General features: G+C 45.2%; 1 protein-coding gene across 1 annotated transcript; it reads left to right on the top strand.

Moving 5' to 3' along the window:
• The first annotated feature begins 35,235 nt into the window (after positions 1–35,235).
• gdf5 (growth differentiation factor 5) lies at positions 35,236–60,084 on the top strand. Its single transcript, XM_063041045.1, has 2 exons — positions 35,236–35,963; positions 56,002–60,084. The coding sequence occupies exons 1-2, from the start codon at positions 35,507–35,509 to the stop codon at positions 56,871–56,873; spliced, it is 1,329 nt and encodes a 442-aa protein (XP_062897115.1). The 5' UTR covers positions 35,236–35,506; the 3' UTR covers positions 56,874–60,084.
• Positions 60,085–72,089: the final 12,005 nt, after the last annotated feature.

Here is a 72,089-nt window from a genome sequence, read left to right as displayed (position 1 = left end):
AGAAGCTGGGAGGCGATGGATGGAAAAAATAAAGGGCTGAAAAAGAAGAAATCTGATAGGAGAGGAAAGTGGACCAAAGAAGAAAGGGAAGGAGGAGGGGGCAGGTGAGGAGAAGAGAAGGGGAAAGAGGGGAACCAGAATGGGAATCGAAAAAGAGAGAAGGAGGAAGGAGGAGAAATTATCAGAAGCCAGAGAAATTGATGTTCATACCATCAGGTTGGAGACTACCCAGACAGAATATGATCCTCCAATCTGACTGTGGCCTAATCATGGCAGTAGAGGAAGCCATGGACCCGCCATGTTAGAATGGAAATCAGAAGTCAATTTGAAATGTGTGGCCGCTGGGAAAACCTGTTTGCCATGATGGATGGAGCTCAGGTGCTCTGTGATGGAGTTGTATCAGATGGGTGCAAGTAAGTTCAGTCTTGACCTCAATAGTGAGGCTTGAGGGGCTGACACATTCACTGTGTTGAACGGACAAATGGATTCAGACATGAAACTTTGCTTCTCTCTCCACAGATGCTGCCTGACCTAGTTGTCTTTCAAAAGAAGTTTGTTAACAAACTCAACGGATTGACTGACTTCCTCAAGTTCAAGTTCAAATTCATTGCCACCAGCTTGCATCATGATGGTTGTCCATTGTGTCTGACGATGACAGGAATCCTGTGTGGAAGAGTTTTAAAGTGGAAAAGGTGTTGCATTGGGGCAGTTCCACTCCCTCAACCTCAGAAGTCTGGGCCCAGTGGTATGAACAAGCGTCACAAACTGGGGTCTTCCCTAGTTGCAGTGGATGATGACCATGACATCTTCTGTGCCTTGTCGTGCCCTTCGCTCTCCACGGAGTGTCGCAGTACCGTCATCCTGGTCGTTGGATCTCACTGTAGATCTCACCTGGTCAGTCCGCCGGAGCTGACTTCACGTGCTGGGGCAGGCATGTCCCTATCTCAGCGGGTTATGAGTCGCGCCGACTACCCTCACCTGGTTTAGCCTGTCTATCGGAGCGGTGTACTGGGGTGTGGCCGCTGTCGCATGCAAACAGCTACTGGGAGCTGAGTGTCCGGTGGGGGGGGGGGGAACCAAAGTAGGCACAACAAGCCCCTTCACCAGAGGTGCTACCCCTCCCTAGACAATCCATACACAGGGTATAACAGACTTTTTTTTTGCAGCAGCAACACAATGCAAGATGAGGACAATTGCATAAATTATACGTAACTTCCCTGTGCACAAAGTAAATGAGACTTGTGCAAGACTGAGAGAGAGAAATAAGTGTGAACTAGTGCTAGGGAGCTAAAGATCAGTTCAAGAACTTGATGGCAGTAGGGAAGAAGTTATTGTTGAACCTCAAGGTGTGGGTCTTCAGCCTCCTGGACCTCCTGCTGATGCCAGTATCGAGAAAACAGCAAGGCCAGAGGGTGGGTGTTCCCGATGACGGGTGTCACATTCCTAAGACATCGCCTCCTGTAGATGTCCCTGATGGTGGGTAATCCTGTGCCCATGATGGAGCTGGGTGAGTCCACCATTCTCCATGCCCTCGAGTGTTCCAGTGTCTAGAACTTTCCGTACCAGGCCAGGTCCACCATTCTCCATGGCCTCGAGTGTTCCAGTGTCTAGAACTTTCCATACCAGGCCGGGTCCACCATTCTCCATGGCCTCAAGTGTTCCAGTGTCTAGAACTTTCCATAGGTGGTTGTGATGCAGCCAGCTGGAACTCTTCCTGTGCTTTAATCTATGACCCTCTTTCTTCCGTATATCGGTGACAACAGAGGTAGGTAGGATGGTGAAGAAGGTGTTTTTCTCACTGACTGCATGAGTCAGGGCACTGAGTATAGGGACAGGGAAGTTATCCTGCTGATGTATAAGGTGCTGCTGAGGCCTCATGTGGAGTATTGACATCGAGGCGATTGCGGAAGGCGAGTGAGAGTTCAGCGTTGACTGCCTTCCTTCTGATCGCTGCCGGAGAAGGAATCTGTGAGTGGCCTATCACTGTGTGGCTCGCTGTGGCAGGCGGGCAGGCCTCTCTGCCTCGGGTGGTGTCCCTCTCTTTCGGTGATATTGGAGGATGGTATCGTGGTTTTGTGTTTATGGGTTGTGGACTTTTCAGACTTATGGTTTTTATATTCAGTAGCTTTTATTGCCTGTTCCTTTTCTGTTTTGTTGTGCGGATGTTTTTGATGTTCTGCTGTGTTCAGTTAGTTTTTTTTGTGCAGAGGAGGGGTTGTTTGGGGATTGATGTTCTTGTTCTGTTTTATGTGAAGGGAGGAGTTTTGGAGGTTGATGATTTGGGGGGGTTATTGCTCCCTTTTTGTGCAGGTGGGGTGGGTTTGGTGTTTCTCTCTGAACAACTTTCACCTTCATTCTTTGTTTTGTGGCTATCTGGAGAAGACAAATTTTAGAGTTGTACATGGATACCTGCTTTGATAATAAATGAACCTTTGGACATTTTGAACCTTTCAACCCTTTTATTGGAAAGATGTTACTAAACTATAAAGACTGCAGAGAAGATTCACCAGGATGTCATCTTGACCTGGGGGCCCGAGTTACAAGGAGAGGTTGTGTGGGTGAGGAATTCATTTACTAATTCAAAGTGAGGGGCAACCTGCTGTGATAATGGTGGGCACAGACGGGGTTAACACACATAGATCTTTCCCCAGGGAGGGGGTGCAAAAATCAAGAAGCTGTAAGGTTAAGATCAGAAGTTAGAGATTTTAAAAGGACTTTAGGGGGCAGCTTCTTCACACAGAGGTGTGTATTTGGAATGAGCTGAAAGAAATAGTGGCTGGGGCAGGCACAGCAGCAACGCTTAAAACCATCTAGGTAAGTACATGGATAGAAGAGGTTTCGAGGGCTTTGGCCAAATGTGGGCAGATGGGCCAAATGTGGGCAGATGGGCCTAATCTGCTGAGCAAAGGGGAGGTAAGAGGCAGCTTGATAGAAATGTACAGCAAAACTCTTCCGCACATATTTATAGCCAGGGTGCCTAAGACTGTATTTGTCAACATGGATCGGAGAGCACGTTTGTAAATCTTGCGGGAGCAAAGGATGTTGGGAATAGTGAGGGTGGAGCGCTGTGGCAGGGGTGGGAGGCAGTTGGCAGCGAAGGATTGCCAGGGCTGGATGGCATGGGAGCAGACCCTGTCAAGAAATTTGTTGTTTTTTTTCGCAGGCAACATTACAATGTAATACATAAAATTACTACACTGCTGTGCTGTGTAAAAGTCTTAGGTACTCTAGCACTATATATATGTGCCTGAGACCTTTGCACAGTCTGTACAAAGTGATAAGAGGGGGCCATAACTTTAAGGAGATTGGAGGGAAGTATAGGAGGGATGTCCGAGGTAGGTTTTATTTTACACAGAGAGTGGTGAGTATGTGGAATGTGCTGTCAGGGGTGGAAGTAGAGGCAGATACATTAGGGACTTTAAGAGCCATTTAGATAGGTACATGGATGATAGAAAAATGGAGGACTATGAAGGAGGAAAGGGTTAGAGCAGAGGTAGGCAACCCTAAGCACAAATGATTTTCTAGCATGCGTTATTCATTAATTTGAGGCCAAACATAACTAGATGTATTTAAGTGGATAATTCCCATATTTCAAGTTTTTTATGACATTTATCTGGCCCGCCGTTCGCTCATTAATACGCAATCCGGCCCACAGAGGCAAAAAGGTTGCCAACCCCTGGGTTAGAGAAAGGTTTCACTAGTGCTTTATAAAGTCTTGACATTATATCCTTGCTTTTATACTCTGGTCCTCTGGAAAGGAATGCTAACATTGTATTTGCCTTCTTCACCACAGACTCAACCTGCAAATTAACCTTTAGGGAATCCTGCGCAAGTCTCTTTGCGCCTCAATTTTCTTTTTGTATTCTCTGTCCATTTAGAAAATAGTCTATCCTATTACATCTTCTAATCAAGTGCATGAACATATTTTTCCTGACACTGTATTCCATCTGCCACTTCTTTGTCCATTCTCTTCATTTGTCTGTCCATCTGTAGCCTCTCAAAATGACTTGCCCCTCTAACTATCTTTGCAACAAAGCCATAAATTCTGTCATCCAGATCAACGATGTATAATGTAAAAAGAAGGGGTCCCAACACAGACCCCTGTGGAACACCAACAGTCATTGGCAGCTAACCAGAAAAGGCTCCATTTATTCCTACTCTTTGCCTCCTGCCAGTCAGTCACTGCTTTCTCCATGCTAGAATCCTTCCTGTAATACCACGGGCCTCTGGCTTGTTCAGCAGCTTCATGTGTGGCATCTTGTCAAAGGCCTTCTGAAAATCCAAACACAACATCAACCAATTCTCCTTTGTCAATCCTGCGTGTTATTTCTTCAAAGACTTCCAAAAGATTTGTCAGGTAAGATTTTCCCTTCAGGAAACCACACTGGCTGTGGCCTGTTTTATCATGTGCCTCCAAGTACCCCGAAACCACATCCTTAACAATCGACTCTAACATCTTTCCAGCCACTGAGGTCAGACGAACTGGTCTATAATTTCCTTTCTCCTCCCTCTATCTCTTCTTGAAGAGTGGAATGACTTGTAATTTTCCAGTCTTCTGGAACCATTCCAGAATCTAGTGATTCTTGAGAGATCACTACGAATGCCTCCACAGTCTGTTCAGCTACCCTTTCAGAACCTGTGGCATCCAGATGACTTATCTAACTTCAAACCTTTCAGTTTCTAAGCACCTTCTCCCTCATAATGGCAACTTCACTCACTTCTGCCCCCGACACTCTCGAACTTCCAGCATAGTGCTAGTGTCTTCCACAGTGAGGTCTGATACAAAATACTCAGTCATTTCATCTGCCATTTCTTTGTTCCTCATTACAACCTCTCCAGTCTCATTTTCCTATGGTCCAATATCCACTCTTGCCTGTCCTTTACACTTTGTGTATCTGAAGAAACTTTTTGTATCCTCTTTAATATTATTACCTCACTTACTTTTGTATTCCATCTTTTCCTTCTTAATGACTTTTTTGGTGCCTTCTGTTGGGTCTTAAAAGCTTCCCAATTCTCTAGCTTCCCACTAATTTTTGCTCTGTTATGCGCTCTCTCTTTGGCTTTTAGGTTGGCTTTGACTTTTCTTGTTAGTTACGGTTGTGTCATCTTGCCTTTAGAATACTTCTTCCTCTTTGGGATGTATACATCCTGTGCCTTCTGAATTGGTTCCAGAAATTCCAGCCATTGCTGCTCTGCTATCATCCCTGTCCATGTTCTTTTCCAATCAATTTTGGCCAACTCCTCTCTCATGCCTGTGTAATTCTCTTTACTCTACTGTAATACTGATCCATCTGACTTTAGCTTCTCCTTCTCAAATTTCAGGGTGAATGTAATCATATTAGGATCACTTAAACTTAAAGGTTCCTTTATCTTAAGCTCTCTAATTAATTTTGGTTCATTGCACTTGCACAACAAATTGGTCTAAAAAAGCCAATTCGTAGGTATTCTAGAAATTCCCCTTCTTGGGATCTAGCACCAACCTAACTTTCCCAATTTACCTACATATTGAAATCCCCCATGTTTATTGTTTCATTGCCCTTTCAGCATGCATTTTCTATTTCCCATTGTAATTTGTAGACCACATCCTTGATACTATTTGGGGTCTATATACAGCTTCCAAGGGGGTCTTTTTAGCCTTGGAGTTCCTTAGCTCTATCCACAGTGATTCAGCACCTTCTGACCCTATGTCACCTCTTTCTAATGATTTCATTTCATTTTTTACCAACAGAGCAACTTCACCCCCTCTGCCTTCCTGCCTGTCCTTTTGATACAATGTGTATCCTTGGATATTAAGCTCCCAGCTATAAGCTTGTTTCACCCATGATTCAGTGACTTACAGGTCATACTTTCCCCAGAAGAGTTCCCAATGGTCCATAAATCTGTATCCCTGTGCCCTACACCAATTCCTCAGCCACATATTCACCTGCCAAATCATCTTATTTTTACCCCCATTGGCACATGGCACAGGCAACAATTCAGAGATTACTGCCCTGGAGGTCCTGTTTTTCAGCTTTCTACCTGGCTCCCTAAAATCTCTCTTCAGGACCTCCTCACCTTGTCTACCTATGTTATTGGTGTCGATATGTACCGAGACTTCTGTCTGCTCACCCTTGCCCTTGAGAATGCCAAGGACACAACCCAAGACATCCCTGATCCTGGCACCAAGAAGGCAACATGCCATCTGGATGTCTCTATCATGCCCACAGAATCTCATCTCTGTTCCTCTGACTAAGTAATCTCCCATCAACACTGCAGTCCTCTTCACCTCTCTGCTCGTTTGAGCCATAGCTCCAGAGTCAGTGACAGAGATCCGGTCACTGTACTCCCCCCAATAGGTCATCACCTTCAATAGTATCTAAAGTTTTATACTTATTACTGAGGGGAACGGCCACAGGTGTACTCTACACTAGCTGTGCATTTCCCCTCCTTCTCCTGACCGTCACCCAGTTACCTGTCTCCTGCAACCTAGAGGCCACTACCTCACTGTAGCTCCTACTTATCACCTTCTCATTCTTCCGTATGAGCCAAAGGCCATCGAGGTGCAGCTCCAGTTCCTTAATATGTTCCCTGAGGAACTGCAGCTTGATGCACCTAGTGCAGATGTGTTTATCTGGGAGACTGGAGATCTCCAAGACTTCCCTCATCCCACACAGAGTACAAAATACTGCCACTGGAGCCATTGTCATGACACTACCATGCCCTAACAGATAAGGATGAACAAATAAGAACAGAAATTCAGAAACCTACCAAATACTTAACCTCGCCCAAGCCCAATCTTGCCTAAGCCTGATGTGTCAAAGCCACTGGTACACTTTAAAGAATAGAGGGAATATTCCTGTTCATCTTGATATTTCATGAGTAAATTCCTTTACTCTTTCCCTCCCAAAGAGGGACTGATTTCACTGTAGGTTGTAATAAAGTAATATAGTTACTATCCAAATGAAACAACACGGCTTAGTTACTGCAATGTTTTCATATTTTAATCTCCTGCTAATATGAAAGGCAAAGTCCTGTGACCCTTAATTGCGAGACTATTTATTCAGCTGCAGGGAAATTGTGTCCCTCACATTGCTATCACATCAGAAGCTTGCAGCTCATGCAAAACTGACAGCTAACAGTTTGAGATGTAAATTAACGAAATATTTCTGCTAATCTTTTATTATTTCTATATCTTGAAAGCTGAAACTTCCATTCCTGTCCAACAGTCCAACATCAGGGGCTTGCCAATTAGTTCAAGAAGTGAACTTCAACGCAATTTGCCCACAGCTTGGTCACGTCGGGTTCAGCCTCACTTCCTCACTGTGTCACTGTTTCCAGCATCATACCAGAGGTGCTAATCCCTGGGGTGGGACGTTTCCTGTCTTAAAAGCACTGCCACTTTTACCACGTTCACTTGAAGCATCAACCTTTAGACCTCAGAAGTTTGAGCAGATTCGGCACGTCATTTGACAGGCTTCTATAGATGCAGAGCAGAGAATATACTGACTGGCTACAGTAAGGCCTGGTATGGAAACACCGGTATGGAATGGAAAAGCCTACCCTACAAAAAGTGGTGGATACAGCCCATTCCATCACAAGAAAAGCCCTCCCCACTATTGAGCACATCTGCAAGTATCGCTGCCACAAGAAGGCAACATCCGCCATCGAAGACCCCCATCACCCAGACCATGCTCTCTTCTTGCTCCTACCGTCAGGCAGGAGGTACAGGAGCCGTAGACCCCACAGCACCAGGTTCAGGAACAGATATTACCCTTCAACCATCAGGCTCCTGAACCAGCATGGATAACTTCACTCACCTCAACAATGAACAACAAACAACTCATTTCTTCAGTATTATTTATTTATTTATCATATTTGCACAGTCTATCTTCTCTTGCACATTGGTTGCTTGTCAGTCTTTGTTGTGTGCAGTTTTTCATTGATTCTATTGTATTTCTTTATTCTACTGTGAATGCCTGCAAGAAAAATTATCACAGTGAAATATACGTATTTTCATAATGTCATGGTCTGGATCGGGGTCCCTTTAAATTTACTTTGTTTATGTTACGATCCGGACCGTTGATTCCCTGTTTTCCCATGTCCCTCGGCCTTGGTGATTGGAGGCAATTTACTCTTCGTTGAACCGGTAGTTTATAGTCTCCGGCTTTCAGCCGTTCGGCGCGAGAACGTCTGCAAAGTCATCAAAGGTACAGTGTGTCGATGTCATCTGGCCGGAGCAAGCCTGGTCTCTGCTGAAGTGAGTGCTGGTAAATCGCCCTTCCTCACCGGAGCAGTTACCTCGCCAAAGTGAGCCTGCAAAGTTTCCTCATCAAGGTGGGTCCATCAGTTAACCAGCTGGAGAGAATCAGGAGCCACTGTCTACTGTTCCCGGGCCGAGTCTAGAGCTCGCCACTACCCGGAGGTTCCAAGTACCACGTCCTGGCTCTGGTGGCGTCCAAGTCCAAGTCCTGGCTCTGGCGGCATCCGAGTACCACGTCCAAGTCCAAGTCCTGGCCCTGGCGACATCCGAGTACCAAGTCAAGTCCTGGCTCTGGCGGCATCCAAGTACCTAGTCAAGTCCTGGCCCTGGTGGTCTGTGATTCCTGTCCTACCCCCCTGTCTGAATTCCTTCTCTGCCCCTCTCGCCTCTAGCCCTTGTCTGTAGCCCTCGCCTGCACCTCTATCGCTGGAGCTAGATAGGAACTGTGTTGTTCTTTGGTGTTTGTCTTGTCTTGTCCTGGCCTCCATGGGGTAAGTCAGGCCGTCTTGCCGTTGGCCCAGGGGGTTTGTAAGTCCCGGCCCTATGTCCTGTACCCAAGGAGGGGTCCCGACTCTGTGTTCTGTGTGTGAGTCCCGGCCCTATGTCCTGTTCCCAAGGAGGGGTCCCGACTCTGTGTTCTGTGTATGTGTCCATGGTTCCATGTACCTGCTCTCCCGAGACCGAGGCTCTGTGTTCCCATGTTCCTCCTCTCCCTAGCTCATGTCATGTCCTTGCCTGGTTCTGGGGTCTGAGCCCGAGGCAAGACCCAAGGACTGGGTCCTTGCCCAGTCTCTGGCTCGGAGTCCATACCCTCGCCTCTTCATGTCTCCTCTAGTTCTGGGATCCGATTCCAAGTCCAAGCCTAGTCGTAGTCCTGAGTCCTTGTCCAGGTCGCTATTCCTGCTCCTGCTTTGCTCTCCTGGAATCGAACAATAAACTCAATTTAATTAACCTCACAAGATGTGTCTTGCATTTGGGTCCACCCTTGCTCCCAATGCTCCCATTGTGACACATAATAAATCTATTTATTTATTTATCTATCTATCTATCTATCTATCTATCAATCAATTTATTTATTTATTTATTTAGACGCCGCGTGGAATGGGCTGTTCCAGCCCATTGGGCCATACTGACCAGCAACCCCCTGATTTAATCCTAGCCTAAAGACAGGACAATTTACAAAGACCGATTAACCTACCAATTGGACTGTGGGAGGAAACTGGAGCATCTGGAGGAAACCCACGTGGTCACAGGGAGAACATACAAACCCCTTACAGGCATCAACGGGAACTGAACCCAGATCACTGGTATCATAGAGTGTTGTACTAACCACTACCGTGCCACCCCAAATTTGCTTTGAACTTTGAAATTTGATAAGATAAAGGCCATTCAGCCCATTTAGTCTACTCCACCATACAAAGTACTTCTTATCTGGTAATAAACCCAACTCTGACCTCGATGTTGATTTTTTTCTCAACCCCTTTCACTCTATTCCTTTCCCATAACCATTAACACCTCCACCCCACAAATCAAGAATCTATCAATACCTTAAATACACCCAATGATTTGACCTCCACAGCCGTGCATGACTACAAATTCCATAGGCGATGGTAGGGCAGATAAGGAAACGGATAATTCCACCCCTTGGCTCTGAAGATAAACCAAGCCCTTTTCCCTCTCAGGTGGATCCAAAATCAGGAAAACTCTCCAGATATCCTGCTCAGTATTTATTACAGACTTAATTTGCCACGTTGAATTCTCTAGTTTTAGCTAACCTGGTCTCCCTCTGTCTCTTTTCTCCTCTCTTCCTGATCTACTCAGTTCCTCCTACACCATTCTCCATCACCCTCCCCCACCCTGCTCATGGACTGTTGGTCCCACTCCCGTGAGGGAGGAGGCTATGCAGTGTCCACGCCAAGACCACCAGACTCAAAAACAGTTACGTTCCCCAAGCAGTAAAGCTGAAGACCTCCACCCACCAACCCATCCTTCCACGCCCCCAACCACCATTTCCTGTCAGAGTCACCTTATGTACAGACACACCTGTGCCTAGCATCACTTTATGGACCTACAATCAATCTATGTATATAACGTATCTTATGTATTTTTTTGATTTAATATGTTCTTTATCTCATTGTGTGTGTTCTTTTTGTGCTGTATGTACAGAACAACAATGACCTCAGCACTCAACGTCAAACATTACAATCTGCAACAATGCTACAAGTTCATCTACCTTATTCCGTAAACTGCGCGCATTCAAATATAACCCTTCAGTCCTGCATTCACCCCTTTTGATTTTGTCTGCCTTTTACATTGCAACTCATCCTGTTGACTACAATTATGCCCTATCAACCGTCTCTCTTCACTACACATTGCCTCTGTTTGTAAACCAGCAGCCTCATCTTCAGCACAATTATCCACCTGCATTGAAATATACACATTTCAGGACATTAATCGCACCATGCTCAACCTTTTGATTCCTGACTTGGTCTGAGGTCTTACCAACATCTGCCTCCACAACCTCTCCACTAACGGTTCTGTCACTCTGGTTCCCATCCCCCTGCAACTCTCGTTTAAACCCCACTGTGCAGCGTTAACAAACCTTCCTGCTAGGATATTAGTCCCCTTCCAGTTCAGGTGCAAACTGTCCCTTCTGTATAGGTCGACCTTCCTTGGAAGAGAACCTAATAATCCAAAAATCTTACGCCCCCCTCTACACCAACTCCTTAGCCACATATTAAACTGTATAACCTTCACAGTTCTGGCCTCACTAGCACGTGGCACAGGTTGAAATCCTGAGATCACAACCATGGAGGTCCTGCTCTTTAAGTTAAGACCTATCTCCCTGAACTTTACTTGTCATACCTAGGTCATTGGTACCTACATGGACCATAACCACTAGCTGTTCACCCTGAGGGCTCAAGCCAAGATAGTCAGGGCCCTGGCACCCAGGAGACAACATACCAACTGGGAATCTCATTCTCACCCACAGAATCTCTTGTCTGTTCCCCTATCATTACAGTGTACTTTTCCTTCCCCTTTCCTTCTGAGATATAGAGCCAAACTCAGTGCCAAAGACCTAACCACTGTGACTTTCCTCTGTTAGGACAAACCTCTGCCCCCTCCAAAAGTATTCAAAGTGATATATCTGTTGTTGAGGGGAATGGCCACAGGGGTTCTGCACTGGCTCCTTAACCCCTTTCCCCGATTGTCACCCAGTTTCCTGTGTCCTGCACCTTGGGTGTAACTACCTCTCTATATGTCTTATCTGTCATCCCTTCAGTCTCCCGAATGATCCAGAGTTCATCCAGTTCCAGCTCCTGCTCCTAAATGAAGTATGTTAGATAATGCAGCTGTATGCATTTCTCGCACTTGTAGTCGTCTCCCACATGCTGCAAGAGGAGCATTCCACTATCCTATTTGGCATCTCCACCATCCTAATTGAACAGGTATAAAGAAGGGAAGGGAGAAAAGCCTAACTTTGTGTTTTTTTTTGCTTTCTGTGACCGAAGCCTCTCTTCACCGAAGCTGCAAGATCACCACTCTGACTCTGCCCACTCAGATGATGGCAGCTGTGCTTGTCCCCACCTTCCTCTGATTTGCTCTTGTTAATCATCACAAACACAGAATGGTCTCCGCTCAAAGCTTTATGGCACTGCAGCAGTGACATGCGGCTTATTTTTCTACCCGTGCAGGGGACCTGAGTGAAATCCCTTCCTCCCTAAATTTTCAATGTCTAGATTGGTCACTGGTCAAAGCTCTATTGTATGCATGGGGTTTATGGGGTTTTGAGGGAGGGGCAGCACCTCTGGTGAAGGGGCTTGTCATGTCCATTCTGGGGCGGGTCACTCACTTTTTGTCCCCACTGGACCCTCAACTCCAAGTAGCTGTTTGCATGTGACAGCGGCCATAACCCAGTGTACTGATTTGACAGGTGGGCTAAAACAGGTGAGGGTAGCCAGCGGGCCTTGTACTCCGGTGAGGAGGGGACATGCCTGTCTCAGCATGCGCAGTCATCTCCAGCGGACTGGAGAGTTGAGACCGACAGTGAGGTCCAGCAGCCAGAAAGGCGGTACTGCGACGCTCCGTGCAGAGCGAAGGGAATAACAAGGCACAGAAAATGTCATGGTCATCCACTGCAACCAAGGAAGACCCCAGTTTGTGACGCTTTCTCGTACCACTGGACCCAGACTCCTGAGGTCAAGAGAGTGGAACAGCCACAGTGCAATGGTTTTTCCACTTTAAAAACTCTCCCGCACAGGTTTCCTGTCATAGTTGGACACGACAGAGAACCATCATCAATATATGGTGAGCATGGACAACCACCAACAGAGTTACGCACAATATACCCAATATGGTCGCACCAACATCTTATACAAATTCAACATAACATCCAAACTTCTGTACTCAATACATTGATTAATGAATTAGGGACACCCCATCAGCTCCTGAACCAGTGTGGATGAGTGGAACTTCACTTACCCCAACGCTGAGCCGTCACTTACCCTAACACTGAGCCGTCACTTACCCCAACGCTGAGCCGTCACTTACCCCAACGCTGAGCCGTCACTTACCCTAACACTGAGCCGTCACTTACCCCAACGCTGAGCCGTCACTTATCCTAACACTGAGCCGTTCCCACAACTTAAGGGCTCACTTTCAAGGACTCTTCATCTCATGTTCTTGATATTTATTAATTAATGACTTTTTCCCTTTTTTTGTATTTGCACTCTACGTTGCCATTTGCACATTGGTTGTTTGTCAGTCTTTGTTACTGGCTATCTTCCCTCAATCTTTTATTCCAGATAAAGGGTCTCAACCCAAAACGTCTTCTGTCCACAGACGCCTGACCCGCTGAGTTCTCCGTTTTCTTTGTGTGCTGTTCCAAACGGGCGCTGTGGTAGTGCAGCAGTCAGCGTGATGCTATTACAGCTTGAGATGTTCGGAGTTTGGGGTTCTGTACCTCCTCCCTCGTGGAATGCATGGGCTTTCTCGGGATGCTGCGGTTTCCTCCCACATTCCAAAGATATACCGGTTAGTAGGTTAATTGGTCACGATAAATTGTCCTGTGATTAGGATAGGGTAAAATCAGGGTTGTGGGGTTGCTGGGCATCGGGGCTCGAAGGGTCTACTCCACATTTTATCACTAAATAAGTAAATAAATGCCCCTTTACAACTAACATCAGTGTAGGAAATCCACATTTTCTGTTGTGTTGCTGATGAAACAAAGATTGGTGAATTCACATCTTCATAGGGAGAAGGAGGCAAAGAACCTGCAAAGGAATACAGAACATACCTAAAACACAGAACACAGAACATAAAACACAGGACATGGAACATAGAACATAGAACATAGAACATAGAACATAGAACATAAAACACAGGACATGGAACACAGAACATAGAACATAAAACACAGAACATAGAGCAGGAACAGGCCCTTCAGCCTATGATGTCTGTGCTGAACACAATACAGAATTAAACTAAATCTCTTCTGTCTGAACATGATCCACATCCCTCCATTCCTGTATATTTATCTAACAACCTCTTTAATGGCTCTATCATATCGGCTTGCTCTATGTCCCCCCAACAGACTTTTCTAGCCACCTACTGCTCTCTGACTAAAAACTTGTCCTGTACATCTCCTTTAAGCTCCCCCGCCCCACCCCCTTACCTTAAATGCAAGTTCTCTAGTATTTACATTTCCACCCTGGGAAAAAGTTTTGACTGTCTACCCTATCTATGCCTTTGGGCAATGAGACTGTGGTGGAGTTTTTATCTGCGGGGGGTCCCCACTTAAAGCGGTGGCTCTGTGTAGCAGAGTGTGGTGGCGTAGTGGTTATCATGGTGCTTTACAGCACCAGCAGCAAGATCGGGATTCAAGTCCCACCGCTATCTGTAAGGAGTTGTACGCTTTCCTCGTGACCTTGTGTGGGATTCCTCCGGGTGCTCTGGTTATCTCCCACATTCCAAAGACATACGGGTTAGGCTAAGTGAGTTGGGAGCATGCTACGTTGGCAGCAGAAGGCTGGTGACACTTGTGGGCTGCCCCCAGCACATCGTCAGACTGTGTTGGTTGTCGACGCATTTCTCTGTACGTTTCAATGTTTTAGTGCACCGTACATGTGACAAATAAAGCTAATCTTTAACCTTCTATCAGGTCTTCCCTCAGCCTCTGCTGCCCCACAGAGAATGACTCAAATTTGTCCAACCTCTCGCTAATCCTCGCAGCATCCTGGTGAAACTCTTCTGCATTCTCTGCAAACCTGTACATCCTCCTGTACTGGAGTGACTAGAACTGAATCAGAAGCAGAGTCAGGTTGTTATTGTTGTCTTACATGATGGTTTTGAATTTGTTGTTTGCAACTGCAGTACAGTGGAGAGACAAGCACTCAGTGGCCACTTTATTAGGTACACCTGTACACCAGCTCATTAATGCAGATATCTAATCAGTCAATCATGTGGCAGCAACGCAGTGCATAAAAGCATGCAGACAAGGTCAAGAGATTCAGCTGTTGTTCAGACCAAGCGCCAGAATATAGAAGAAATGTGATCTCAGTGGTTTTGACTGTGGAATGATTGTTGGTGCCAGATGGGGTGGTTTGAGTATCTCAGAAAATGTTGATCTCCTGGGATTTTCATGCACAACAGTCTCTAGAGTTTACAAATGATGGTGCAAACAAACAACAAACGAAAATCCAGTGAGCAGCAGTCCTGTGGGAGAAAACTCCTTGTTAATGAGAGAGGTCAGAGGCAATTGGCCAGATGGGTTCAAACTGACAGGAGGGCGACAGAAACTTAACTAACCACAAGTTACAACAGTGATGAACAGAAGAGCATCTCTGAACATACAACACATCCTATCTTAAAGTGGATGGGCTACAGCAGCGGAAGACCATGAACATAAACTCAGTAGCCACTTTATTAGATACAAGGGGCACATAATGAAGTCTCTATTAAGTGTAAGCTGAATAAGATATAGTTGCACCTAGTAAAGTACAACTATACATGGGTAGGAGAAGTGTGTCTGTGTGTGGGGAGATGGCAGAGGGAGGACAATGTGAATAAGTGTTGGGAAGGCAGAACTTAAAAACAAATTAATATTTGAGTGGAGTGAAACTACAAAATGTCCCCATGTAAAGGAATTTAGGGTTCTAATACAGAATCATAAAAAGGTTAGAATGCAAATAAAATCAAATGCAAAATAAATTTGTTATCAAAGTATGTATTTTTGTGTGTATTGCCAAATTTCTCCTTATAACCCAGTCACTCAAGTCTCAACAGCATCCTTATAAATCTTTTCTGTGCTCTTTCCAGATTAACGCCAACTTTCTGACAGCGGGACACAATATCCCAAGTCCAGCCTCAGCAGTATCCTGTACATCTGAGCCATGATCCAGAGGAGGGAACCAAAAGTAGAGTCTCCAAGATTCCCAAATATTCAGCAACAGTTGGGAAAGCACTTTGCGATGAGCAGCAAATCCTAAACTCAGCAGATTCTGCAGATGCTGGAAATCCAGAGCATCTCACACAAAGCGCTGGAGGAACTCAGCAAGTCAGGAAGCATCTATGGAAATGAATAAACTGTTGACACTTCAGGCAGATAGACTTCACTAATCCCTCACAGTACAAGCCCTTAAGTCCACAATGTTGTTCTGACCTTTTAACCAACTCCAAGGTGAATCTAACCCTTCCCTTCTATATACCCCTCGATTTTTCTTTCATCCATGTGCGTAAGAGTTTGTTAAATGTGCTTAACGTATCTGCCTCTACCCCTAGCGGCATATTCCACGCACCCAGCACTTTCTGTGTAAAACACTTACCTCTGACATCCCCTCACTATACTCTCCTCCAATCACCTTAAAATTATGCTTCCATGTATTAGCCATTTCCTGCCTTGGAAAAAGCCTCGCTGTTCACTCTATGTATGCCTCTTTTCAACATGCACATTTCTATCAAGTCACCTCTCATCCTCCTTCGCTCCAAAGGGAAAATCCTGAGCTCACTCAACCTATCCTCATAAGACACGCTCTCTAATCCAGGCAGCATCCTGATAAATCTCGTCTGCACCCTCTCTAAAGCTTCCACATCCTTCCTATAATGAAGTGGCCAGAACTGAACACATTATTCAAAGTGTGGTCAAACCAGAGTTTAACAGAGCTGTAACATTACCTCACTTCCCCTGACTAATGAAGGCCAACCCACCACATGCCATTTCAACTATCCCATCAACTTTGGTGGCAACTTTGAGGGGTTTATAGGTGTGGACCCTAGGGCTCTCTCTGTTCCTTCACACTGCTAAGACTCCTGTCATTACAAGATTAATCTGCCTTCAAGTTTGACCTTCTGAAATGATTCACTTTCCTGGGTTGAATTCCATCTGCCACTTCTCAGCCCAGTTCTGCATCCTATGTCCCTATAGATAGAAAAGACAGAATCCCTATAGATAATTGGACAAAATCCTGACAAACAGTTTAATGTGGGGATTTGTGAGTTAATTCACTGAGCTAAGGTGAATTCCATAATCATCATTACATGCCATGTCACATGATGTGGGCGATTATGGTCTATTCTTAGTCTCTTTCTCCCTATGAAGATGCATAGTTCACCAATCTTTGTTTCATCAGCAAAATGAGGATTTCCTGCACTGTTGTTATTTAGTTATAAATGGACTTGAATTATCATTTAAAACAATTAGCAGAGTCAGACACCCCCAAACCCAAACATAATTTTGTTTCTCGATTTCCCTGTTCTGAGATACTGCGTTGTATATTCTCAGTGCATCTTCCTATCATCGTCATCATTATGTGCTGTGTCATATGTCGTGGGCGATTATGGTCTTATGACCATGATTGTTCTTGGCAAATTTTTCTACAGAAGTGGTTTGCCATTGCCTTCTCCTGGGCAGTGTCTTTACAAGATGGTTGACCCCAGCCATTATCAATACCCTTCAGAGATTTCTGCCTGGCATCAGTCGCATAACCAGGACTTGTGATATGCACCAGCTGCTCATATGACCACCCACCACCTGCTCCCATGGCTTCACATGACCCCATTCGGAAGTGGGGGGTGGGGGAGTGTTGCTAAACAGGTGCTTCTCATTGCCTGAGACTGACCTGCAGGCTAGCAGAGGGAAGGAGCACCTTACACCTCCTTTAGTAGAGACATATCTCTGCCCTGCTACCCAGTATTAACTAAATGGAAAGACAATGCAAATGTTAGTTGTAGTCGATTAATCACAGGAAGTTAGCAGGCAGGCCCAACAAATAGTTAAAAATGCAAATGATACTTTAGCTTTTGTTGTGAAGAGGTTGGAGCTTAAGAATTCGTTCCAGTTGTACAGGGTGTCAGCGAGGCCACGCCTGAAATACTGAGCACAGTTCTGGTCCACTTACCTGAAACAGGATAGAGCAGCACTGAAGGATTTCCAAAGAGCATTCACCAGGATAATTAATGGCATATGAGCAAGGTTCTATCAAGATAGTTTGGGATAATATTCTTTGGAATTTGGAAGAATTTTGGGAAAAAATATGAGATCCTATGGGGTTTAATAGTGTAGATGTTGAGATGTGTCCACAGGTGGCAGAGTAACGAACAAGGGGAAATATTTACAAAATAAGGGGATAGTCACTTAAAGCAGAGGTGTGTAGAATATTTTTAGAGTGTGGTGAATCTCTCATTAATCTCTGGAATTCTCCACACCCAAAGGTGGTGGGAGTCAGACACTGGATATTTTTAAGGCAGAGATTGATAAATGTTAGAAAGATCAAGAGATTTAGGACTATAAGGAGTTGGCAGGGAGGGTGAGTCTTTTACCAGTGAATCCACATGAACAATGGTCACCTGAGGTGTTGGAGATATAATGATTAATATGAATGGGTGTTGGGGAGGGAGGATGGGGATTATTGATGCAGAGGGGATAGAGGTGGAGTTTGAGATATGAATGAGGTTGTATGCCTATAGTATACAACCTTGAGATTCGTCTTCTTGCAGGTACGCTACAAAACAAACAAACATAACCCATTCAAAGAAAAGCCCCACACAATAAGACCATCAAACACCCAATGTGCAAAAAAACCCACAAATTGTACAAACAATAAAAAGTAAGCAAATAATATTATCCACAGAGTCACCGAAAGTGCGTCCTCAGCTTTGTTCTGAAGGTAGTTCTTTGCACTGTGCCGATAGACACAGGTCACAGCTGCAGAGTTAGTTCAAAGCTGAAGTGCCCCAATCATATCGTGCAAATAGTAAAAAAAGAAATAAACAAAATAACATGAACTTCAGAGTCCCCGAAAGGAGTCTGCAACTGTGGTCCAGTTCTGCTCATGGGCAAAGAAAGACTTGCTGGTGTCAACATCAGAGTTCATGGCGAAGGATGGTAGTCACATAGCTCAAATCTATGCTAACCATCAATCCAGTACTGAGACACTGGAGGCTTACTACCAGAGGTATGGAGACAAAGCCTCCAAGATCAAGATCAAGGACATCCTCATACAATATGACAGAATTCTGCTACTTGCTGATCCTCATCATCGTGAGGCCTAGAAATCTGGTGGACCTGGTGCCCATGCACATTACCAGAAAGCTCGCCATTAAGATGTCTTACTTCGATTTGTGGGAAATAAATATCTAACAGTCTGGAAAACATCCTGGAGCTCCCTATCATTTCCTCAGGGCTGTCAGGGGTATACTTACCAGAGATGGCCACATCCCATTAATGAGTAGAAGAGATTTCATTCCTTCGCTGGAGCACCATGTGTGTATGTCAAAGCAATACCATTCATCACTCTGACAAGTGTACACAAACACACTCAGCATAAGGAATGAACATCCCTGATATCGCAGGTGCAATAATATCTTCCAAATATCAATTGCAAAAGTGAAATAACAAGCAGTTACTAATATTTTCCTTGCAATCTTATACCATTGCGCCGATGTCATCATGACAGGATCAGACATTTAACCCTTTCAGTACCAAGCACAAGTTTGTCCAGGCAAGAATGAGGGGTCGTCGAACATATTGGTGTGTAACTAATCATGATCTGTGTTTTAGTTTTTCTCAGCTGGTTGGGATGTTACTTTATTTGTGCTATTGAAGTGAACAGTTGGAAGTATGCAGGTGGCTTTGGCTATAATAGGGCATTGTATGCATAGTGCGCCTTTCAAGGATCATCACTTTGTCGTGGTGGTGTCACAGTGAACACCGGTAATATCTGAACCCAGGTGCAGATGAACGACAGACTCCCATGAAGAGATAGAAGCAAAAGTTCATACATAGGAATACCAACAGATGGAGCCACATGAAAAGACGAACTATTCTTTACTCAAGGACCCCCACAATGAATGTTAACCGGGAGTCTGCTTTAAATAATCACAGAATGTGGAAAACCCATGCCAGTCACAATTAACTCGACAAGACTGAACAGAAAGCACAAAGGGCTTAATGACTCTCATTAAGACAACAATAAGCACATACAGGTGCTTGAGAAATAGAAGCCCATGGCTTTATGGCTCACTGTAGAAGCCCACGGGGATCATGACAGATGGAATAGCCCATGGTGAGGATCTTTGATAATGGATGATACCTTTTTGAGGCAGAGTCCCTAGTAGATATTACTGATACTCTTTGACCCATTGAGTTCCTCCAGCTTTGTGTGCTGCTCTAGATCCCAGCACCTGTCATCTCTTCTGCCTCCTTCAAGCCAACTTGGATTGCCCAACCTATCGGTCACCTGACCCAATATCTTGCACTAATGAGCAGGTGTACCTGATAAAGTGGCCACTGAGGGTACACCCATGTGACCAACTAACCAACTAACCTGTACACTTTCGGACTGTGGGAGGAAACTGGAGCACCTGGAGGAAATCCACATGATCACGTGGAGAACATACAAACTCCTTACAGACAGCGGCAGGAATTGAACCGTGATTGGTGACCACTGGCACGGTAAAACATTATGCCAACCACTATGCTACTGTGTCACCATAAAATATCCATCAGCTGGTGAATAAATGGTTTCGTCCAGGAATTGAGCTGAAACCTTTCATCTATTACATATTTTGTTACTGAAAGTGAGAATCATATGGCTAGGCCAACTAGCTGGATAAGTTGCCTCTCAACTCCCCTCTAAATCTTTCCCTTCTCAATTTAAGTCTTGTACTGCTTTATACTGGGAAAAACACTAGCTATTCACCACATCCATATACCTCATGAACTATAAGGTAACCCCTCAGCCTCTTACGTGTTATGGTTATTATGCTATAAATTGGAAGTATACCCACCTGAAAATGAATTTGAATTTGTACATGGTGGCGTACATGTACTTCGGTAATAAATTTACTCTGAACTTTGCTGAATTGGGAATTTACCGTGGTGTGGTGGTTAGGGCATGATGTGCAACAAAAATTGTATTCAATGATTACAAAGGACAAATAATTATATAAAACATGAAATAGGGAATAAAATGTGGATTAATGCAGACATTTTATGTGCAATAAATGTATAAAAATACATAAATATCTGCATGCATTTGTGAAAATAGGAGAGAGGAGAGGGGAGAGAACATGGCCTTGGGGTGCCCCAGTGCTGACTAAGCAGAATGTGGAGGTGTGCTTGCTGCCTCCTGTCAAAGAGGAAGTTTATGACCCACCTGCAGATTGGTACCTGGTTTGTTAACTTCGGATAGCACCTCCTGTCCTGATAATATCCTTGTGAATATTTTCTGCACCCTTTACAACTTCATGACATCCTTCCTCTGTGTAGTTGGACAGAACTGTTTGCAGTTGATATCAATGTTCAAAGTTCAAAGTAAATTTATTATCAAAGTATGTCACTATATACTATCCTGAGACTAATTTTCTTGAAGACATTCACAGAAGAACAAAGGATCATAATGGAATCAATGAAAAAATACACAGAATTCATCTAGGAGAGCTTATGTTCACACTATTTGCAACTTACATTAGGAACCAATATTCAGATTCTGAGATATCTAAAATAGCAATCAACGGTCACAAGTTCAAGTTCAAATTTATTATCATTCACCGTACACATGTATAGCGCCAAATGAAACAATGTTCCTTCGGACCAAAGGGCACAATCCAGCACATATAACTCACACACAACACATAAAGTAATATTACCACAAATGAATTAACAAATAATTGTACTTCTTTTCCATAAGATGCTGCCTGGCCTGCTGAGTTCCTTCAGCATTTTGTGTGTGTTGCTAACAAACAATAAAATAGATTCCAGAAGATCGGCATTTAGCATAATGTGCACTTATGACGCAAGTCAAAAAGCAAACAGTATAACACTACCGGCACTTCATATTCCATGAGACCTGGGTGGTGGCAGAGAATTCAGTAGTCTTGCGGCTTTGGGAAAGAAGTTGTTTCCAATCCTATCAGTTCTTGTCCTATTGCTGCCATGCCTCCTGCCTACTGGCAGGGATCAAAGTGAGTGTGGGATGAATGGGAAGGACTCTTGACAATGGTAAGGACCCTGTGTATGCAGCGCTCCTGATAAATATCTTGGATGAGTGGAAGAGAGAACTCGATGATCTTCCCAACAGTCCTCGAAATCCTTTGCAGGGTCTTGCGGTCAGATGCCTTGCAATTCCCATACCAGACAGTGATGCAGTCACATGGTTTAACTCTAGGTCAAAGACCAATAATCACAGTCTACCATCTACAGTAATGACCAACACACACACACTCTCTTAGCAATTTACTATATGCAAGAATTCTTGCACAGATTATAATCTACGGAACAATGCTTGTGTTGTTTTCGTAGAGAAAGAATCAATACTCCATTTGTAAGTAATTAACTACAAGTAATACTCATATGTAGTATTTTATAATGACAGGCTATTATTATGTCTGCACACTCTGGTGAGAACTAATATTCAATCCATAGGAAGCAGCAATCAGAAGCAGCCATCTATAGGAAGAAATACTCACAGTTAGAAATTTATAACAGCATCGATATTTCTAATCAACAGGAAGATTAGTAGTATTGTAATCAATAATTAACAATTCTTTGTCTTGCAGTGAAGATATATTGTTGTAATGAAGTTATATGTAGAAAGCCAAAAAAAAATTCTGTTAGGTGAAATGTAGCTCTCCCCAGTCTGAGGCAGAGAGTTTGGAATGAGAAACTAGGAAATGACAGAGCTGTTAAACAAATACTGGACTTTGATCCTGTATTCACACAAGAGTACTTAAGTGATGTTCCAGAAATGTTAGGGAATCAAGAATCTTGGAAATTATTGTTAGTAAGGTTCAAGGTCCATTTATTATCAAAGTACATATGCGGTATACAACTTGGAGATTTGCCTTCAGAGTAAGGAAATGCCAATGAAAATAGAACACTACAAGCCCTTAGGCCTATAATGTTGCTCTGAACTTATATGACCCACTCTAAGATCAATCTACTTCTTCTCTCCTACATATCCCTCCATTTTCCTTTCATCCATCTGCCCATCTAAGTTTTTTTTTAAATATCCCCCATGTATCTGTCCCTAGCAGCACCTTCCCTGTACCTATCATTCTCTGTGTAAAAACTTACCATAAGACCAGAAGACATGGGAGCAGGATTAGGCCATTTGACCCATTGAGTCTGCTCCACTATTCCATCATGGCTGATTTATTTTCCCTCTCAACTGCATTCTTCAGTCTCTTTTCCCCATAACCTTTGATGTTCCGACTAATCAAAGACCTATCAACCTCAGCTTTAAATATACCCAATGATTTGGCATCCACACCCACTTGTGGCAATGAATTCCACAGGTTCACCACCCTCTGGCTAACAAAATTTCTCCTCATCTCTGTTCTAAATGGACTTACATTTGACATCCTTCTTATGCTTTCCCCCAAGCATCATAGAATAATGTCCCCTAATGTTAGTTATTTCTGCCCTGGGAAAAAGTCTGTGCTATCCACTCAATCTATACTTCTAATCTTCTTGTGCAGCTCTATCAAGTCACTTCTCATCCCCATTCTCTCCATAGAGAGAAGCCCTAGCTCACTCAACCTATCCTCATAAGACCTGTTCTCTAATCCAGGAAGCATCCTAGTAAATCTCCACTGTGCCCTCTCTAAAGCTTCCGCATTGTTTCTATACTGAGGTGACCAGAACTGAACACAATATTCCAAGTGTGGTCTAACCAGAGCTGCAACAATACCTCATGGCTCTTGAGCTCAATTCCCCTACTAATGAAGACTAACATACATCCAGCTTCTTAACCACCCTATTAACTTGTGTGGTAACTTTGCGGGATTGACGAATTGTCAGTAGATTCCTGGGCCTGAGCTCCATGTGGCTGAAGGATCGAGTTCCAATGATCCCCTGGATTTGTGAATTGATGAGACCAGAGTTTGAGGCCTAGTGTTCAGATTCCCATCATCGACAATTCCGGATTTTAAGGATGTTTGGTGATCGGCATTCCCTGAGACTGATGATGAGGATCGAGGCCTGAGGACGTATTGGATGTCCAGAGGTCGAGGCCCATTGATCGGAACCAAGCCTACAAATCTCTGTGACACACATAAAAATCGCTGGTGAACGCAGCAGGCCAGGCAGCATCTCTAGGAAGAGGTATAGTAAACGTTTCGGGCCGAGACCCTTCGTCAGGACCCTTCATCAGTGGAATTCTGACAAAGGGTCTCTGCCCAAAACATCGACTGTACCTCTTCCTAGAGATGCTGCCTGGCCTGCTGCATTCACCAGCAATTTTTATGTCTGTTGCTTGAAATTTCAGCATCTGCAGATTTCCTCGTGTTTGCGTTTTTAAAATCTCTATGAGTCCTCTGGGGAGGTCGAAGGCGGGTATCTGCAGGCCCAAGTTCAAGTCTGCTGGAGGCCTGCCCTGGAGTTAAAGGACTATCTAAGTGCGTGGGTGGGAGGAAGGAACAGAGCGGGCTTTGCTGTTGTTTTGTTCCTAAGACTTTTACACAGTACTGCATTTGTTAACACGGAGCGGAAAGCACGTTTGTAAATCTGGTGGGAGCAGAGGACGTTGGGAGTGGTGAGGGTGGAGCACTGCGGGAGGGGTGCGGGACATGTGGCAGAGAAGGAGTGTCAGGCCAGGTGGTTAACATGAGTGCAGACACACCCAGCCCGAAGGCACCAGGCAAGGTCATTTGATTCTAAATAATTGGTGTATCGATCATTACAGAATGTCTCTCTGGTGCTTCCCACTCCCTCTTCTCTCCCTTCCCCTTTTCCCAACTGTGATTCCCCTCTCCCTGCCCCCTTCCCACTCTCAGTCCACAACAGAGACTCATATCAGAATCAGGTTTATCATCTCTCACAAGTGTCATGAAACGTGTTTATTTTTGAGGCAGGGCAGCAGTACAATGCAATACAGAAAATTAGTACAGTGCTGTGCACAAGTAAGGCAACCTAACCATACTTAAGTGCCTTAGACTTTTGCACAGAACTGTACATGTCCATTATGTCACTGTATTCTGTCTTGAGATTCTTTTTTTTGGGGCATTTGCAGGAAAATAAAGAAATACAATAGAATTCATGAAAAAATACACATAAACAAAGACTGACAAACAAAACGTGCGAAAGATGACAAATTATGCAAATAAAAAATAAATAATACTGACAACATGAGTTGTAGAGACCTTGAAACTGAGACTGTAGGTCGTGGAATCAGTTCAGTGTTGAGGTGAGTGAAGTCAGGAACATGATGGTTGAGGGGTAATAATGGTTCCAGCACCTGGTGGGGTGGGACCTGAAGCTTCTTTACCTCCTACCAGTTTCAAGAACAGTTACTACCCCTCGACTATCAGGCTCTTGAACAAAAGGGAATAACTACACTCATCCATTTCTGGTATTCTCACTTTAAGTACTCTTTATTTTGTTGTTTCATGTTCTTGTTATTTATTTATATTTGCATCTGAGAGCTTGTTGTTCTTTGACCCTGTTGGCAGTTACTGGTCTACAGATTTGTTAAGCAACTCCACAGGAAAAGAATCTCAGGGTTGTATGTGGTGATATGTATGTACTCCGATAATAAATTTTACTTTGAACTTTGCCTGTTGGTTGTAGGATAATAACTGTTCCTGAATTGATGAGGTGGTGTGGGACCTGAGGCTTCTGTATCTCCTGCTTGATAGTTGAGGGATAATAACTGTTCCTGAACCTGATAGTGTGGGATCTGAGGTTCTTTACCTCTTGCCAAATGGTTGAGGGGTAATAACTGTTCCTGAACCTGGTAGTGTGGGATCTGAGGTTCTTTACCTCCTGCCTGATGGTTGAGGGGTAATAACTGTTCCTGAACCTGGTAGTGTGGGACCTGAGGTTGCTTTTCCCTCCTGCCTGATGGCTGAGGGGTAATAACTGTTCCTGAACCTGGTAATGTGGGACCTGAGGTTCTTTACCTCCTGCCTGATAGTTGAGGGGTAATAATTGTTCCTGAACCTGGTAGTGTGGGACCTGAGGTTACTTTTCCCTCCTGCCTGATGGCTGATGGGTAGTAAATGTTTCTGAACCTGGTGGTATGGGATCTGAGGCTCCTGTACCTCCTGCCTGATGGTTGAGGGGTAATAATTGTTCCTGAACCTGGTACTGTGGGATCTGAGGTTCTTTACCTCCTGCCTGATAGTTGAGGGGTAATAATTGTTCCTGAACCTGGTACTGTGGGATCTGAGGTTCTTTACCTTCTGCCTGATGGTTGAGGGGTAATAATTGTTTCTGAAGCTGGTGGTGTGGGACCTGAGGTTCTTTACCTCCTGCCTGATGGTTGAGGGGTAATAATTGTTTCTGAACCTGGTAGTGTGGGACCTGAGGTTCTTTACCTCCTGCCTGATGGTTGAGGGGTAATAATTGTTTCTGAAGCTGGTGGTGTGGGACCTAAGGCTCTTTTAACTTCTGCTGAGAACCATTTTGTGCTTGAAGGTGTTTTTTTTATTACTGTGAGCACTGTTTACTCTGGAAACTTCACACAAGCAAGGAATTTCATTGCACACTGGGGCACTTGACAATAAACTGATCTGAATCTGAATCTGAAAACTGAATATGTGTACTAGGCTTTTCAGAAGGCATTTAATAAAGTCCCATGAGGAAAGTTAGTATGTAAAATTAAAGCAGATGTTATTGGAGGTTACGTACTGGCGAGGATTGAAAATTTGTTGACAGATAGCGAATAGGGAGTAGAAGTGAGTGGAAGCTTTCCAGGGCAGCAGACATTGACCAGTGGGATACATTAGAGAACTGTGCTTAAGCCTCAGCTATTCATAATACATACCAACAACTTGGTTGAGTGAATAACTTTTTTTCAAAGTTCGGAAATGATGAAAAGCAAACGTGCAGGTGCAGTGGGCCGTCCTGGAGACAAGTGGTGCATTGGTCATCACACCAAGAGGACATGATGTCAGGACATGCAAAAGAGGCTTGCCCAAGAGCAGAGCAGTGAAGACAAATGTAGCAGCAAACGATAACTTTATTAATGGACTGCAATATAACCAGCCATGGGGGGACAGAAATGAGGCAGGGAGAGTGAAGGCTGGAAGCAACCGGTTGAGGCCAGCTGATTCAATACTGAACAAGGGCTGTGGGTGAGGACTGGGGTTAAATAGGCTGCGGGCAATGAGTCTGGAATGAGCAGCAGGTGAATCCGATTGCCTGGGTGGAGGCTGGGAGGTGCCTACACGTGCAGGCCTGACACATGGGAACAGGAACATGGGGGTCTTGCTACAGTTAGGCAGGGTCTTGGTGAGACAACACATGCAGCAACATGTGCCAAGTTAGTCTCCTTAACTAAGAAAAGTCAGAAAGTCTTTAAGTTATACAGCATAGAGACAGAACCTACATCCCAACTCGTTCATGTCAACCAAGATGTTTCCCTGAGCTAGAATATGGCTAGGAACAATAACTGTCAGTAGTCTGTAGTCAGGACTAATCAGTGTCAGTGATCTGTTCTCAGGACCAATCAACGTCAGTAATCTGTTCTCAGGACCAATCATTGTCAGTAATTTGTCCTCAGGACTAATCAGTACCAGTAATCTGTTCTCAGGACCAATCACTGTCAGTAATCTGTTCTCAGGACCAATCAACATCAGTAATCTGTTCTCAGGACCAATCAATGTCAGTAATCTGTTCTTAGGACCAATCACTGTCAGTAATTTGTCCTCAGGACTAATCAGCATCAGTAATCCGTTCCAGGAGCAATCACTGTCAGTGATTGTTCTCAGTGCCAATCAGTGTCACTAATCTGTTGTCAGGACTAATCAGTGCCACTAATCTACAGTCAAGACCAAACAATGTCACTAACCTGTTCTCAGGACCAATCAGGAGCAGTAATTTACAACAAGCTCCATGAACCCCAGCGAAATTTGTATTAAGGACAAATGCTCCAACTGTCATGAAGTTATTCTAAAAACAAGGCTCATAACTACTCTGATGTACAAGAAGAAATTGTCCTATTTATAATAATTCAAAACAATGCTCTCTATAAACTAAAGACCAAAACCAACAATACAAGGGGTGATCGATAAGTTCATGGCCTAAGGTAGAAGAAGTCAATTTTAGAAAACCTAACACATTTATTTTTCAACATAGTCCTCCTGTATTTACACACTTAGTCCAGCGGTCGTGGAGCATACGGATCTCAGACGTCCAGCAGGGGTGATTGATAAGTTCGTGGCCTAAGGTAGAAGGCGATGAGTTATTAACTTCAAACTTTCTGCATTTTCACTCAAAGAGTTGAACTGCATGTGCATGTAACGAGAGCTGTATAACTCATCTCCTTCTACCTTAGGCCACGAACTTATCAATCACCCCTGCTGTGGACACTTTCTGGAGGTCCAAGATCTGTATGCTCCACAAACGCTGGACTAAGTGTGTAAATGTAGGAGGGGACTATGTTGAAAAATAAATGTACTAGGTTTTCTAAAATTGACTCCTTCTACCATAAGCCACGAATTTACCAATCACCCCTCATCTATAGTAATTCACACCATAATCCGCAGTAAAGACCAAGACTCCTGTTTATGTTATTCCACAGTAATCCTGTCAAAGGATGAGAACTCTTGTTTTAATGGTTCAGAATGCCCTATAATCTCCAGTAAGGGTCAAGATTTCTACTGATTTTTATCTTTGGTTTAAAACTGACTGTCTATAATTTGTAGAAATGGTGCACAGATGTGGTAGTAATTTGTACCGAACGTTCCCATTGCTAGTTGTACACATAGGGAGAGAATGAGTAACTAAATTCCTGTTCAGTGAGGAATCTACTATTCACTGACTGCGTTGTGATCACGTTCATCAGTGGCCACTTTATTAGGTACCTCCTGTACCCGAGAGCATGCTGGTCACCTTCTGCTGCTGTAGTCCATCCGTTTCAAAGTTTGATGCATTGTGAAATGCTCTTCTACACACACCTGTTGTAATATGTAATCGAGTTACTGTCACCTTCCTTGAACCAGTATGGTCATTCGCATCTGACCTCTCTCATTAACAAAGTGCTTTTTGCCCACAGAACTGCTGCTCACTGGATTTTTTTAATTTGCTTTTTGTTTGCAGCATGCTCAGTAAATGCTAAAGACTGCTGTATACTCTATAGAGAAAATCCCAGGAGATCAGCAGTTTCTGAGATACTCAAACCACCCCATCTGGCACCAACGATCATTCCACGGTCATTGTTTCTTCATCGTTCTCATGTTTGCTCTGAACAACTCTTGACCATGTCTGCATGCTTTTATGCATTAAGTTGCTGCCACATGATTGACTGATTAGATATCTGCGTTAACAAGCAGGCGTACCTAATATATGACTACTGAGTGCATATTGGCCAGATCACTGTGACGAGAACACTTGTGAACAGGGGTCATATGAGAGTGTCAGAAACAGGAGTCTGAGTTTACAAGCTCACACGGAGCAACTTGTTATTCAAGTTCCATCACCAGCCCAAACCTCCCTACCATCGACGGCATCCTCATGAGGTGGATCCTCAAGAAGGCTGCATCACTAAGGACCCGCACATGCCCTCTTCTTGTTACTACAATCAGAGGAGGTACTGGAGTCTGAAGATACACACTCGGTGATTCAGGGTCACAAGAGATTCTGCAGATGCTGGCAACCTTGAATAAAATGCTGGAGGAACACAGCAAGTCAGGCAGCATCTATCGATGGAAATAAATAGTTTCTTTCTAAAAGCGTCTATTAGGACTGATTCAGGAACAGCTTCTGCCTCTCTGCGTCAGATTTCTGAATGCTCCATGAGCCCATGCACACTATCGCATTATTCTTTTTGTTTACTATTGTTTATTTATCAATTTATAGTCATTATAATGTATTTGCACTGTATCACTGTCTCAAAACAACAACGTTCATGTCATATAAATCAGTGATTAGATTATGAGAACACTCAGTCCTCTTTTATTGTCATTTAGAAATGCATACATGCATTAAGAAATGATACAATGTTTCTCCGGAGTGATATCACAGAAAACAGGACAAACCAAAGACTAACAGTGACAGAACCACATAATTATAACATATAGTTACAGCAGTGCAAAGCAATACCATAATTTGATGAAGAACAGACCATGGGCATGGTAAATAAAGTCTCAAAAGTCCCCGAGTCGATCGACTCCCGAGTCCCCGATAGCCGCGGCAACAGGGAGAAACTCCCTGCCATAACCCTCCAGGCACCGTCAACTTGCCGATGCCTTGGAAGCAGCCGACCACAGCCAACACCAAGTCCATCCGTCCGAAAACTTCGAGCCTCTGACCAGCCTCTCCGATACAGCCTCCCGAGCGCCATCCTCTGCCGAGTGCCTTCGACCTAGTCCCAGCCGCTGAAACAAGCAAAGCTGAGCATTTCAGGGCCTTCTGCTCCGGAGATTCCGGTTACCACACAGTAGCAGCGGCAGTGAAGTGGGCATTTCAGAAGTTTTCCAGATGTTCCTCCGTACTCTCACGTCTGTCTCCATCAAATCAGAATAGTGCACGGTCCCCTACTTGACAGATAACAGATATTCATCACCGGAGAGGCCGCGTGCACTGCCGTTGCGTCGCCATCTTCTCCTCCAATCTAGTTAATGAACCTAGTTGTAATTCCGAAGTTTGCAAGATTACGAGAGTGATTTATAGACCAGACAGCCAGCATATTGGGAAATTGGGTTAAACATCGGCTTCGCAGGGGAAGCCAAAGTGTGGTAATAGGTGGTTGCCTCTCTGACTGGAGGCCTGTCACGAGTGATGTGTCACAGGGATCAGTGCTGTGTCTGTTCCTGTTTATCATCTATATCAATGACCTGAATTATAATGTGGTTAACTGGATCAGCAAGTTTGCAGATGACACCAAGAGTAAACAGTAAGGAAGACTACCAAAGCTTGCAGCAGAATCTGGGCCAGATGGAAAAAATGGGCTGAAAAACAGCAAGTGGAATTTAAATGCAGACAGGTGTGAGGTGTTGCACTTTGGAAGAGCCAGCCAGTGCAGGTCTTACATGGTGAGTGGTAGGGCACTGAGGAGTGCGGGGGAACAGAGGGATCTCGGAATGCAGATCAATAACTTGTTCCAAGTGGTGTCACAGGTCGGCAGGACTGTAAAGAAAGCTTTTGGCATATTGGCCTTCGTAAATCAATATGTTGAGTACAAGAGTTGAGATGTTATGTTGAAATTGTATAAGACACTGGTGAGGCCTAATTTAGAGAAATGTGCACTGTTTTGGACATCTACCTACAGGAAAGATGTAAAAAAGTCAAAAGAGTGCAGAGAAAATTGACACAGATGTTGCTGGGGTTTGAGGAACTGAGTTAAAGGGAAAGATTAAATAGATTAGGACATTATTCCCTAGAACATAGAAAATTGAAGGGAGATTTTTTAGAGGTATACAAAAATACGAGGGGTATTAAAGGGTAAATGCAAAAAGGTTGGGGTAGGGTTGGGTGAGGCTTCAATGTGAGGTCATGGGTTAAGGATGATAGGTGAAATGTTTTAGGAGAACATGAGGAGGAACTTCTTCACTCAGAGAGTGGTGAAAGTGTGTAATAAGCTGCCAGCACAAGTGATGGATGCAGGTTTGATTTCAAAGTTTAAGAGAAATTTGGATAGGTACGTGGATGGGAGGGGTTTGGAGGAGATTACAAGTAGGATAGATAAAGGGGATGCAGTGGATGTTGTATATTTGGACTTTCAAAAAGGCCTTTGACAAGGTGCCACACTTGAGGCTGCTACCAAGTTAAGAGCACATGGTATTAGAGGAACGTTACTAACATGGTTAGAGCATTGGCTGATTGGTAGAAGGCAGCAAATGGGAATAAGAGGATCCTTTTCTGGTTGGCTGCCAGTAATTAGTGGTATTCTGCAGGGGTTGGTGTGGGGATCACTTCTTTTTATGTTGTATAAAAATAATTTAGATGATGGAATAGATGGATTTGTTGCCAAGTCTGCAGACGATATGAAGATTGGTGAAGGGATAGGTAGGGTTGAGGAAACAGGTAGGATGCAGAAGGACTTAGAAAGATTAGGAGAATGGACAAGAAAGTGGCAAATGAAATATAATGTTGGAAAATGCATGGTCATGAACTTTGGTAGAAGAAATAAATGGCGGACTATTTTCTAAACAGGGAGAAAATCCAAAGATATGAGATACAGAGGGACTTGGGAGTCCTTGTGCAGAACACCCTGAAGGTTAACTTGTAGGTTGACTTGGTGGTGAGGAAGGCAAATGCCATGTTAGTATTCATTTCAAGAGGTCTAGAATACAAGGGCAGGGATGTGATGCTGAGGCTTTATAAGGCACTGGTGAGGCCTCACCTTGAGTATTGTGAACAGTTTAGGGCCCCTCATCTTAGATAAGATGGGCTGGTATTGGAGAGGGTCCAGAGGAGGTTCACAAGGATGATTCCAGGATTGAAAGGATTATCATACGATGAACATTTGATGGCTCTGGGTCTGTACTCACTGGAATTCAGAAGGATGAGGGAGGATTTCATTGAAACCTTTCGAATGTTGAAAGGCCTAGACATAGTAGGTGTGGAAAGGATGTTTCCTCTGGTGGGAGAGTCAAGGACAGGAGGGCACAGCCTCAGGATAGAGGGGTGCCCTTTCAAAACAGAGATGCGGAGACATTTCTTTAGCCAAAGGGTGGTGAATTTGTGGAATTTGCTGCCACATGTACGTAGCTGTGGAGGCCAGGTCACTGGGTGTATTTGAGGCAGAGATTAATACTGTAGGTTCTTGAATGGACATGGCATGAAAGGCTGTGGGGAGAAGGCTGGGAACTGGGGCTGAGTAGGAGATAGAGAAAAGGATCAGCCATGATTGAATGGCAGAGCAGATTCGATGGACCAGATGGCCTAATTCTGCTCCTATGTGTTATGGTCTTATGGAGGGCTATGATCCAGGTACAGGATGATGGGTCTCAGCAGATCAATGGCTCAGCATGGGCTAGATGGGCCAAAGGGCCTGTTTCTGTGTTGCAGTGTTCTATCACTCTTTGGATCTCTATTTTTCTCAGCGTCAAAGTATCAAATACAAGAGGTCATAGAATTAAGGTTAGAGGGGTTAAGTTCAAAGGAGATATGCATGGCAAGTTTTATACATAGGGTGGTGGGTGCCTGGCTCCTTAAGGTTGTTATAGCTGGGGTTGGTAATGGGGATAATCTCCTACTGCCTATTAAATGCTCCCAATGATGTATGCCTCAAATAGCCTCTGACAACCAAGTCCAACTCCTAGCCTTCATGTGTGGCTTGGCTACTAAGCTTGGCCCAACTCTTTCTTCTGACAGGAGAAGGGGCAAAGGCAGGATACTGGTGCTTTGAAACCAGTCATTTCAGGCAGATGGATCTCATCAACCATGATCGGCTGCTCATCTAGGAGAAGGGAAACTCTAATTTCAAACCTGCTGCCTTGCGGCTATACCCACTCATGGGGAAGGCTTTGGGGGTAAGCCCTGAGGAAGCATACAGAGCTGGAGCCCCTAAGGCAGTCCTGCATTGAGTTCAACGCTGACTGGCAACTCCTGCAACACTGCTGGTGCCAAACTGAATTGGTCTCTGCCGTTCCTTTGGGTTCATCAGCTGCGTGGAGAGGGGGAGCTTACTACATGGGCGACAGCTTGCTCTCCACATTGTACTGCCCAGACTTGCGTATCTAGACAGCCAGGATGCAACATCCATGGTCGACCCTGACTGACAGAGGACTCATCATTCCTTCATCAGGTGGGTGCCTGGAATGCGTTGCCGGGGGCTCTGGGGGAGGCTGTGCCCCCCCCCCCCGGTGTTTAAGAGGTTCTTAAATTGGCAAATGAATGGGCAGAGAATGGAAAAATCTGGATGGAATGAATTAGTTTAATTAGGCATTTAACTACTATTTTAATTAGTTCAGCACTACCTGATTGACTGAATGGCCTGTTCTTCTGCTGTACTGTTCTACAATCGATGTAGAAGGGAGAGAAAGATGAACTGGCGTATTTTCAATGTGTCATCCAATGTTAGAGGTATCCACCTTAAAGACCAATTGCCATTCATTGTAGGTGGGGCTCTTTATAAACACATTAAATCTACTATCTGAACTCCTTACAAATGCATGCAATTTTTATTTTGGAAGTGGGCCTGGCTTTGCAATCTCTCACACTGAAATTGTAGTTGGAAAAACTTAGTTTTGCATGCCGCCCATACAGAACATTTCTAAACATCAATACATTGAACAAGGGAAAAGCAATAACAGAATGCAGAATAGACACCCAGTGTGTGCTTGCTTCGATACACCTGTACACCTGTTCTTTAATGTAAATATCTAATCAGACAATCACGTGGCAGCAACTCAGTGCATAAAATCATGCAGACGTGGTCAAGAGGTTCAGTTGTCGTTCAGACCAAACAGCAGAATGGGCAAGAAATGCGATATAAGTGATTTTGACTGTGGAATGCTTGTTGGTGCCAGAAAGGGTGGTTTGAGTATCTCAGAAACTGCTGATCTCCTGGGATTTCACACACAACAGTCTCTAGAATTTACAGAAAATAGTGTTAAAAAGAAAAATAAAATATCCAGTGAGTGCCATTTATGTGTGTGAAAATACCTCGTTACTGAGAGAGGTCAGAAGAGAATGGCCGACTAGCTCAAGCTGACAGGAAGGTGACAGTAACTCAAATAACCATGTATTACACCGGTGACATGCAGAAGAGCATCTCTGAATGCACAACCTGTTGAAGCTTCGGTGGCCTACAGCAGCCGAAGACCATGAGCATAGACTCAGTAGCTACTTTATTAAATATAGCAGGTATCTAAGAAAAGGAGCCAATTGAGTGTAGTTTTACCGTTATAGAACAAGTGCCGCGTTGGTAAACAAGGTGCAAGGGCTATGACAAGGTAGACGTGGTTCAAGAATTCATCTCATCTTACTTGGGGTCACTGTTCTATGTTCTCACAATAGTGATGGAAAAGGTGTCAGGTGGTTTGGACTTTTGGAAGTAGGAAGAGAAGGGAGAATCTTTGTGTGGGTGGGGTCTTTGATTCGGTTTGCTGCTTGACCCAGACAGCGAGAAGCGCAGACAGAGCCCATGGATGGATTCTGTGATGTGCTAAACTGTGTTCAGGGCTCTCTGGAGTTGCACCCGGATAGGATGCTCTCTATCGTGCAGCGATAAACATCGGCGAGGGTCAACGGGGACATGCCAAATTTCCCTCGGCCTTCCCAGGGTGTAGAGGCGCTGGTCTTGACCGTAGCGTCGACGTGGTTGGACCACTGCGGAAGACTGTCTATAATTCTACGGTAATGTATTGCATCAATAGCTAAAGACAGCTTTGGAATAGTATATAACATCAACAAGTCATTATGGAGAGGGTCTCCCCTCCCCTCTCCTGCGTCTCGCTCACTCGCAGGACTGTTGACGTTCTGCGAGAGCAGGTCCATAAGCACCTGCCCGCAGCCGCAGCTTGAGTGCGAAATATTTTTATTGGATGTGATTCAAAACTTTGGAAGTTTGTAGAGGAGCTCGCTGGGCAGGGCCACGCCATTTCTGCCTCTCGGATATGGGATTTAAACGAGCTTGAGTCATCCCGGCCTGGGGAAGGAGCGAGGGAAGTGTTTTTTTCCCCTTCTCTCTCTCTCTCTCTGCCCCTGTTAGTCTGGGTCCTCCGCAGTCTGAAAGGATCCGGGATTGTGTGCGGGTGACAAAATTCCACTATGGGACAGACTGACAAAGTTCGGAGGAAAGTTGTGAAGAAGTTTGCCTGGGAGTTTTGGGAGCCGTTGCATGCGCAGCTGGAAGAATCTGTCCCCGGCCAAAACGGAGCATGGAATTACTGAGGAACCTCGCTCTCTTCGTCTGTTACCTCGGCTGCTTCGGGAACCTGACCGGCTCCGAGCCGTCCCGCAAGAGCCAGCCCGGGCTCCGACAGGGCATCGCCGGAGCTGCGCCAGGCAAGAGGAACCCCAGCGAGAGGGGGCCGAACCTCGGAGCGGGGAGATGGAGCGCCGGGCTCGGCAGAGCGACAGCAGGAGCTAGGGCGGCGGTGGCCGGCAGGGGCAAAGGCAGCGGCAGGACCGGGGAGGGGGAGAGAGGCAAAGGAGAGGGCGGCGGCCGGCGGCGCCTGAAGGGGGCAAGTGGCAGCCCGCAGGTGACCCCTCACGACTACATGCTGTTCCTCTACAAGATGCTGTCCGTCACTTCGCGCAGCGGCTTCAACGGGAGCCTGCAGCAGCCGGCGGCGCTTGCCAACACCGTCACCAGCTTCGTGGACAGAGGGCAAGGTGAGAATCGGGGGGTTCAGGCGCGGGGCTGGGAGGAGGGGGTGGTAGAATGTCCACCCTAACACACACCGTCACACACACAGACACACACACACACACTTACAGTAACATGGTCATACACAGTGACACGCGGATACACGCACACGTACAAATTAATAGACACAGTGACACACATTGGCACACGCGCGCGCGCACAATGTCACACGGATACACAATAGCACGCTGACACACTAACGCACAGACGCACGCACATTCACACACTTACACACAAACACACACACACACACACTGACATACTAGGGGCACATATAGTGATAGACACACGCTCTCTCTCTCTCTCACACACACCCACACACATACACACACCACACACACACTGACATACTACGAGCACATATAGTCATAGACTCTCCCTCTCACACACATACTCTTTCTCTCTCTCTCTCTCTCTCTCTCGGGAACTGGCCGATACAGACATCGTCTTCAACTGTTAGAAAGTTCTGCCCTATGTTAAACTTAATTTGGTAAATCTTGGCGGACCCCGACACTCTCTGTTTACCCGCTTTGTAACCCGGGATCCGGCAGTTTAATTTACACAGTGGAATTGGCTGGCGGCTGAGGAGAGGAGACACGACACACCATCCTTCGGACTCGGGGCAGGTGAGGGAGGATAGCCGGTCTGAGTGTGAGGTAAATTCCAGGCTGCCCTTAAACAAGCCGGAGTTGGTGAGAGGAAAAATTCTCCCCAGCACCGGAATCGTGAGGGGAAGCCCCGGGGCTGGTCGCCGCCCAGCCGGGGTAACTTGGACACTCGCTATCGAGAGGCGACCCCCCCCCCCCCCCGGGTCGCCCAGATCTCGGGCTAAGACCACAACCACCGCTTCTCGCGCCTCTTCTAACCTCTCTGTGGGTCTGCTGTGCCCGGATATCGCGGAAGGCTTGTGGTCCGAAAATAACGGGGATGGTCACCCCATCTACCCCATCTCCCACACGCTGGGTGCCTGGAATTCAGTAACAAAAGCCCAGCTCTCTCACCTCCCCCCCCCCCAACCCCGACCCTCTCCGGTGCTCCCGTGTAGCCGGGACAATCGGTCATGCCGGTTGACACCGCAGTTTGAGCGCAGGTCAGTCGCGGGGGACGCGGCCGCAATACAGAAGAGATACCTTTTGCTGGGGTTTAATGGTGGAATGAGGATCTATGGCGGTCGGCATTAAACAGGGACTGGCCAGTGTTAACACTGACTCTTCGCTCTTCCAATTTCTTCCTTAACTGTTGCAAGGCTCACTGAGTGTGGGTATCGTTACATAGAACAAAGAATATTGAACATTACAGTACAAAAGAGGCGCTTCGGCCCACAATGCGGTGCCAACCTTTCCACCTACTCTGAGATCAATCTGACTCCTTCCTCCCACATAGCCCTCAATTTCTATCATCCAAGTGTCTATGTAAGAGTCTATGGAAGTGCTTTTACCACCAAACCGACAGGGCTTTCTATATACCCTGGGTAAAAATCGTTATCTCTGACCCCCCGCCTCCCATACTTTCCTCCAGTCATCTTAAAATTATGCCCTCTCCGCCCTGGGAAAAAGTATCTCAGTATCTGGCTGACCACTTTAATCCACGCCTCTCACCATTTTATTCACCTCTATTAAGACACCTTTCATCTTCCTCAGCTCCAACTTTGTCGGCAAATAGATGGAGCTCATTGAGTGCCGGCAGAGATTAATCATTCCACCTCCCTCCGCACCCCCCCCCCCCGGGCAAAAGACCACCCTTTGACCGTCTCCAGTGAGCCGCTTTTTGCGCTTGGACTCTGGCTGATGGCGGTGCGTTCGCGTCACCGGGAGCCCAGGGTGCGGCGGTGAGTGGGTTGGGGCAGTGTAAAGCGAATTGTCCCGCGGACTGTCTTTGGACTGGACTGCAGAAACCTTGACGCAACCTGTGGCGCTAAGATTTCTTTGAATGTCTCCCCATATCTTACACCCAGCAGAAGCTGGCTGATTGGAGCGGGGAAGGCGCTGGTTACCATGACCCGGATGATTGCCCCACCACAGCTGGCGTTCCCGTGAAGACCCATCCTTCTGCTTCACCGGAGCAGGTTGCAAAGCACCAGTAGTCGGGGTGGACGCAGGAGAAACCTGCACCGACCCGGTGGAGGGCAGAAGGAGAGGCCCATGTCAGGGCAAGGGGCAGGGAATGGTGGAGGGGGGGAGTGGGGGTGAAGGGGAGCTTCTAGAGTGAGGAGGAGGCAGAGCATGAGAGGGTCTGGGGTGAGAGTGGTGGAGAGGCAGGAGTTTGTGTGTGGGGGGAGGAGTGTCAGGTTGGGCAAAGCCTTGTCTTATTCTGACAGGTGAGAGGTTGCGGGGCCAACATGAAAAGTTAGATAGAGGTTAAACTGAACTGAAGCCATCTCTATCCTTCCTCTTCATCTCCCATCTCTCTCCTTTCTCCCTTTGTTCTCATTCTCCCCATCTCCTCCTTCCCTTCCCTGTCTCCTTCTGCATCTACCCTCTTCTCTCCCTCTTTCTCTTTGCTCTCTTCGCACACATTAATTTGACCCTTGTTTCTCCAGATAATGAAAAACAAAGAACTAAAAGATGCTTGTGTGCAGTGGTATCCGTTTCCACGGTGACATGTCACCTGTTCAGGTCTCATGGCCGCCGACCAGATGATTTGGATAGAGTTGAGGCCCTCCATTGGTCAGAGTTGTCCATGGCTGTTGTGTCCTAGCAAGCCAGGGCAGTACGATGGAGAGCAAGCAGAGACTGATATAGTTTGGTATCAGCAGTGTCACAAGAGTTGTCAGTCAGCATTGAACTCAACGTAGGGCTGCCTTGGGGACTCCAGCTCTGGATATTTCCTTGGGGTTAATTCCTGGAGCCTTCCCAATGAGTGGGTATACCTGCAAGACAGTGGAAGTATGAGATCAGAATTTTCCTTCTCCTTGATGAGCTGCCAACTACGGCTGATGAGCCCCATCTGCCTGAAGTGACTGGTTTTGCCCCTTCTCCTGTTAGTAAGAATAGTTTTAAGGCAACAAGAACCCACCTTTGCCCTTTCCGCTTGTAGAAATGGTTTGACCAGGCTTAATAGCTAAGGCACATGTGAAGGCCAGGAGCTGGACTTGGTTATCAGAGGCTATTTGAGATGCTCGCCGCTGGGAGCAGTTAATAGGGGAGGAGCCTACCCTCACTACCTTCCCCCGACTATGAGAACCTTAAGGAACCTGGATAGAGTTAACATTGGCTAAAACAAATGTGAAATCAGTGGGTGTTTAGGGTCAGCAACTTTTGTGGAATAAGCCCTATCTTACCTCTGTCTCCTCATTTAAGAAGCAATGCTGACCTCTTTGATCAAGCTCTGTGTCACCTGTCTCAAGATCCATCAAAATGGCTTAAGGTTAATCTTGCAAGATGTTCGGACATGTTAATGATGCTGTTAAAGATTGGATTGTTTATTATTAAATAATATCCGCAGGCAGAACCAGTAACCCATGCAAGTTTCATCATTCCCATTTTACAGACTATTCTAAAAATGAAAACCATATTTTCACACTGGAGTTGTGTGTATGTGTGGGTGTGTGTGTCTACTTGTTTCTGTGTGAGAGAGAAAGAGGGGGTAAGAGACAGAAAGAGAAACAGAGAGAGGGAAAGAGAGAGAGAGAGAGCAATTGATGTATTGCATTCATCTTTCTTGGTGGTAGACGTCATGTGTTTGGGAAGCTGTCAAAGATGCCTTGATAAGTTGCTGTAGAGCGTTTGTAGATAATGCTCACTGCAGCCTGGGTGCGTCTGAGGTGGAGGGGGTGGGAGCTCAGCTGGCGATACTGTGTGTCAAACAAATGCGCTGCCTTGTCTGAAGTTTGCAGGTCTTGTTGGAGTTACACTCATCCAGGCAAGTGGAGAGGATTCTACCACTCTCCTGACTTTTGCCTTGTAAATGGTGGAAAGTCTTTGAGGAGGCTGACCTGTATTTGTATGGCTGCTGCAGTTAAATGCAATCCTAGTATGATCAAAAAGACAACAGATTCTGCAGATGCTGGAAATCCAGAGTACACACATAAAATGCTGGAGGAACTCAGCAGCTCGGGTAGCATCTATGGAAATGAATAAAAAGTCAACATTCTTCAGGAATAGAAAGGAATGGGGGAAGAAACCAGAATAAGAAGATGGGGGGAGGAGAAAGCGTGCAGGCTAGAAGGTGATAGGTGAGACCAGGTGAGGGGAAAGGTGGCAGGGGGTGGGGGGGATGATGTGAGAAGCTGAGAGGTGATTGGTAGAAAAGGTAAAGGCTGAAGAAGAAGGAATCTAATACCAAGAGGAGAGTGGATCCTGGGAGGAGGGGCACCAGAGGGAGGTGATAGGCAGGTGAGGAGAAGAGAAGGGGTGAGAGGGGAACCAGAGTGGGGAACGGAAGAGGAGGGGAGGGGAGAAGAAAAATTACCTGAAGCTCGAGAGATAATCTAGTAATGATCGGTTACCTGTTCAGGATCGAAGTTGAAACTGTCCTCTTTGGTTGGGGAGCTGAAGATAATTTTCAAGGCCACCATGCTGCAAGACCCAGATCTTCAGGTTCTGCAGAATGGGGCCTGGATGTTCCTGGCCCTAGAGACACAGGAGGCAGCAGATGCTGGAATCTGAAGAAACAAACAATCTGCTGGAGGAACTGATTGGGCAGGTAGCGCCTGGAGGGAAGAGGAATTGCTGGCATTTTCTTTCAAAACCCCACACCCAGTCCCAATGCAGAGTTTTAACCAGGAATGTCAACAATCCCTCTCTCCCCACAGATGCTGCTTGACTTGTTGAGTTCCTCCAGCAGATTGCTTGTTTATCTGTGGTTCATGTTTCATTGATACCACATGTACTGAATTTTTAACTGACCCTTTGTAGAAAATGGGGTAATATTCAGGAAGGTTGAAATCGACAAGGGAAAGTTTAAATGCCACCCAGAATTTTCTTATTGTTGCTTTTTACACCTGCTGGTGTTTAGAGAAGCAATGAAGGACCCCCGTCTCTATCTGTCCCAGTGGTGGTCTTCCTTCATCATGCTAGTAGCTTCTTCTTGGTTATCACTACAGTCAGTCATGCAAGTTCCAGCTGGAGACTCAGGAATACATTGCACTCAGATGTAGAAGGATTCTTCATTGCTGCTTGACCAGTCAGGGTTGTTAACCCTGGGCTGAACTCCTGAAGCTGGAGCACCAGAGGATTTATTTTCCAACAGTCCAGGATTGATTTATTCGAGATTAATTCACCTAAGGGGTGGAATTGGAATTGAACTGGTTTACTATTGTCAAATGCACTGAGATACAGCGAAAATCTTTTCTCTGCGTGCCGTCCAGACTGGTAATTGTAAACGTAAGTGTAATGAGACAGTACAAGAGGAAAAACAATAACAGAATGCAGAATATTACAGAGAAAGTGCAGTGCAGTGCAGCTGGACAATAAGATCCGAGGGCCTTGATGAGGAAGATTGTGCGATCAAGAGCTCACCTTTATCATACAAGAGGTCCGTTTAAAGGTCTTATAACAGCAGAAGGAGCGGGAAATATTTGTTTAAGGTCCCTGTAAATTTTAGTGTCTTTGATCACACTCAGACATGTTCTCACCCAAGGGTGCCCAACACAGGATGGAGGACAGGTGCAGCTAACTCAGAACAGTTGCTATTTAATGATCGAATCCCTGTCAATCTGTGGCAGTGGTGCAGTAGGTTCTTCCGCGACTTGATCATTCCAGGGGCCTGGGCTCAATCCTGACCTCGAGTCTCTCTATGCCGAGTGTGAACACATGGTTTTCTACTGAAATTCTGTTCTCCTCCCACGTCCCAAAGATGCGCTGATAGGTCAATGTGTCCTGCAATTACCCGCGGTGTAGGTGAATGGCAGACAGTCAACTGGGGGGGGGGGGAGGGGGTTATTTGGTGTGTCTGAGAGAGAATAATTTGTATTGTGACAGGGCAAGGAGAGGGGGAGCAAGGCTGATGGGATAGTTCTCCTTGGAGCTGAAGGGCCAAATGGCCTTCTGCGTCATTATAAGCATAAGGTAATCTTCTCATCCCATCTATACCATGGTAGCATAGTGGTTAGCGTGATTCTATTGCAGCTCGGGGCATCAGAGTTCAATTCTGACACTGTCTGTAAGGAGTTTGTACGTTCTTTCCGTGACTGTGTGGGTTTCTTCCGGGTGCTGCGGTTTCCTCCCACAGTCCAAAGAGGTCAATATTAGGTCAATTAATCATTGTGAATTGTCCTGCGATTAGGCTAGGATTAAGTTGATGGGATGCTGGGTGGTGCAGACTATTGCAACTGTTTTCTGTTGTATCTTTTCTAAATAAATAAATATGCAAGAAGTGAGTAACAGAAAATCATCGGTGTTAGGGCGATAGAGTGATGCGTCGTACAAATAGGCCATTCTGCCCAACTCACCCATGCTGACTTTAGCCCAGCTCAGTTGTCCTGTGTGTCTGTAATTGCCCCATATCCCTCTAAATCTTCTCTATCAACATACAAATGACTATCCTATCCAAGTGTCCTTTAGATATTATCATTGTAAATATTAGCTTTATTTGTCACCTAGACAGCAAAACATACAGTGAAATGCATCATTTTGCGTCAACGACCAGCACAGTCCAAGGAGGGACCAGGGGCAGCCTACAGGAGTTGCCATGTCACCAGTGCCAACAAAGCATGCCGATAGCTGACTAACCCTAATCTGCGTGTCTCTTTGGACATGCCATTTTGGCGCTGGAATATGTGGCAACATTTGTGGGCTGTCCTCAAGGCACCCATGGGTGTGTTGACTGTTAATGCAAACACAGCATTTCACAGTATATTTCAGTGTGTTTGTGATAAATAAACTCAGATCTTGAATCTTGGAAACCCACATGGCCATGTGGAGAACGAACAAACGTCTTACAGACAGAGGAGGGAAATGAACCCCAGTCGCTGGTACTGTAAAGCGTTGTGCTAACCACTATGCTACTTTTCCACCTTGTCTATGTGCCAGCACTTATTGTACTCACCTCAACTACTTTCTGTGGTAATGGACTGCATGTACTCCCCACATTCTGCATATCAACAACAAGCGTGACCAACGACAAATAAGCCCATTTACAACCTCTACAGCTGGCCCTTCCCTCGCCAATGGAGGCTGGTCTTCTGTGTAACCAGGAACTAAAAAACAAAAGAATCAGAGAGAGTATCAGAACCAGGATTAATATCACTAGCATTTGTCATGAAATTTGTTGTTTTGCGGCAGCAGTACAGTGTAATACAAAATAATAAATAACTATAAATTACAATATATATACACACACACACACACACACACACACACACACACACACACACACACACACACACACAGAATTTATATAGAACAGAGATGAGGAGAAATTTCTTTAGCCAGAGGTAGTGAATCTGTGGAATTCATTGCTACAGACAACTGTTGAAGCCAAGTCATTGGGTATATTTAAAGCAGAAGTTGATTGGTTCTTGATTAGTCAGGATGTTAAAGATTAAGGGGAGAAGACAGGAGAATGGAGTTCAGAGGGAAATTAAATCAGCCATGATAGGATAGCGGAGAAGACATGATGGGCTGAATGGCCTAATTCTGTTCCTATGTCTTATGGGCTTACGGCTGAATAGCCTAGTTCTGTCCCTATGTCTTATGATTTTATGGTTTGGCAGTTTAACTTCCCTCCGGATCATTAGTAAACCAAATGGGATTTTCCAAAGATCTGCTAGTCTTGTGGTAACAGTTTGATTCCAGATCATTTTAAAATTCCTCAGGCGGTTTTGGTGAGCGTTGATCTTGGTCCCTGGATCTGAGCTACTGGTCCGATCACAGTAATGTAATCGCTACGATACAGACCCGGTTTACACCCAGCCCTTGTGGTGCTGCTGCTCCACATCCAGACCACTAAGAGGAGCTCAAGATCCTTCAGATGGACGGATCTGATGATGCAATTGACAAAGTGATTACATCACGGATTTGCCCGTGGTACTGGATACTCTCTACTTTGTGTCCATGTCCCACAGAGCAACACTTACCTCGGCAGTAGAGGAAAGAGTAAGCAGGTTTGTCCCAGTTAATGTATAGAGCCTTCGACCCAACTAGTCTATGCAAACATGGGCGCTCACCCAGCTAGTCCCGACTTCCTGCGTTTGGCCCATCCCTCCATGTACCTTTCCAGGTGCTTATTAGATGATAAACACGAGACTCTGCAGATGTTTCTTAAATGAGACTATTGTTCCCGTCTTAACCACTTCCTCTCGGAGGTCATTCATTATACTCACCACCTTCTGTGTGAAAAGTTGCTCCTCGGGTCCCATTTTAAATCTCCCCCCCTCACCCTAAACCCATGTCTCCTAGTTTTGGTCACCCTTACCCTGGGGAGAAGACTGCTACCTTCCACCTCATCTGAGCCGTGTTTCTAAATCTACAGGAGAAGAATTAGACTATTTGTCCTATCAAGTCTGCTCTGCCATTCCATCAAGGTTGATTTGTCAACCTTCTTAATCCGATTCTCCTGCCTTCTTCTCATAACCTTTGACACCCTGACAAATCAAGAACCTATCAACCTCTGCTTTAAATATACTCAATGACTTGGCCTCCATAGCCATCCTAGGGGAAAAAATTCTACAGATTTGTCTTATGAAATTTCTTCTCATCTCTGTTGTAAATTGATGCCCCTCTCTTCTGAGGCTGTGTCCCCCGGTTCTATTTCCACCCACTATAGGAAACATCTTCTCCACGTCCACTCATCATCTTTTCCAGGGCTAAACTGGGAGAGTCTTTGTCCAACAGACCCATGTTCCCAGTGATAATGCTGAGACGTGGACACTGTGCTTGTCTCTGACAGACTCTGTAGACTCCATGGACCCATCTGGTAGTGGTAAGAATCCATGTCCTGTCATTCATTTGGCTTTCTAAGGGATATTTGGCAGCATTTCTTCCTGAGAGGTCTTGGCAGGGTTAATGTGAAGTCAATGTTGCTGCTTGTCAGAGAGTCCTGAAGTAAGGGTCATTTTTGAAAGCAAGTGCTCACTCGTTTCAGACAGCGATGTCATAGAGTCATAGAATAATGCAGGATAGAAACAGACCATTCAGCCCAACTGATCCATGCTGACCTAGCCCCATCCAACCAAGCTCCATTTGCCCTGGTCTCTCTAAACCAGGGGTTCCCAACCTGGGGCCCATGGACCCCAAGGTTAATGGTAGGTGTCCATGGCATAAAAAAGGTCCGAGAACCCCGATCTAAACCTTTCGTATCAATGTAACTCTCCAAGTATCTTTTAAATGTTATTAATATACCTGCATCAACCACCTCCTTTGGCAGACTATACCACCCCATGTGTAAAAAAAGTTGCTTCCCAAGTTCCTTTCAAATCTCTCCTCTCACTCTACCCTTACCATTTAGTTCCTAATGCCCCTATCCTGGGGAAAAGATGGTGTGCATTCACCCTGTTTGCGCCCCTCATGAACTTATACCCCTCTGTAATATCACCTCTCATTCTCCTACCCTCCAAGGAAAACATTCTGCTCTTTTCAACTTCTCCCTGTAAGCCAGTCCTTGAAGTTGTGGCAACATTCTTGTAAATCTTTTAGTCTCTCTTTCCAGTTCAGTAACATTTTTCAGAATCAGAATCAGATCTAATATCACTGCTGTATGTCATCAAATTTGCTACTTTACAGCAGCAGTACAGTGGAATACATAAAAAGCATATGTATATAAAATAAATTAAATAAGTAGGGCCAAATCTATAGTGAGGTAATGCTCACTATAGTGAGGTTCATTGTCCGTTCAGAAGTTGGCTGGCAGAGGGGAAGACGTTGTTCCTGAAATATTGAGTGAGTGTTTTCAGGCTCCTGTACCTCCTCGTGATGGTAACCATGAGGGTAGGTCTTGTCCTGGTTGGTGAGGCTCCAGCATGATGGGGGATTCACAGCTAGGAATATCTGATAGCAGAGGGCAAGTAGCGTGTGTGTCTTCAGGCTCCTGTACCTCCTTCCTGAGGGTAGCAATGAGAAAGGGGAATGTTCTGGGTGATGGGGGTCCTTAATGACGGATGCCACCTTTTTGAGACATCGCCTTTTGAAGGTGTCTTGGATACTGGGGAGACTAGTGCCCATGATGTTCACAACTTTCTGCAGCTTTTTACAATCTTGTGCGGTGGCCTCTCCCCCCATACAGATTGGAAAGCAACTATACCTCCTCCCCGATCGAAGTAAGGAGAAGTGGGCTTGTCTTTCCTATAGCAAGGTGATTGAACACAATACTCCAGGTGTGGGGCCCCACCTTTGTCACGTACAACTGCAAATGACAGCTGCGATGAAACCTTTCCTATTGAAGGATAATGGTTTTGGAAATCTCTTCCTCATACAGCAATCACAGAAAGGACCTTCAATATTTACAAAGCTGATGGTAATCAAGAACATAAACATTCTCTATATAGACAGGACTGTGATGTTCGGGTTACAGTCAGGTTAGGGCAGAGTGCACAGTAGCATAGCGGCTAGCATAGCACCAGTGATCGGCGTTCAATCACAGACAACGGCAGAATTGAACCCGGGTCATTGGCACCATAATAGTGTGACACCAAACGCTACACTATCCTGTCGCTGAGGAGGTTCTGCACTCCTCCCGCTGGCTCCCCCATGGTCCTGGCCAAGAGACTATGAAGTGCTGGGGATTGATGGGGATTTGGTATTATGTTTTATGAGCAGGTTCTTCCCCTCTGATGTTGCATTATCTTTAGAAACAGCCTCTTCCCCTCCTGCCATCAGATTTATGAATAGTCCATGAACCCATGTTATGCTACCTCACAATTTCACTTTTGTACTATTTATTTATTTCTTTATTGACTTTGTAGTAATTGTTTATGTCTCACACTGTACTGTTGCCAGAAAACAACAACTTTCTCCTCATACTTCAGTGACAATAAAAATAATTCTGAATGTTCAAGGAGGTTCTGAGAAGCAATTTTTCTGTCCTCTGACTGATTTGCAGCAGGAGTTCTTTTAAATTTTACCATCTGATACAAAGGTGATTGTTCAGATTTAAGGGTTCTCATCTGAGGTATTAAACTGAGGCCCTATCTGCCCTCTCAGGAGGATAGAAGGTGCTTTTTTTGATGTTCTGGTTAATATCCAGGACATCTTTGAGGAGCAATGCCTCGAAAGGGCAGTGTCCATCTATAAGGACCATCGTCACCCAGGATAAGCCCTCTTCGCATTGTACCGTCAGGAAGGAGGTACAGGAGACTGAAGTCACACATTCAGCAATTCAAGAACAGTTTCGTCTCCTCTGCCATCTGATTGTTGAATGGACATTTAACTCGTGAACAGTACCTCACTACTTTTTTACACTTGGCAGGAGCAAAGGACGTTTGGAATGGAAAGGGTGGAGTGCCGTGGGAGGGGTGTTGACAGATGGCAGAGAAGGACCGCTAGGGGCAGGGGTTGATATGGGTGCAGACACACCCAACCCTGAGACACCGGGCAAAGTTATTATGATTCTAAACAATTTGCTTATTGATCATTACAGAATGTCTCTCAGGTGCTTTCTGCTCCCTCCCCTCTCCATTCCCCTTTTCCCAACCATGTTTCCCCTCTCCCTGTCCCTTCCCACTCTCAGTCCACAATAGAGACCCATATCAGAATCAGGTTTATCATCACTCACATCTGTCAGTTAACATCAACTGAAAAAAAAAACAGATTGCTTGTTCATTATCACACTGCTGTTCATATAGGTACATCTGTACACCTTAGGTAGCATTAGGTACCTAAGGTAGCATTAGGTAATGTGTACACCTGCTCATTGATGCAATTATCTCATCAGACAATCAACAACTGAACCTCTTGACCATGTCAACATGCTGTTATGCATTGAGTTACTGTCACATGATTGGCTGACTAGATATTTGCATTAATGAGCAGGTGTACAAGTGTTCCTAATAAAGTAGCCACAGAGTGCACATGTTGGAGGGATTCAAATGGCTGAATCCAGTTCCCCACAACAAATTAACTGCTGGAGGAACTTAGTGGCCAGGCAGCATCTATGGAAGAAAATGCCTGTCCCACTGAGTTCCTCCAACATTTTATGTGTGTTGGTCCAGACTTCCAGCCTCTGCCGTTTCTCTTGTATCTGCTGGAGGAATTAAGCAGGTCAAGCAGCGAAGGTGGAGGAGGGAGGGGGGTGAGAAAGGAATTCAAGAGCTGTGAGGTAATGTTGCAAATCAACAGGGCCCTGCTTAGACCACACTTGGAGAATTGTATTCAGTTCTGCTTGCCTCATTATAGGAAGGGTGTAGAAGTTTTAGAGAGGGTGCAGAGGAGATTCACCAGAGACATGCCTTCTCAGGATCGGTTGTGTGAGCTGGGACATTTTGAGCAACACTCTTTTGAGTGAGTGAATCCAGTTCCCCACAACAAATTAATACTGGAGGAACTCAGCAGGTCAATCGGCTTCTATTGAGGGGAATAGATAGTTGACACTTCAGGCAACGGCCCTTCATCAGGACTGGAAAGGAAGTGGGTGGGGCAGAAGCCAGGAGAGGCAAGGAGAAGGAGTACAAGCTGGCAGGTGACAGGTGAGACCAGGTGAAGGGGAATGTAAGTAGGTGGGGGAAAGAGGATAAAGTAAGAAGCTTGGGGGTGATAGGTGGAAGAGGTAAAGGGCAGAAGAAAAAGAAATTTGATGGGAGAGGAGAGTAGACCATGAAATAAAAGGAAGGAGGAGGGGCAGCAGGGGAGGTGATGGGCAGGTGAGAAAGGAAGAGGTATAAGTTGGGGGCAAGAATGAGAAATGGAAGAAGAGAGGAGGAGGGGGAGGTTGTTTATTCCCCTCCGTAGATGCAGCCTAACCTGCTGAATTTCTCCAGCACTTTATGTGTGTTCCCTATGAAATTCATTAAGGTCCTGCTCTCAATAATTGGATCTACCCTAATGTAACTTTTGCGTTAATAAAAGAGGCCTCTGAGTTGGAGTAACCACCTTCTCTGGTGGAGGTGAGACATTGGTAATATAGACCAGCCTTGCCAGGAACACTATTTTAAAAAAATATTCAGTGGTGGTGTTATAGGAGAGGCTTCCTTCCTGAGCCGAAGGCTTGTGAGATTGCAGTATGACTGGTTTATTTTTTTAAGAGCAAAGTTTAGGAAACTTTAGTATCCTGTGTATAATATCCATTTACATCACAGGCTGACTGCAATCGCATGTAGATTTATCATTCAAAATAGTTGGAGTGCTTACACAGCAATCAATAATCCTTTCGTAACACACACAAAATGCTGGAGGAACTCAGCACGTCAGGGGGCATCTACGGAAATGAAAAAACAGTCAATGTTTTGGGCTCAGACCCTTCTTCAGGACTGGAAAGGAAGGAGGACCATGCCAGAATAAGATGGTGGGGGGAGAGGGAGACTGAAGACAATCTAGAAGGTGATAGGTGAAGCCAGGCAGGTGGGAAAGGTAAAGGGCTGGAGAAGAAGGAATCTGATAGAAGAGGAGAATGGACCATAGGAGAAAGGAAAGGAGGAAGGGACCCTGGTGGAGGTGATAGGCAGGTGAGAAGAGGTAAGGGGTCAGAGTGGTGAATAGAAGAAGGGGAGGGGAAGAAAAATCTTTTAGTGTGGTCTTTAGAGAGAATCTATTTTGGACAGAACAGCACAGGAACAGGCTCTTAAGCCCAGAATGTTGTGCTGAGCTAACTAAATGAACACGGATCCCTTTTGCCCACACAATTTCCACATCCCTTCATTCTCTACGTATTCATGTGTCTATCTATGAGCCTCTTAAACATCTCTCTTGTATTTGCCTTTATCACCACCCCCGCCAGAACATTCCACACGTACCACTCTGTAGGTAAAGAATTTGTCCAGCACATCTCCTTTCAATGGTGTCCCGGTGTTCATAGTTACTGTAAGTGTAACAAGCAACCAGGGTAGAATTTCACCTGCAGGAGATGTTGATGCACAGTCAGTGGCCACTTTGTTGATATCTTCTGTACCTAATAAAGTGGTCACTGAGTATATTTTCGTGATCTGCTACTGTAGCCCACCCACTTCAAAGTTCGAAGTGCTGTGCATTCATTCAGAGAAGCTCTTCTACACACCACTGTTGTAACACATGGTTCTTTGAGTTACTGTCGCCTTCTTGTCAGTTTGAACCAGTTTGGCCATTCTCCTCTGACCTCTCTCACTAACGAGGCAGTTTCACCCACAGAGCTGCTGCTCCCTGGATTTTTTTTTTGTTTTTCACACCAAACTCTAAAGACCTTTGTGCTTGAAAATTCCAGGAGATCAGCAGTTTCTGAGATACTCAAACCACCCTGTCTGGCACCAACATTCATTCCACAGTCATAGTCACTAAGATCACCTTTCTTGCCCGTTCTGATGTTTGGCCTGAACAACAACTGAACCTCTTGACCATGTCTGCATGCTTTTATGCATTGAATTGCTGCTACATGATTGGCTGATTAGATATTTGCAGTAACAAATACCTAATAAAGTGGCCACTCTGTGTAAGTAAACAAGCAACATTATCAAAACCCTCTATCAGTTTATTAGAAGCTTTAAAAAGTTTCCTTGTTTCTTCACCCACTAACCCACCCCAACACCCCACCCCCCCAACATCAGTACTTTATCATTTTCTGTCAGTCACCTTATGTACATGTACTCCTGTGCCTAGCATCACTTTATAGACATACACTCAATCTATATACTATATATACAAGCTATCTTATGTATTTGTCGGCTATGTGAAATGGTCTATGTTCCAAGCCTATACTGGTATCGCTCCCCAACTTTTCCCATGCTACATCAACAACAGCATTGGTACTGCTTCCTGCACCCATGTGGAGCTCGTCAACTTCACCAACCTTGCCTCCAACTTCCACCCTGCCCTCAAATTTATCGGGTCCATTTCCAACACTTCTCTCCCCTTTCTTGATCGCTCTGTCTCTATCTCTGGAGACAGCTTATCTACGATGTCTATTACGGCCTACAGGGACGAGATCCAGCACCTGGCCGTGTGGTGTGCTGACAACAACCTGGCCCTTAACACCCAGAAGACCAAGGAGATCATTGTGGACTTCAGGCATGCTAGGAGCCACACTCACGTCCCCATCTACATCAACGGAGCTGTGGTGGCACATGTATCAAGCTTCAAATTCCTTAAACAACAGGAATTCTGCAGATGCTGGAAATTCTGCAGATGCTGGAACATATTGCTGTGTGTTGCTTCAAACTCCTTGGTGTCCACATTTCCAAGGATCTCACCTGGTCCCTGAACTCCTCCATCCTGGTCAAAAAGGCACAACAGCGCCTTTATTTCTTGCAGAGCATCAAGAAAACTCACCTCTGTCCCAGGATACTGACGGACTTTTACCACTGTACCATTGAGAGCATACTCACTAACTGCATCTCAGTGTGGTATGGCAATTGTCCCGTATCGGACTGCAAAGCACTCCAGCGTGTAGTGAAAACTGCCCAGCGGATTATCGGCACCCAATTGCCCACCATTGAGAACATCTACCATAAACGCTGCCTGGACAGGGCGAAAAGCATACATCTCACCCTAACCATGGACTTTTTACTCTCCTCCCATCCAGTAGGCGCTACAGGAGCCTCCACTCCTGCACCAGCAGGCACAGGAAGAGCTTCTTCCCTGAGGCTGTGACCCTGCTGAACCTCACATCACAGCACTAAGCAGTATTGCACCCATATTGTACTGTCTCAGTACTGTTATATTTGTGTGCTGTAGCACATACTTTTTATTCGCAGTTATTTTGTAAATAACACTATTCTTTGCATTTTTGGTCAGATGCTAAATGCATTTCATTGGCTTTGTATCTGTACTCGGCACAATGACAATAAAGTTGAATCTAATCTAATCTAATCTAATAAACCATGATTCTCACAGCTACCTGGACTATACCTCTTCCCACCCTGTTACTTGTAAAAATGTGATAACCTTCTGTCAGTTCCTTTGTCTCTGTCGCATCTTCTCTCAGGATGAGGCATTTCATTTGAGAACTAAGGAGACGTTCTCCTTCTTCAAAGAAAGGATCTTCCCTTCCTCCACTACCAATGCTGCCTCAACCACATCTCTTCCATTTCGCGCACGTCTGCCGCCACCCCAGGGATAGGGTTGCTCTTGTCTTCACCTGCCACCCCACTAGCCTCCACGCCCAACACATAATTCTCTGTAACTCCTACCATCTCCACAGGATCCCACCACCAATCCCATCTTTCCCTCCTGCGCCACTTTCTGCTTTTTGCAGGGATCGTTCCCTACGCGAGTCACTTGTCCATTTGTCCCTCCCCACTGACCTCCCTCCTGACACTGATCCTTGCAAGCAGAACAAGTGCTACACCTGCCCCTACACCATCTCTCTCACCAGCATCCAGTGCCCCAAACAGTCCTCCCAGGTGAGGTGGCACTTCACCTGTGAGTCTGTTGGGGTCATCTACTGTATCCGGTGCTCCCAGTGTGGCCTCTTGTATGTTGGTGAGACCCGGTGCAGATTGGGAGACCACTTCACTGAGCACCTACGCTCCATCCGCCAGAAAAAGCAAGATGTCCCAGAGGCCACCCTTTTCAATTCCACTTGCCATTCCCATTCCAACATGTTAGTCCATGCCTCCTCTTCTGTCACGATGAGACCACACTCAAGCTGGAGGAATAACACCTTATATTCGGTCTGGGTAGCCTCCAACCTGATGGCATGAACATTGATTACTCTAACTTTTGGTAATACCCATCCCCCCTTCACCATTCCCAATTTTCATTTCTCTCTCTCACCTTATCACCTCCCTCTGGTGCTCCTTCCCCTTTTCTTTCTTACATACTTTCTGTCCTCTCCTATCAGATTCCCCCTTCTCCAGCCCTGTATCTCTTTCACCAATCAACTTCCCAGCTCTTTACTTCACCTCCTCCCCGCTCCTGGTTTCAATTATCACCTATTGGGTTTTCCTCCCCTCCCTTCACCTGCTTACTCTGACTCTTCAGCTTTTTCTCCCAGACCTGCCGAACGGTCTCGGCCTGAAACGTCGCTTGTACTCTTTTCCACAGATGCTGCCTGGCCTGCTGAGTTCCTCCAGCATTTTGTGTGTGTTGCTCTGATTTCCAGCATCTGCAGATTTTTTCTTGTTTATTTATATTTATTGGTTTTTATTATCGCGTTCTTTGTCTTATACTGGTTTTTTTTTTGGTGCTGCATCAGATTCCAAGTAACAATTATTTAATTCTCCTTTACACTCATGAACTGGAAACGATCTTGAATCTTGAAAGCTATGCCCTTGTGGGCACGTTATGTTGGTGCTGGAATGTGTGGCAATGCTTAGCTTCCACTGACTCAGAATATCCCCATAATAACGGGTGAATGAGGTCTGTGATTTCCCCAATGCACTGTGACACTAGTAGACATCTTAGTGGTGATGTTGTCAGAGAGGGTAGCAACCACAAGGCCAAGAAATGGTCTGGAGTCAACGTTGAGTTAAAGAATTATGTAATGTGATCCATTCTGCATTGTCCCTTTGATTTGCCATAATGGTTGGCAGGTCAATGGAAAACATTCAGATTGTGGTGGACTCCGTTCCCTGCTCAGCCATTAGTCCCAAATAATGGAATGCGTGCAGATTGCCCCAGTAATAGTTTACAAGCAGGGTCTTACAGGCAGGAGGTACCTCCACTGACATCACCTCCAAAAACTGCGTGCTGTTACTAACCCGTAACTGTGGTGCTGTGTCAAGTAGGCAACAGCCTGTTTTACTGGTGAACTGTGGTCCTTCAACCAGAAAGTAAAACCAAGCATTTCACCACAGGGAAGGATGGCTTTCTGTCAAATTAAACCACTCGGCTCCACGGCTCCCAGACACATTCTACACCAGGGCTACCGTTTGGGGAGGCGGGGGAGCTGTGGTTGAAACTTAGTTAACCCTTCAGATGTTCCTCAAGATCCTTAATAACCCAATTTGGATTATCTGAGTTTTAAGCCTATGGCAGTGGGGAAGAAGCTGTTGTTGAACCTTGAGAAGTGGTCTTCAAGCTCCTCACCTCCTCCCTGATGGCATCATCAAGAAGAGGGCACAGCCTGGATGGTGGGGGTCCTTGATGATGGTTGTCACCCTCCTGAGGAATCATCTCTTGTTGATGTCGCTAACGGTAGGGAGAGCTGTATTCATGAAGGAACTGGCTAAGTCCATAAGGAGTATTTCCATTTCGTTATGGTTTTATTTTCCACATGTTTTTATTTTAGATTTCCAGTATCTGCAGTTGTTTTTTTTTAATTTTCATTTACTGTAACATTCTGCCTGTTTACGTCTTCCAGTCACTCACATGGATAACTTTACACTTGGATAGTTCTGACCACTGTTCTTAAGGGAGCGTCTCTCAATGCACCAGAGAACTCTTAAGACTGAGAGAAGGCTGTTAGTTTGCACAGTTTGAATTTTTCAAAGATACTGCTATATTCCATTGCGGCAGCAGTGCCAATCAATGAATTGGGCAATGGTGGGAAGGGCACATGCTCTGGATTTGATGTGAGCCTAATTGCATCACTTGTACATCAAAACCAGTCAGTCATAACGAGTCATAGCACAGAGATATCAGGCTCCTAAACTGGTGTGGATAACTTCACTCACCACATCTGGTTCCACAACCTATGGACTCCCTTTCACAGTCTTTGTAACCCATGTTTCCACTATTATTTATTTGATTGTTTATTTATTTATTATTTGTGATTTTTTTTATATTTGCACATTTTCTCTTCTTCTGCACATTGGCTGTTTGTGTGATTTTTTTGTTGATTTTATTGTATTTCTCTGTTCTACTGCAAATGCCCACAAGACAGTAAATCTCAGGTGACTCATACCTACTTTGATAAAAAATTTACTTTGGATTTTGAACTTTGAAACAGTCCCTTCAGCCAATCACATACAGAACATGCCAACTTTTCTTCCCATTTGTTCAAATCCCAGTTGCCCGCAGTAGGTCTGCATCCTTATGCCTTATCTATTTAAGTGTCTGTCTAAATGCTTTGTAGATATATAATTATTGCATCAGATACACTATCTCCTAAAAGGACAGAAGATTGGCTTTATTTGTCACTTGTACATTGAAACACACAGTGAAGTGCTTCATTTGCGTCAAATCGAGTTGGTGAGGATTCTGCTGGGCAGCCTACAAGTATTGCTGGTTCCTTCAGTATTTTGTGTGTGTTGCCTTATACTTGGAGTATTGGGTACAGTTCTGGTCTCCTCATCATAGGAGGGATGTGATGGCTTTAAAGAGGGTGCAGAGGGGATTTACTAGGATGCTAGGTGCGTAGAATGCCCTGCCAGGGGTGGTTGTAGAGGCAGATACATCAGGGACATTTAAGAGACTCTCAGATAAGAGAATTGATGAAAAAAAACGTGGAGAGCTTTGTGGGAGGGAAGAATCAGATGAACTCTAGCCCTCACAATCTAACTTGTTATTGTGGATCTGCACTGCACTTCTTCTGTAGCGGTAACACTTTATTCTGCATCCTCTTATTGTTTTATCTTGTACTATCTCGGTACACTGTGTGATGATCTGATCTGTATGAACAGTATACAAGACAGGCTTTTCACTGTATCTTGGTACATGTGATTGTAATAAACCCATTCCAATTCCAGTAAGATAGCTCCAAGATGACCATCTCATAATGTAACATATTCCGTGGTGGTGAATGAGGGATAAGTATTGACTACTAATTGTGGGGGTGATAGTCTGTTTTTCAATCTGTACTATGAGAACTCAGTCTAATGGAAAAGCAGAGGGTCTAATTCTTCATTACAATGTACTGTTACCTCATTAATTCAATTATTAATTCCTTTCTGAGCATCAACAGATTTGTCTTGAGTCCTGATGAAAGGCCCCAGCCCAAAACGTGGACTGTTTATTCCTCTCCATAGATGCTTCCTGAGTTGCTGAGTTCCTCCAGCATTTTGTGTATTACTCTGGCTTTCCAGAATCCCGCGTATAACTGATTTGTCTTCTTCTCTTTTGCCAGATGATCGCCACCCCTTTGTGAGGAAGCAGAAGTACATCTTCAACATCAGTGCAATGGAGAAGGAAGGGTTGCTGGGCGCAGAGCTGCGGATCCTGAGAACAAGGCCGGTGGATGGGAGGAGAGTGCGGACTCCAGGGAATGTGTACACTCTCCAATTGTCCAAGTGCCCTTCGGACAGGCAGAAACCCATTGTTATTGACTCTCGGTCTGTTGACCCATTGGACGCACCAAAGTGGGAGGTCTTTAACATTTGGAAGCTCTTCCGTACGTCCAGGAAGGACCAGCTGTTGACACAACTTTGCTTTGAGCTGGAAGCTTTGGATAGAGGCAGGACAGTGGATCTGAGAAGCTTGGGCTTTGGCAGGGTGGGACGGCAGACCAAAGAAAAGGCTCTGCTACTCGTGTCTGGTAGGACCAAAAAACGGGACTTGTTCTTCAACGAGGTCAAAGCCAGGTCCGGGCAGGACGACAAGACAGTTTACGAGTTCCTGTTCAATCAGAGAAGAAAGAGGAGAGCCCCTCACACAAGTCGCCAGTCTAAAGGCAAGAAAACTAAGCCACGGTGCACACGAAGACCTCTCCATGTGAACTTTAAGGAGATGGGCTGGGATGACTGGATCATTGCACCGTTGGACTATGAAGCATATCACTGTGAGGGGGTTTGCGACTTCCCCCTCCGCTCTCACTTGGAGCCCACAAACCATGCCATAATCCAGACGCTCATGAATTCTATGGACCCAGAATCTACCCCGCCAAGTTGCTGCGTACCGACGAAACTAAGCCCCATTAGTATTTTGTACATAGACTCAGCCAATAATGTGGTGTACAAACAGTACGAGGATATGGTGGTAGAGTCCTGTGGCTGTAGGTAGCATTGGTCTGTGTTGCCAGGCAACCAGTACAAGGTGCACACTGGGACTTGAACCATATTGAATGCAGCAGGTACAGTTGGTTTCCTGGTATTCTCATTTGCAGTCGAGATGCCATAAGCTATCGGTAGGGAGTCGGTGAAGATGTTCCGTGGTGGTGAAACTGCTGCCAAAGCTAAAAGAGCATCAGTGCAGCTTACAATTAACCAACTGACCACAACGGCCCCAATGAGATTCAGTTAATCGAGAGTCAGTTCCTCGAGGAATCTGGTGCCAATATCTAAGGCTGACAGATAGAACACATTTAGTGCAATACAGCCACCACTAACTACCTTACCTAACTCAGACAGATGGGGAAGTGTGTCAGGGCTTAATCTGTGCTGGAAAGAGCTGGGTGGGGACGGAAGGGAGGTCAATCTGTGAGGCAGCTCCAGGAGGATTCTTTTCACTAAACCCTATGAAAATGTGGCTGGTGTTGTAGCAAATCTGTCGCCATCGAGGTGATCCCATTGGAACAGTTCACAGATTAGATCCAGGGAGTACTGATAGACTGAGAGACATTCTCAGTTGTGTAACATTGGGAAAAAAAGGAGAGCGTTTTACCAGTGAACGGTTTGCAGCTCACTAGACCTGCTTTGACACTCCAGGTGTGGGTCCTCAGCCGTTCTGCTGATGGACACCACATGTTGCTGGTAAGGGGAGGCTACAGAACACGCCCCACCTAAAGCACCCTCAACCACATAGACTCCAGTGTGGCAGGGCTGTTTGCCTGACATACTAATCTCATGCGAGGCAGCTAGCAAATCATATCCTGTTTAAATATTTTTATTTTTATTTAGTGATACGGCACAGAGTAAGCCAGTCTGACCCTTCGAGTCACACCGTGCAATCCCTGACAAACCCAATTAACCCTAACCAAATCACGGGACAAATTACAATGACCGACTCACGTGGCCGGTACATCTTTGGACTGTGGAAGGAAACCGGAGCACCCAAAGAAAACCCACACATTCTATGGGGGAGAACACACAGACTCCTTATAGAATGGTGCCAGAATTTAACTCTGAACTCTGGTATGCCCAGAGCTGTACTGTAATAACATCGTGCTAACTGCTAAGCTACCATTGCACCCATAATTAAAAGCCCTTGAGCAGTCTTGTGGATAACAGTGCACGAGGCAGTGGCCTCCTTAAGCCAGTGGCCATGTAAATCCTGCAACCTCGAGAAAAATAACAGGCCAGCATCTTCCAAATAAAATGGCACCCTGGCCTTAATCCTAGAACATATCTAGAGCATGTAACAGTACAGCACAGTACAGGCTCTTTGGCCCCAGTGTTGTGCCGACCTTGTAACGTAGTCTAACGTAGAAATATAGAAAATCTACAGCACAACTCAGGCCCTTCAGCCCACAAAGTTGTGCCAAACATGTCCCTACCTTAGAAATTACTAGCCCTCTATAATCAATCTACAATCAATCTAATCTTTCGCTCCTACATAGCCCTCCATTTTTCTATCATCCATGTGTCTATCTAAGAGTCTCTTAAATGTCCCTAATGTATCTGCTTCCACTACCACCCCTGTATTCACCAAACACTCACCCCTCTCGGTGTAAAATACTTCCCCCGCTTAACTTTCCTCCAATCACCTTAAAGTTAGGCTCCCCTCTTATTAGCCATTTCAACCCTGCGAAAAGGGCACTGGCCATCCGCTGGATCCATGCCTCTTATCATCTTGTATACCTCTATCAAGTCCTGTTAGAAATGAGAGCCCAGATGTTTGCTGGAGTATGCATGGCCACAGCTGCCACAGCAAGAATGAAGCAGCCTGCTCGATTGTCATCTCAAATACCTTCTTCAGCACTGATCTCCCCTCATCACCAATTCACCGTGGCTGCAGTGCAATGCATCTACAAGGTGAACTGCCGTTACTTGCGCTAACCGGTGACCTCTGCCACTTAGGAGGTCAAAGGGCAGCAGGTACAGGACAATAGTGCCTCTTGCAGGTTGGCCCCAAGTTGCCCAACCATCCTGACTTGGAGATATACCCTTCATTGTCACTGGGTCTTAGTCATTGACTTTCCTCCCCAGTTCCTCTATCTTCCTGAGGAGGACTGCAGCTGGACAGTAAGGACCACCTTGTCAGCATTGAATAGGGATGGGCAATAAATGCTGGCATCCATGATGAGACCAGGTGTTTTAAAGTAATGGTTCAAAGTTCAGAGGTTCAAAGCTTCATTTATTATCAAATTATGTATGCAATATGCAACTCTGAGATTCATCTTCTCCAGATAGCCATAAAAACAAAGAAATCCATGGAAAGGGGAGGGATGAAAGGCCATAAATCTACCTCACCATTTACCAAACTACAATAAATGAGTTAACAAATTTCACGACACATGCCGGTGATTATAAACCTGATTCTGATAAATGCATCAAGGGTGGGAAGGGTGCTTGTTTATGTTGGCTACTTTCCTGAGGCAGCTGCAAGTGTAGACAGAGTCTACGGAAAGGAAACTGGTTTGTGTGATGGGCTAGGCTGTGTCCACAACTCTATGATTCCTTGCAGTCTCGTTAGTGGCAGAATCCTGGCGGGGGGGCAATGAAAAAGGAAAACGAGATTATTATGCTCAGTGGGTCCAAAAGGCCTGTTTCCATTTTCCGTGCTGTTATACCTCCATTTAACTTGATGAACATCTCATACGTTACTGCTCAACACTGTGTCACGCTTATGTTCCATGGTACACTTCACTGTTAGCAAGGATGCCAGAGTTCAAAGTTCAAGGTACATATATGTCACCATTTACAACCCTGAGATTAGTTTCCTTGTGGGCGTTTGCAGTAAACACAAAAAAACACAATAGATCAATGAAAAACCCCACACAAGATGGACAAAAAACCAGTGTGCAAAGTGGTACCAGTGGACACGTGGCTATCAGATGGTTTCATGTGCCAGTCTGCCCTATAAAGTAAACTCTAATACTGTATAGAATTTGCTCTTGGGAGGGAAGGGGAGATTTAATTTTTGGAAACAGCCACAGATGTAATCAGTGCATGTTGGAACGAAAATGATTATGTGAACTGTTTACTGTGTGTGTGTGTGTACAATGAAGAATCTGTTACTTGTTCATAAATATAACTGTAAATTGGAATTTGTCACAATTTTCCTGAATCCCTGTACTGCACAAGAAGCTGAACAAATGGGGATGTTCAAGATATAAAAAAATAGTTCAAGTTCATGTTTGTCGTCATCTGATTGTATGTTTACACAACCAAATGCAACAATGTTCCCCCGGACCACGCCACGATGCACCCACACAACATATATCACTCACAGCACATAAAACAAAACATTACCACAAATAAGTTAATAAAGTATAATTCAAAATGCATGTCGTGCACAGCGGAGGCAAAAATATATATTGAATGCAAAAAAAAATCTTAAATGAACAAAAACTACACAAATTGCACTGAATCACAAGGCCATGATGAATCTAAATGGGGCAAATCGAGGAAAATTGCTCCCACTAGCCAAGCATTCAGACTTAAAGATCTGTGCTCATGCTTTGAGGAAGGCAAAGAAATCTTCTGTTGACTCGAGGCAGAGGAGTTAAAATCAGGAGCTCACTGCCTGTGGATGCAGTGGAAACATTCAGGGGTTTTCTAATAGGGAATTGGATAGGTGCTTGAGACAATGATGTGCAGGGCTGTGGAAGAAAGCACAGGGAATGGGACTGAGATTAACACATACAAAATGATGGGGGAACTCAGGAGGTCAGGCAGCCGACTGTTTATTCATTTCCATAGATGCTGCCTGACCTGCTGAGTTCTTCCATCATGTCTGGTGTGTTACTCTGGATATCCAGCCTCTGCAACATCTCTTTAGTTCATGCGACTGAGAGACACTTCAGCTCAGAACCAGCATGGGTCGTATAGGCTGAATGGCCTCCTCCTGTGGTTTTATGTATCCTCAACACAGAACCTGGGTTTTCCCACTCTTCATTCTACTAATGCTCCTTTGTCCCTGCCCTTCACGTTTACCAGCCTTCCCACAAACCTACCTTCACCGTTCATCTTCACTCTCCTTTGAGTTCACTATTTCTCCAGTCTCTCTGGAACTCCCTTTTGGATTTATCAGAAAATAGAACATAGAACACCGCAGGTCTTTTGGCCCACGATGTTGTGCTAATCCTTTAACTCACTCCAAAATCTATCTAACTCTTCCCTCCCATATAGCCATCCATTTTTCTTTTATCCATCTGCCTACCTAGGTGTTTTGTAAATGTCTCTAACAATCTATCGTCCTCTCCAACCACCCCTCCCACCCCGGCAGCGCTGTCTGAAAAACCTTCCTCTGGATTCCCACCTGTGTTTTCCTCCACTCTAATCACTTTAAAATTTTGCCCTCTATTGCCACTGGCTGTCCACTCTATCTATCACCTCTCTCCTGTACGCCTTCATCCCAAAGAGAAAAGCCCTATAGTTGACAATCTTGTATTGCCGTCCTCCTCCTTTCTCCTGCAGGAGAAGATGCAGGTTGGATCCTTGCCTGAGGTGTTTAATGTTGTGTTGGTACCACCAGATTTATTTATTCAACACGCATACAGCAAGACATACAGAGAAATTCATTGTTTGCATTCGCACCCAACACAGCTTAGGTGTCACCACGCATTCTGTTGCCCACAATGCTCTGCAGAGAAACACAAGCAACAATGATAGTAAAACCAAATCCCTCTCCTCCCTCTCATGCACCCCCGCTCACAGTCAGGGCTCCAATCGCAGAACGGGCTATTACCAGGCCTCCTGCCCCCAGCAGACCCACAGACCCAAGGCTTCAACTTCCAGACTCGCCAACTTCAGCTTTTGGCCTTCGGGCTTCGATCTTCGGTTCACACATCATGCCTCCTTTCACCCTGATTTAGTAGTAGTAGTAGTAGTAGTAGTAGTAGTCATACTTTTTTGATCCCGGGGGAAACTGGTTTTCATTACAGTTGCACCATAAATAATAAATAGTAATAAAACCATAAATAGTTAAATAGTAATTTGTAAATTATGCCAGGAAATAAGTCCAGGACCAGCCTATTGGCTCAGGGTGTCTGACCCTCCAAGGGAGGAGTTGTAAAGTTTGATGGCCACAGGCAGGAATGACTTCCTATGACGCTCTGTGCTGCATCTCGGTGGAATGAGTCTCTGGCTGAATGTACTCCTGTGCCCAACCAGTACATTATGTGGTGGATGGGAGACATTGTCCAAGATGGCATGCAACTTGGACAGCATCCTCTTTTCAGACACCACCGTGAGAGAGTCCAGTTCCATCCCCACAACATCACTGGCCTTTCGAACAAGTTTGTTGATTCTGTTGGTGTCTGCTACCCTCAGCCTGCTGCCCCAGCACACAACAGCAAACATGATCGCACTGGCCACCACAGACTCGTAGAACATCCTCAGCATCGTCTGGCAGATGTTAAAGGACCTCAGTCTCCTCAGGAAATAGAGACGGCTCTGACCCTTCCTGTAGACAGCCTCAGTGTTCTTTGACCAGTCCAGTTTATTGTCAATTCGTATCGTATTTTGGATGCTCCTAATGTCCTCCACTGCCAAGGTCCCAAGCTCTGAAAACTCAACGTGATCAGGATCAAGGAACAAGGATCAGGACTAACTTTATTCACCACATGTATTGGGAATTTGCTGTGGAGCGTTGGTGCGACATGCAACAAAAAACAACATTCAACAATTATAAAGAATAAAGAATTATATAAAAATAAAGTTGGGGATAAAGTATGGATACGGAATAAAATGTGTCAATACCTGTGTGCATTTACAATGTAAACAGCTTTAATAGAAGTGATTTAAAGTGTTTACAGCACAGTGCATGACTGAGGTAATAGATAGAGGGGGTGGGGGGCAATTAGAATGGTTGATCAGATTATCTGCCTGGGGGGGGAAGAAACTTTTAAAACGGTGTGACCGTTTTGTTTTAATAACCGTATAGCACTCTACAGAAGGGAGATTTTGGAAAAGGCAGTTTGCTGGGTGGGTAGTGCCCACAATGGCTTTTCTTCCCCATTTTGTTGTCCATAAGACCATAAGACAAAGGAGCACAATTAGGCCATTTGGCTTATCAAGTCTGCTCTGGTAACCCATCATGGTTGACTTTTTATCCCTCTTAACTCCATCCACCTGCCTTCTCTCCATTACTTTTGACACCCTTACTAATCAAGAACCTATCATCCTTTGCTTTAAATATATCCACTGACCTGTCTCCACAGCCATCTGTGGCAATGAATTCCACAGATTCACTACCCTCTGGCTAAAGAAAATCCTCTTCATCTCTGTTTTAAAGGGACATCTGGATATATTCTGAGGCTGTGTCTTCTGGTCCTAAACTGCCTCAATATTGGAAACATCCTCTGCATGCCCACTCTATCTAGGCCTTTCAATATTTGATAGGTTTCAATGAGATCCCCCCTCATTCTTCTAAATTCCAGCAAGTATAGAAACATAGAAAATAGTTGCAGGAGTAGGCCATTTGGCCCTTCGAGCCTGCACCCCCATTCAGTACGATCATGGCTGATCATCCAACTCAGAACTCTATACCAGCCTTCCCTCCATACCCCCTGATCTTTAGCCACAAGGGCCTTATCTAACTCCCTCTTAGGCTCAGGATCACCAAACTCTGCTCACACATTAACCCTGTCATTCCTGGAATTATTCTTATGAATCTCCTCTGGACTCTCTCCAATTCCACCACTTCTTTTTGTAGATAAGCAGCCCAAAACTGCTCAAAATATTCCAAGTGCAGTCTGACCAATGCCTTATAAGGCCTCAGTACTACATCCTTGCTCTTATATTCTAGTTTTCTCAAAATGAATGCTAGCATTGCGTTTGCCTTCCTTGCCACCAAATCAACCTGCAAATTAAACTTTAGGGAATCCTGCACATGGACTCCCAATCAAAACAAGAGAAAATCTGCAGATGCTGGAAATCCAAGCAACACACACAAAATGCTGGAGGAACTCAGCAGGCCAGGTAGCATGCCTTATGAGAATAGGTCGAGTGAACTCGGCCTTTTCTCCTTGGAGTGACGGAGGATGAGAGGTGACCTGATAGAGGTGCACAAGATAATGAGAGGCATTGATTGTGTGGATAGTCAGAGGCTTTCTCCCAGGGCTGAAGTGTCTAGCACAAGAGGCCATAGTTTTAAGGCGCTTGGAAGTAGGTACAGAGGGGATATCGCGGTAAGTTTTTTACGCAGAGAGTGGTGAGTGCGTGGAATGGGCTGCCGGCAGCGGTGGTGGAGGCGGAAATGATAGGGTCTTTTAAGAGACTCCTGGATGGCTACATGGAGCTTAGAAAAATAGAGGGCTATGGGTAAAGCCTAGGTAGTTCTTAGGGACATGTTCGGCACAGCTTTGTATTGTGCTATATTGTGCTGTAGGTTTTCTATGTTTCTATTTCTGGAAAAGAGTAAACAGTTGACATTTTGGGATAAAACCCTTCATCAGGACATTAGAGTTTCGACCCAAAACATCAACGATTCCTTTCCTCCTCCTGATACTGCTTGGCCTGTTGAGTTCCCCCAGTGGATTGTTTATTGCTTCCTGTCATACATTTCCCTCAGTGTTTTCCCCAACAATTAGGCTCTCCCTGAGACCTGCCCTCTGACCACACCTTTGATTATTTGTCCTGATGCCCCATTTCTGTCTTGATGTGTAACTTAAATGATGAAAGGCCGAAGCAGAGCAGGTGCGGCGAGGATGTTTCCAATAGAGAAGGAGATGAAGACTACAGGCACAGCCTCACGTTAGAAGGATGTCTATTTAGGACAGAGATGAGGAGAAATTTCATTAGCCAGAGGATGGTGAATCTGTGGAATTCATTGCCACAGAAGGCCGTGGAGGTCAAGTCATTGGGTATATTTAAAGCGGAGGTTGATAGGTTCTTAATTAGGAAGGGTGTCAAAGGTTATAGGGAGAAGGCAGAAGAATGAGGTTGAGAGGAAAAATAAATTAGTTATGATTGAATGCTGGAGCAGACCCAATGGGCTGAATGGCCTATTTCTGCTACTATGTCTTATGGTCTTATATCAGGTGCTATATAAATCCTGTTACACACAAGAAATTCTGCAAATGCTGGAAATCCGGAGAAATGCAAAATGCAGGAGGAACTCAGCACTTATGGAAATGAATAAATAGCCGTCGTTTCAGGCCGAGGCCCTTCTTCAGGACTTCTGTACGTCGGTATAAATTCTGTTGTGGCTTTGGCTTACCCAGTGGAAAAAAAAACCCACCCTTCGAACCAACCTTGCCAAGCGGAGCCGCAAAAGATTTCTAGGTGCAAGAGAGAGCAGTGGAGGCTTTACCCAGAGCTGAAGGCAGAAGAGGGAGAAAGTTTTACGCAAGTTTATTTGCAAACTTAATTACAACATGGTCAGGTTTTAGGCCTTAAGCTTGGTGAAATCAGGGCTTCAAATAAACACACAATTTGGTGCAGTAATAAGTAGCTGCTGTTATTCCCCTCCAATTCCATCAAAGAATTATAACAGTACAGGAGAGGACTTGTCCTATAATTGCTGCAATGTGCTTACTCCCATCAGGGGCTGTTCTGGTATTTAATCCACAATAGCAAGAGCCCTATGTAATCACGTGGACCATTTCCAAGGCTTTACTGGGGAGGGAATGGGATTTTCACAAGTGGAACACAGGTTAGCTGGACTGCTGCCTTTCTGCTCTCCACCCTCGGAACCCGCTCCCCAAGTAATTCATTTCTTCGCAGCCAGTTGGCACGCTACCCCAGACCCTTCGGTGGGGAATGGCATCCAAGTGCTTGCCTTCACCTCTGGCTTCTCCAGATAAATGCCCTTATCCGTCCAGAATCTGAATCAGCCTCTGTCACCACAGATCAGAGTGTTTTCAGAGATTTGGTCTAAGGAGAAGGGCATGAACCCACAGTCTGTCTCACAGTTGAGTGAGCTAATCGCAGAGCCAGTACTGACTGTCACAAACCTCAGATACTGCCGCAGAGTCGGGGTACTCTTACAGGCGGGCGGCTGAAACTGATGGCAATCATGCACATGGAAATGAAATTAGGGGTTCTTTGTAATTGTGTTTAACTCTCTTCCTTTTTTTTCCAGTTCGTCAAGTCTTGATCGAAGCACAGTGATGACAATGCTCTCTGCATACCTTGGTCTACGTTTTGGGAACAAAGATCAGTGATTTAGATAGATGCTGTTAAAGGAGCGATATAAATTTAGTTCTAGGTTACTGCTTTTGAGCCACAATGACGGCGTTAGATTTTACTTAGCTGGAGAGTTTTAGTTAGCACCCTGTTGGCCAACGTTTAATACTTTCCTTTGTTCTGTGCAGTTCAGTCAACTCTTCAGTCTGTGTCTGTGTCTCTCCCTCTGCCCTTGGGCCATCACTCAGCTCCTGTCAAAATCAGAATCAGAATCTGGTTTATTATCTTCTTCTTCTTCTTCTTCTTAGCCCATTATCCCTACTGGGGCAGAGGCTGCCGACAGCAGCTCACCACACTCCTCTGTCCTGGGCTGAAAGTTGATTGGCCCTGTGGCTTCCACTTTCACCACACGGCTTCACATGTCTTCTAGGCAAAGATCCTTCCTCTCCCAGGGATGAGGTCTTTGGAGCTTCTGCAGCTCTGGGTTTTTACTGGATGGGTTGCTAGCCCTCTTCCGTTCCGGGCTTGGGACCGTCCATGGTTGGATTAAGGTTTATTAGCGCTGGCATTTATTGAGTTCGCGATACAAGAAGGTAACAGACCGTTCCAGCCCAATGAGCCCGCACTGTCCAATTACACCCATGTGACCAATGAATCTATCAACCTGCACGTCTTTGGAATGTGGGAGGAAACCAGAGCACCTGGAGGAAATCAATGTGGTCGCAGACAGGACGCACAAACTCGTTACGGGTAGCGGTGGATGAAACCCAGGTCAATGGTGCCACAACAGCATTTCGCTAACCGCTACATGAGAGTGCCGCTCTGTCATGAAAGTTGTTTTGTGGCAACAGTACATGCAAGGCATTAAAAATTACTGTAAGTTGCAAAATATAAAAATATAAATAGGGCAAAAGAGGAATAGTGAGGTAGTGTTCATGGGTTCATGGGCGCTACCTCGCAATTCCTACCACAACCAGACCCTGGTACTCTGTGTCCTTCTTCACCTGGCCTCTTTCTTGGACAAACAGTAAAACCACTGGGCTTGTACTGCAGGTCGGTGCGAACTAGTAACAATGCAGACTTTGTGCAGACAACATGCACCTTCTAAGATTTCCTGGGTTTTCACTTGCAAATCACACTACATAACCACACGGGAAAAGTCTGTGCGAAGCAAGCCAAGAATATCAGGCTTCTTTGGAGAATATTTCTTTTGCCAAAAGGAATATTGTTAGTAACCACAGCAAAAAAAAATTGTGCTAGCCTATCTCCGATCACAGGTACACTTCAGAATCCAAACGCATATTTTTTAATTAAAGTATAACTATTTTGCTTTTTTCTGTGAAGAAGCAGAGACTTTTTCTTCGGGATATAGGTGTAGTTATTTTAGACAAACTTTGTATTTTTCATTTTCACATTCCTGCATGTGAGAAAACATTAAAAATACTCATTAAAACAGCCACAAAGTAGCCTTGAGAGGAAATAACACTATTTGCAATTGGGGAGTGGAGGGGAGAGGGTAGGAGCCAGTAATAATATTAAATGATGCTGCCTGAAGAATTTACCCCTTAATAGAACAAGCCAAGTGAGATTGCGTTCAGATGGAGATTTTATTTATTTATTTACTTAGCGATGTAGTGCCGAGCAAGCCTTTCCGGCCCTTTGAGCCATGCTGTGCCAGCAGCCCCCGACAAGCCCAGTTTAACCCTAGCCGAATCACGGGACAATTTACAACGACCAATTAACCTACCTGGTACGTCTTTGGACTGTGGGAGGAAACCGGAGCACCTGGGGAAACCTTAGACATTCTACTGGGAGGACGTACAGAGGCTCTTCACAGAACAGTGCTGGAAATGAACTCTGAACTCTGGAACGCGCTGGGGTATAATAGTGTCACGATAACCGTCACGCACCTCTGAGAGGATCACAACCTTGTTGTAGGGTTTGGAGGCTCGCATGCCTTGGTGATCTGGAGAGCTATGTTGGCTAGAGTCAGGGCCTTGTGCTTGGGCTCAGGGTAGGGTCACCCATACCAAACAGGTCAAAGAGTAGAGGCCAGACTCAGGGTGGTCCCCAGTCCTCCAGGTTCGGGGTTCAGCTCAGGGCGAACAATCCTGAATAGTCAAACAGAATTGTTATGGAGACAGCAATGAAGAATCCTTCTGCATCTGAGTGTGACTGTACGGACAGACAGAGGTGGAGGACATTCACTGCTGCCCTAACCTCCAGCGGCATAACGGTCAGTAAGTGATTATCCGCCACGTTACTCTGGCACCCTATTTGTCACATGTTCACATTAACGATTCAGTCTGGAGTCTGAGACCTGGTGGCCAGATTCCCGAGTCTGCGAATCTCCGTGAATCCACTGGGGAAGTGGAAGCCCAGTGTCTGCAGGCCTGATCCACTGGAGGCTGGAAGCCAAAGAAGGCTGCCTGACCTGCTGTTAGAGAAGTGTGTAGGTGCGTCGGTGGGAGGGAAGGATGGGGCTTGTTTTGCTGTTGTTGTTTTGATGGTTGCATGTTACATTTATTTTGAGATACGGTGCAGAACACTCCCTTCCAGCCTGACGAGTCGCACTCCCCCAGCAACTCTCAGCTTAACTCCAGACTGATCAGGACAATTTACAAGGACCGACTGACCTGCCCAGTATGTTTTTGGAACGTGGGGAGAACCGCAGCACCGGGAGGAATGTACTTGCAGAACGGCCATAGAATTGAATTCCAAACTCAGGAACGCCCTACACACTAGCCGCTACACTACCGTGGCAGTGTTGCACTCTGTGTTGTTCTGCCAAGCAATGTGGGCATGCTATGTTGGTACCAGAATGTGTGGCGACACTGGGGTGTGTTGGTAGTTAATGCTAATGGTACATTTCACAGTATGATTCAAAGATAAATAAACACATATGATAAATATGTAATATATTGAATCCTGAATCTTGGAACATGCTGTGGAACATGTCATTTTGCGTTAATAGAAAATTGAAAAGTTGTGGGCATGCTATGTTGATGCTGGAAGCATGGTGACACTTGCATCTACCCTCGACACAAAAGACACATTTCACTGGATGTTTCAATATACAATGACAAATGAAGCCAATATTTAGTTTTTAAATGTACCATCTTCTTATTGTTACCGTAAAGGGGGAGGTACGGGAACCTGAAGACACATATTCGACATTTCAGGAACAGCACCTTCCCCTCTGCCATCAGATCTCTGAATGGACATTGAACCCATGAACAGTACCTCAGTAATTTCCCTTTCTTTTTGCATTACTTATTTAATTTAATTTAATATGTGTAATTTATAGTTTATATTATTATGTATTGCTGTCACTAAACAACAAATATCTCATCATATGATGCTAAACCTGATTCTGATATAATGACTTGGCCTCTACAGCCATCTGTGGCAGTGAATTCTACAGAATCAAACATTAGGCAAAAGAAGACAAACTGTGAAAATAAAGCGAAACAAATAATAATAAATACAAGCTAATATGTGCGATTTGCCAGTGCTTCATGAGTCAAAACAAGCCAGGGGAGTCGGAGCAGCAGTCAGCAATCCGCCGTGAAGCGTTAAAGAGAAGGTGTTCTGAATCCCTTCAGACCAGGCTGGGCCAGAGGCCAGGTGTCACTCAGGAAGGAGCAATCGATGTGAGTGGTGCAGCCACCCAGGGGATGTAATCGGAACGCTGCCTGCTCCCAGACCAGGGCTCTGGTTTGTCAGACATACCGGGCAAGGGGTGATGTCAGAACCAGAGGCATAGGATTCCTTCTCGATGCAAGCCAAATTCCAGCTACAGCCAGATTTCCTCTACCTCTGCGCTTCATCCAACATTACTGAGACTTTCATGACATGTGACAGCTAATTTTTCATGGCGTTTATACCCTGAGTATATATGCAATAAACTCGAACTTGAACTTGAATGTTCAGCAGCAATAACTCACCCACCACTGAGGGCTGACTGACTGCAATTTGACTACAATCCTGAGCTCAGTCGTAGACTCAGCCAGCCCCATCACCGTCACAGCTCCCCCCCTCCCCGCCGCTGAGCACATCTTCAAGGGGCAGTGCCTCAGGAGGACAGCGTGCATCACCAAGGGGCCTCACCACCAGGGACATGGCCGCTTCTGCTTACTACCATCGGGAGGGAGGTACAGGGGCCTGAAGACCCACACTCAAACAGCTTGCTCCCCTCCGCCATCAGATTTCTGAACAGCCCACAAACTCATGAACACTACCTCGTTTTTCAAAGTTTTTTGGTATTATTTATTTATTTTGTAATCTATAGTAATTTTATATCTTTGCACCGCACTGCTGCCACAAAATAACAAATTTCACATCATACGTCAAAGTCAAAGTAAAATTTATTATCGAATTACATATATGTTTCCAAATACTACCTTGAGATTCATTTTCTTCATTTTCTAGGAAAATAAAGAAATACAACAGAATTTACAAAAAAGTACATATAAAGTGTAGACCACACTTGGAGAATTGTGCTCAGTTCTGGTCGTCTCATTACAGGAAGGATGTGGAAGCTTGAGAGATGGTGCAGAGGAGGTTCACCAGGATGCTGCCTGGATTAGAGAGCATGTTTTATCAGGAAAGGTTGAGCGAGTTAGGGCTTTTCTCTTTGGAGTGAAGGAGGAAAAGAAGTGATGGTAGAAGTGTACAAATTGATAAGAGGTACAGATCATCCAGATAGCCAAAGGCATTCTCTCCAGGGTGGAAATGGTGAGTATGAGAGGGCATTATTTTGAATAGAGGAAAATATAGGGGGGATGTCAGAGGTTACGTGTTTTACACAGAGTGGTGGCCATGTAGAACACTCTGCCAGGGCTGGTGGTGGAGGCAGATGCATAGGGACTCTTAGATAGACACACTGGTCATAGAAACATGGCATGCTATGTAGGAGGTAAGGGTTAGATTGATCTTAGAGAAGAAAAAAGGCCATTCAGCCCACAATGTTATGCTGAACCAGCTAATAGCACATCAAAAGCACCCAAACACTAATCCCTCCCACCTACACAATATCCATATCCCTCCATTTTCATTACATCCATGTGCCTATCTAACTATCTCTTAAAAACCTCTAATGCGTTTGCCTCCACCACCACACCAGGCAGCGTGTTCCAGAACTCTCTGAGTGAAAAAAACTTACCCCTCACATTCCCCCCACCCCCCCAAACCTACCCCACTCTCACTTACAATACATGTCCTCTGGTATTAGACTCTTTAATCCTGGTAAACAGATCATCTCTGTTCACTCTATCTATGCCTCTAATAATCTTGTATGCTCTAATAATCAGATCTCTCCTCAGCCTTCGGCACTCCAGAGAAAACAGGCCCGTTTATCCAGCTTCTTGTGATAGCACCCACCCTCTAAACCAGGCAGCATCCCTGTAAGCCTCTTCTGCGCTCTCTCCGAAACCTCAACATCCTTCCTATGGTGGGTCGACTAGAACCGTACACAATACTCCAGATGTGGTCTAACCAGAGCTTTATAAAGTTGCAACATAACCGCTTGACTTTTGAATTCAAAGCCTCGACTAATAAAAGCAAGCATTCCATTGGCCTTATCACCAATTTATTGACTAGTGTAGCCACTTTCAAGGAGCTATGAACTTGCATCCCAAGATCTCTCTACTCTGCAACACTGTTAAGGATCTTGTCCTTACACTGTACTGTCTCCTTGCATTTGCCATGCTGAGGTGCGACACCTCACATCTATCTGGGTTCAACTCCATCTGCTATTTCTCAGCCCATACCTGCAACTGGTCTATATCGTGCTGTATTCTTTGCCAGCCTTCTACGCTATCCACAACTCCACCAGTCTTGATATCATCTGCAAATTTTACTAACCCAGCCGTTTCTATATTTATCCAGGTCATTTATATACATTATAAACAGCAGAGGTGCCCACACACCTAATTACAGTCAGTCCCTCCTCTGTCTTCTATGTGCAAGCCAGTTCTGAATCCAAACAACCAATTTGCCTAGCACACCATGATGGGCTGAAGGGCCTATGCTGTGCTATAATGTT

Source organism: Mobula hypostoma, chromosome 2, assembly GCF_963921235.1.
Source record: "Mobula hypostoma chromosome 2, sMobHyp1.1, whole genome shotgun sequence".
In the NCBI taxonomy this organism is placed as follows: domain Eukaryota; kingdom Metazoa; phylum Chordata; class Chondrichthyes; order Myliobatiformes; family Myliobatidae; genus Mobula; species Mobula hypostoma.
Note: the sequence above shows the minus strand (reverse complement) of the source record. Positions and strands in the feature narration are given on the sequence as shown.

What these genes read in the sequence shown, in the direction of transcription:
- gdf5 (XM_063041045.1), top strand. Translation starts at nt 35,507, where the DNA reads ATGGAATTACTGAGGAACCTCGCTCTCTTCGTCTGTTACCTCGGCTGC. An exon ending in CTTCGTGGACAGAGGGCAAG is followed by an intron (nt 35,964 to 56,001) that starts GTGAGAATCGGG and finishes CTCTTTTGCCAG; the next exon opens with ATGATCGCCACCCCTTTGTG.